Source organism: Numida meleagris, chromosome 4 (genome assembly GCF_002078875.1).
Source record: "Numida meleagris isolate 19003 breed g44 Domestic line chromosome 4, NumMel1.0, whole genome shotgun sequence".
In the NCBI taxonomy this organism is placed as follows: domain Eukaryota; kingdom Metazoa; phylum Chordata; class Aves; order Galliformes; family Numididae; genus Numida; species Numida meleagris.
This window is the reverse complement of record NC_034412.1, coordinates 30,891,633-30,963,721: the sequence shown is the minus strand read 5'-3', so window position 1 is coordinate 30,963,721 and position 72,089 is coordinate 30,891,633. Positions and strand designations below refer to the sequence as shown.

The 72,089-nt window shown below is 36.1% G+C and overlaps 1 long non-coding RNA gene across 2 annotated transcripts; it reads right to left on the bottom strand.

The window, feature by feature from the left end:
• On the bottom strand, nucleotides 39,085–58,545 carry LOC110398566. Of its 2 annotated transcripts, XR_002438465.1 has the most exons (4): nucleotides 58,465–58,545; nucleotides 58,171–58,362; nucleotides 57,635–57,701; nucleotides 39,085–41,190 (listed from the first exon to the last, which is right to left on the bottom strand). It is a non-coding gene; the product is annotated as an uncharacterized LOC110398566 (long non-coding RNA). The 2 variants fall into 2 exon arrangements; XR_002438464.1 differs by lacking the exon at nucleotides 58,465–58,545 and having other exon boundaries at nucleotides 58,171–58,458.

Genomic DNA, 72,089 nt, shown 5'->3' with positions numbered 1-72,089 from the left:
CTAAGTCATAGGTAAAGACTTCTCAATTAGAAAAATCCCATTTCATACACAGAGTCAAAATTTAATACAAAACAGACATTTGTGCAATCATACGTCCAGCAAGAACCGTCAGCAGTCAGCACTGTTAAACACTGTAACTTCTGCTTCAGTGCTACATCTGCAATGAATTGGATCAGAAACTTGAACGGGCTTGCCCCCAAAAGAAATCTCTTGAACGTCACTAGAAGATTTAGCGTTAGTTACCAGAGCCACTTATGTAGGATTACATAGTGATACCTTGATTTGTTTAGCTGAAAGCCTTGATCCTACTTTTATACCTATCACCTTGGAAACAAAATGTGAATAGGTGGTTGTTCCTTTAAAACAAAGGAAGTACTGGATTTATAGCCTTGAAGGCTGATGCGCTGTTCACAGTCATTGGCATGTACAGTCCAGAAGTAAAATGCTGAAGCTTCCTTTTACTGTCTGCCAAGATGCTTCAATCCTGATGTCGAAAGAAACTGTAGACAAGGGCATACAGATCTTCCCCCCAAAACACACACACACCATTTCTTTCTAAGCAAAGTAATACTATCAGTGATCTTTTGTTTTAGTTTTCGTGACATAGGTGTAAGTCCACTAGATCATACTTCTTAAAGTAATTGGTCAAAAGGTTCTTTCAAGTGTTTTAAGACGTTCTATCATTTTTGCTAAACATTAGATGTGAAGGAATAAATTTTCTAATGTTGGCACATCCTAATTCAATATATGGCTCTGCTTTCACCATCAAGTATGATGGCAGTGGAAAAATGCATCTGGTGACTTTGCATATCATCATTAGATTCAGACTGACAACCACATTTTAAGATAAATTTAGTGTATATTCTGTCCCCAAAACTCAAATATTTTGTTTTGAAGTCTCTTTAATGACAAGCATTATTAAACAGAGAGATGTTTGCAAGTCTTCCTTCTATATTTTTGCTACATTAGACAGTAGGAAAAATATCTGTGTGCATGCAGAGAAAACTCATCCCACAAAATAATTCTGTGCTCCACAGTCTGGATAAGTCGAACCAAACGATCACTAAATGGCATGGGAAATCTCACCTCAGAGCTCTTACTGGAGATTAGTGTTATGGTTTTGTGATTTTTGTTGTCGGTATTCCACATCATTACATCATGTAAGGTACGGGCAGTTGAAGAGTCAATTCCCCGGTTACTGCAAACTACCTTTTTTGGTGTGGCCCTCTGAGGGGGAGGGGAGGAGGTGCACTCCCCAGGGGTCTTTGCATTGGAGGGGAGGGGGTGAAGCCGCGTGGGAGGCACGGAGTCTGTTCCTTTCCTGCCCGGTGGAGAAAGCACGTGGTCCTCCTGCAGTTTACTGCGTAAGATTTTCAGCCTGTAAACCCTCTATTATAATTCTACTAGCCTCATTTTGATATATTTAGTAAAATTAGTTGTTCCTCCTCAGATTGGTGCCGCTGTTTTTTTGTGTTAGATCTGCCTACTTTCCCCTCTTCCCTTTGTTTTCCCAGGTTGAGGCTCCGCGGCTTCTCTGCCGCTTTAGCCGCCAGACCCCCCAGGGGCCGGCCCCTACTCGCCGGCAATTTTTTTTCCTTCCTCTTTTCTCGTTTTTTTTTCTTTCGGGCCTGTCCCCCTTGTCACGGACGCAGACCCTTAGATAATACCGTGACAATTAGTCACTTCTTTCTGTTGCAGCAATGAAAACAAGGTAGTACCAGATTCCTCCTTTCCCAGTTTTGGATACATTTTCACTCACTCACAGTGAACAACCTGAAAGAGAAAACGATCTTACGCTATGAAATGGAGTGCTGGATCAGCCCTCATAGAAATAGCAAATGTGTAAAGGAAGCACAAAACTTAAAAAAAAAATTTTTTGCACATATGCCACAGAGTTCTCTTTTAAGTACTCAGATCACATCAGATTATAACACAATTATAAATATCTAAGACAGTGGAACAAATATGAAGTATTCCATGTATAAGTAGTGTCATCAGTAGCATTTTTTTTTTTAAAGGAATATTTATTTAATATTCCTTGAACTGCTAGAGGCCTTAGTATACATACATTGGTCACTCTGAAAATCATGCCTCCAATTTATGTCTATGGAAAGTACAACAGATACAAAGAGTGCAGTAACATTATTTGATAGAATAAATTCTCAGCTACAAAACACTACTTTTTGACATAGTCATGACTATTAGCTATGTATTTTCACCAGTATTGAATAACAGCCTGCATGCCTTGCTTCTAAAAGTATGTACCAGCAGACGTAACCCACTGTCTCTGCCGCCACTACTGAAACACACCACCCACTGCCTCACTGTGCTCACATGCACTCTTTGGTCTCCAGAAACATTCAGCAAATGCCAGTGAATGGCAGTAGATGCAGTTTTTTCTGCATGGAGGAACTGAACGACACATCTTTGCTTCATACACACTTCCATGTCAGACATCAACTTGTCAGACTGCCCCTCTGCTGCCATCTGCCACACAGCAACAAGATGTAACAGAATATTGGTGAGAAGGTTCAGTCTCTACTGCCGCGCCATTAACATTCAGCTCTGATGATGTGAACTGACATAATAAAATAGAAGCATTACTTTTGGAGCAGCCCGTGTACATACTTCTTAGTAAACTGATAATAGTGTGTAATAAGCAAATTGCTTTTCAAAAAGAGACTCAACTCCAAGCTGACTGTTAGGAGTCATTGCAAAAGAGTACACAATTGAGCAATTTGGGCACTTGGTAAGCTCTGGAATGAGGTGTGCAGAACATTTATTGCCAAGTTAGATCATTCTTACTGGTATGTACGTGAGGAGTTGTTAAGTAACACTAGAGGTGATTAGTGTTCTAATAACCCAGCTGCCCTAAAGTAAAGGAACAAGAAGAGTAGACTAGCTGCAGGTCAAAATTTTGGAGATTATTTGAAATGCTTCAAATTGTTCCTTCAGTGGAGTAAAGTCTGTGTTATAAGTCAAAAATCACTCACAAGTATTACACATGTAGTAGGTATGCGTTGTATCACTCAGACTAAAAGGCCCCTTTTCCCATGCCAAAACACTTTTTCATTCCCTAAGACCTATCAGAATGATAAAATTCACATGAAAGATCTTGTTACAAAATGCTTGTATTTGCAGACAGCAAGCCATGCAGTTCTGGAGAAGTGGCTGCAAGTTAATGAGGTCTGAGTATTCAATAACCAAAATAAAACTGACCCAGAGAAACATCAGAGCCATCAGGCTGTCAATTCTAACAGGCAGCATAATGAAACCTACAAGAGAGGGCAGTTAAGAATAAATGCACATTAGTAATCTGGTTGGAAATAGCAATTTAACAATCGTTTTCCATATTTAAGGATAGCCCTTCCTAACTAAGAAATGAATAAATGAAACTTCCTAATAAATGAATTGTTTATGTACTTATTTATTTGACAGCTATGCAGCAAAGCCAGCAGCCACAAGGAATAAATGTCCATATATTTTGCTTTTCCTATTTTTTAGAAGCCAGTATTTCATCTTAAAGACAAAATCTCCAGGAGAATAATTAAACTCCATGCAATTGAAGTTTTACAGCACCAGTAGCTCTTGCTGAGTTGAACAGCATTTAAATATTTACTGTTTGAATTCTGACCTCAGTGCTTCCAATTGAAAGATGGCAAAAAAAAAAAGTGCAGAATTGCTGAATATCAAAACTGTTGTATGGCTGTACTATGGACATACAAAAAAAAAAAAAAAAAAAAAAAAAAAAAGGATACTCATATATTCATTACAGTGGAGACATAGAGATAGTTCTCCAAGAGAAATGAGCTTCCTTACCAAAATCTCAGTAAAGAGGGGGAAATGTAACTGTCCTGTGGGTCCTGGGGCATCACCTCCCCTATCACATCTCCATCTTTCCAAGAATCCTAAGTGCTGCAGACAGTGCAAATGCCTGGATGTGGGTTTCAGAGGACCTTTCTCTGGAGAAAAGGCAGAGGGGAAGCCCCTGCACACAGGGAATGTGGGAGAGGCTGAGGCAGAGCTGATGGATTGCTTCAGTGTAGTGGCAGTCATTAGAAATACCCAGCATTCAATATTCAGGGGGATTTTATGCTCTCTTTTTCTTATTCAGCATACATCTGAAACAAAAGAAAACAAATAGAAGCTGTTACAGCACTAATCTAATCATTTCTTGCAGTAAATGGATATTACTGATTTCATTTTTTCACCACAGACCGTTAGTAGCTCACATAGCTGACAATGGATATGAATGCCCCTCAGCTCTGCTATAAACTAAGAAATGATCTCTGAACAGCCTGGACCCTAGAAGACAATTAAATCCTGGGGACTAAGTAGTTAACATAGCAGAGCTGTGCATGTAGTTGACAGCTATTTCCACTAGTGCATAAAATGGGAAGTGCATCCCGATATTTTCAGAGCAAGATGCAGGCTTCCAGTCCCTCAGCTTTTTGTAGAGTGAGCGAGAGACACGGGGATTACCACCAAGCACCAGAACTATGAGCAGATATCACTCCTTACAGGGCTTAACACCCTTCCAGGTCTGACAACAGAAAGACCGTTCCTGGTTATCCTGCTACTCTGGGCACATATTATGTAAAGCCATATTGGGAATTAGGGATGAAAGACATTATCACTTACTAATATTATAATTAGAGGTTCTTGTAGACTATGCTTTTAAAAGAAAAGTACAGTAAAAAAAATTATTTAATTTAAAGAAGCTCTCTGAAAAGTAGCTGAGAAAGTACATTTGCTTAAAGTGTGGTGGTTTTTCTTTTTGTTTTTTTTTTTTTTGTTTTGTTTTTAATATATGAATTATAGCAACTTCTTTGTGGATACTATAAGAATACCGGATCTTGTAAGCACCTCCTTACACTTCCAAATATCAGGGGTTAGAAAACAGATGTGTGCTCTATTTTTAAAGCTAAGGACGTCTCTGTGGTTCCTACTTGGCTTAATGTCAGTATATGGCCATAAAATCTTTAATTGTGCACAACAGTACTGCATACAGATGAAGTCTGTTTGGTTTCCATTGTTATTCGCATTACCGTTATGAAATGCATCTATTATGCAAAATGCTATGTTCAGCAGAAAAAAAAAAAACAAGAAGCATCTAAGGTTTTTAGGATTTTAGGTTTTGTGTGGGTTTCTTACTGGTTCTGGTTTGGTTTTGGTTTCTGTTATTGATTCAAATACATACATTCAGGTTTCTAGCACCAGAAAACTGTTCCCTTATCCTTGGATTGTCTTTACAGACAACTCACAGAGTAGCGTTTGCCATTGTTGCTGGCTTCGGTTATAGTTCAGCCAAATTTATTTTCCCCTTGAAGAAAAAGAAAGAACTGCAATTGCACAGAGGTTTCATTTCACTTCATTTCACTTGTTTAAACAGAGTTTAAACAAGCTCAGTTTTGTACTGTAAGTATCTACTGAATAAAGGATGATGATGACATCTTCCTAGCCACCTCCAAATGGAATCCTTACCTTACTTTGCAGCACAAAGGAAGACCTTGGCTGACATTTCCCCCTCCCTGATACGGGAACATTTGCAGTGTTCCTTTGCTCACCAAACTTTTACATATGTTGGCACTTCTAAAATGGTGTAGGACTGGGATTCAGGTCATTGTGAAATGCCAGAATAGCTATTGAGAGTGCAGAATCCTTTCCTCGTACCAGCAGTTTATGCAATTTCTTAATTAAAGCTACCAGGAACATCTGTTGGTCTAACTTTCCTTGTCATGAAATTGAACATTTAATCTTTGATCACAGTAAAAACAAAGAAGCACAGAAAAAAAAATGAAGTTATTAAAAGGAGATGGAATAGAGCTCTTTTTTTTTAAAAATTTCTCTATCCTTTTAACCTAAGTCTTAAAAATACAAAACATTTAAATGCATATTTCGCATGCACTGCGAGAGATGACCTACCACAGTGACAGAGGATGGGCTTTTTAACTGTGCTTTATATTGGACAGAATCATTCACAAATGCACTTACTGATGTTATTTTGTATAAGCTGCTTAAGTAGTAATTGTACCAGATCCCAAAAATGAAGATGAATACAGCCTGGACAACGTAGTAGGATATTTGCTTGGTAGGAGACATAGAAGGGGTAAAAACTGCTGAAAAGAGATCTAAAATGTGGTCCTCTACTTCATAGGAGAATATCCTAACCTGCAAGACATTGAGGAAAATGAGGATAAGTTATCATTTTCTCTTTCTGGCAGTTTTGTGAATGCAGTCTTTCATTTCCTTGGCTTTTATTGCAACTGTTGAAACATTTCTCAGCATTTTAACAGCACTGCCTTCTCAGTTCAGCTATTCTTAAACTGCATTTTTGAGGAACAAAAAATATAAAAGAAAAATATAATCTGCCTTGTATCACCTCATCGTCTCATCTAACATGAGTTTCCAAAGTTAGAACATATATATTTTGGGGTGGACAGCATAATATTAGTAAATGTATTCCTTACAGTTCACTTCAGAGCTGGTCATAGTGCTTCAATATTTTTTTGAAGACAGAATAATATTATTCATTGAAAAAAATTACAACACATCATTTTAATTAAACAATTATCTTTTTCAAAATTGTTGCAAAATAAACAATGTGGTGACCTTCTAATTCTTTTCAGTGTTTAAAATAAAAATGAAATAAAAAAATATATCCTGACATGTAAAAATATGTAAAATATGTAAAAGTATTAAAAATAAACAAACAAAATACCTCCCACTGTTTTCCAACTTAAAATTGTTTACAATATATATATTTTATATACTGTATTATAAATATATAATTAAACTGCATAAAGGAATATCTGTGTACACTTTTCTCTCACTCTGAGAAGCCAATCAAATATCACAGAAAATTAATTTTCACATAGATAGCTGTACACTATCAGTATTTAGAAATATATGGACGTCCTTAATTCTAAATCAGAATATGTGGAGCTTCTTGCACAAGCATTAGGAATATCTGCATCTGTGGTTGTTTTCTTTTGTCCTTTCTTAATTTAATTTACAGGTTTTCTTACATCTCATCTCTGTCACATTTTCCATGAAATTCTCCCTTAAATTAAATGTGAATTAACTTTTAGCTGATGCTTAGAGAATGTTAATTTTCCATGTCTGGAACTAGGCAACGTCACAAAAGTGCATGTCTCTTATAAACACTGCATGTCTCAGAGAACAGAAAATGTTCTAGGGCTTTTTGTTTGTTTATTTCTTCCCCTTTTCAATATCGGTATTCCAACTGATAAACCTCAATGTTTAAGATTTCTTCTGCAACAGATGACACGATTTCAGCAGTATGGATCCTCTGAAGGTCAGTAGCTACTTTCTCCCTAACATTGATCTAACTACATTACCCCAAGTCTGTGGACTTGAGATTGCATCATGGAAGGAAGTAAAGTGCTAGGACCTTTTCTTCTGCTGTAATCTTAACACAAAGAGCGTTAAAATTTCTTGAATGGCTTTTTACCCTGTTTTGAATAAAATAATTATCAGAGCACTATGGCCAATTCTATTTTAAAATATCTTATTTCTAGAAAGGTAAGGAATAGAACTAATTGTATTGATCTCAGTGCTGGGTACATGAGTGAGCTATGAATGACAGCTTGAGAAATCCTAATCGATATAAAAGGAAAGCTTTAACGATCATTTAATTGAAGAAGAGTAAGTAGAATCTTACATGGTTTAAATAATGTCAACAGGAAAGTTTCTGTTTTCAGCTCAGTACACATGATAAGACTTTAAGAGTCATTGGCACCTAATACCATCTCAGGAATTTAGTAGAGGGTAAAGATTAAAGCTTACTGTCTCCACAGGGTGCTGAGCTCTTGATTCATGTTTTTCATAACATCAAGTCTGGATTATTGTAATACCTCGTTCGTAGGCCTCTTTGATACAGTGGCTTGCCGTTCACAGGCTTTAATGTGCAGAGATTATAACAACTCAGTTTCTGAGTGGAATTGAAGTGTATCAACTTCCTACCAGATTTGATTGCCTTTTTGTCAAATTAAAATTATTTTTAAATGTGTGTGTTACCTATGCAATTTTGGAGCATTTTTCAGCTTTACTTCTTTTTAAACTAACTAAATGAATTCTCTTTTTCTCTGTTGCATATTCAGGAGACCCACTTTTAAAGTGGGTATCCCTTCAATCTGATGTGGGATACAATGAGAGAATCACCATCAAAAGTCATGGAAATTGGAAGACATAGTAAGAGATCAGAGAAAAAAAAACTAGTTGGTAATATTTGTATCTTAAAGTAGTAGGAAGATGGTAATGCTTTTAATTAACATTCTCTGTATCTATTCCCATCATGGAAAGAATGTTAAAAATAAAATCAAGTACTTACGTTAGTTTCAAGAGAATTGAAATAAATATCTGAAGTTATAAACAATTGTGTACATATGTTATTCTGTTTGGCCTAAAGGATTTTGCTGAAAATGAAAGGAAAAAAGATATTGTAAGCAAAATGGCAGTAGCCCTGCACGTTGGAATAGGCAAAATACTACAAACTGTGATGTCTTGTATTATAAGAATTGATTGAGATTTAATATATAACTCCATCTCTAGCATCCAAGATTCTGTTAGATCTGCAAAGTTATGATGAAAATGTTGTGGGCCATAGGAAGTTATCACATGTAAGTCAGTTAACCTAATTCTAGATTTGTACATGAATTCAGATATACCAATAAAGCTGGTGGTAGATATGCATCTGTAAATCTCAACTCTTTCACAAATAAAAGGATAAATTATATTTAAATTAAACTAAAAATGAGATTGTTTTCCTGTACTATATATATATAACTGCAAACCCAGAACCAAGTGACAGCTCCATTGGATGCTGAGTATTATCTACTCCTTTACATATGGCTAACATCTAAGGAAATGACCCTAAATAATCTGGGAGTTTATAAATTGACTAACGTACAGGCAACATGTTAAGAATGTTCGTTGTTCTTTAGCTTTATCCAAGAATCATTATATCTGCATTTAGAAAGAAGAATAAGAAGAATAAGGACTGGGGAAAAAAAACTACCAGCAGTAAAGAAAAAAGAAAGCAGAATAGAGGTATAAAAAAGATGGAGAATGAAAACATACTGAACATCCCTGCATTCTTAATTTTGAATAATATTTATCATTTTTAGGTAACCACTTGAATTTAGTATTCTATTATTCATGACTAAATGCACACTCACCAAGCCTATAGGAATTAATGGGATTTGTAAGAATATAGCAGCCAGACTGGACACACTAAAGTCAACAGCAGGTTTTGTGATTTGGTAGGTAAGAATGGGTAAAATCAAGAATGTTAAATGGTGATTATTTTTCTCTTACCTCACTCTCACTACCTGCTCCCGTCCTCTTCCTCTGTGTATCCCCTTATTCACAGTACCATCGTAGACTGAGACAGTGAATTCTCTGGAACACCTTTCCACTTTTATATTATTTATTTGCAAAAGTCTTGATAGAGTGGGACCCATTTCTTTGATTGCAGCTCAGAGGTACTAGAAAAATACAAATATGATGACTCTCGGTACCAAATTACCAACAGCTTTACTACTTCTAAAGCTCTAATGATAGTTCCCTTTTATAGAATGCTGTAATAAATGCAAACCTGTTAAAACATCCCCAAAAATAAAAATATACAAATTATTTTAATTATATACAAATGGTCAAATACTTTCTTAAAAGCTAACTTTCTGCAATTATTTTATTGTCAACAATTTTAAATCAACTCCTTTTATTTTCTTCTCTTCCATTTGCAATCATTATCTGAGAGGCTGTTCTATCTCCTTTATGATCAGACATATTTTTCCTTCCAGCAATTGCCATGTAGAAATATTTTCCTTCTTTCCTTCCAGCACAGTCTTTAGCCTTCTAGTCTTGCTTTTCCCCAAACCATGATAAATATTGTTCCAATCTTAATAAGAACTTTTGTATAACAGTTGTTGAAAATTTAGATTCCAAGGAGGTTTCCTATATGCACCGTCCGTGTGTAAACTACAATCTTAACACTTTCAAGCCTTTTCTCATTCCACTACAGAGGAAAATTTTGATATTACACAGAAAGTGGCATATTGATGACCATTTGGGACATTACAGAAGGATAACTTGAATTGTTTTTTTCTTAAATTATGGGCACAATACATTGGTAATTAATGCACTCATTACTAAAGATGCATGGATCATTGGATGATTACCTTTTACCATAGCTGAAAAGGGTTTCTTTTGTGCAAGCTGATGTGGATGGCACACACTGGTGAATTAAATCATCTGATGCCACTAGCCTAAAGGCATCCAAGGAGTAGTCAAGCTTCAGTCTATAGATTCAGGCTGACATGACACCAGTTGAATGCTACACAGAGATGCCCCAACGAGAATCACAAAAGTAGTTACCTCTCAAGCCTGGCTATATAGAAACAAATGTGCATCTTTCTTACCACCACTTCTCACCACCATTTCAGTGAAGCCAGTGGGTCACCCCAACTATTTAGAGCTGCAGAAATAAGATATATTATTTCATGCAGTTTCAAATAAGTATGATTCAAATAAGTTTGATTTTTTTGTTGGTTTTTTTTTTTTTGCTTACGTAGATATACATTCCCTATTTCTCCTTTTTCTTTTTTTTTGTAAAGCAATTTTAATTTTTAATTCTGATTCCATCTTTTGCTAATTTTGCGGATAAAAAAGACTTACAGAAAAATCCTTTGTAGGAGTTCCTTCGTGAGTATTTTCCAAATTGATTTGTCATTTAAAATACTTATTCAATATGATAACATCAAATTAACATCAGGGTAACTGAATAGAAAATTTTCACTAGTGAGTACATAGATTTGGCAACTATGTCTCAGCTGAAGACAAGCAGTTTCTTCATATTTATTTTCTGGGGCTACTTTTTTTTCTCTTATTCTTCCTCTTCATAAAAATACAGATCTCCTCTGAAGTTTTTTCATCTTTTTCTTTTTTGCCAGCTCAACTCTTTTTTCTTTGCTACAGCACTGAATATATATTTTAAAATTTCTTTCATTGGACCTGCTGCTTACACAAATTCAGGTTATTTATTACCTTCCTACATTGACCTGGACAAGCCCCTGAGTTTAAATATGTTATTAAAAATGTTACTTACGATGTGTCCTCCAACTAAAGTTTTCGAAGATCTATCTAAACATTGATCAACTGATGCAACAATTGACTTAAGAAAAATAAACTACACTAAAGCAAAAAGATAAACAAAACATCCTCTAAAAATGATGTGACTTCTATTACAAACATGTATAAACTAAGTATTTCACAAGACTTTCAGGATTGTTTTTGGTGCTTCACATAACATGATACCTAAACTTTTTAGATAGAAAAAAGAAAAGAGAGAAGGAAGAGAGAGCCCTTGTCTGCCTGCCTTGTCTTCTTGACATACATCAAAAGGTACACGTTCTTTTTTTCTTTTTTAAAGAAAATAGCAGGCTCAGTGCTGAAAATCATAATTAAGGGAAGGAGTCTCCAGGAAGCACTGTATAAAATGCCTAAGTCTCAGAGAGAAGCAGACACATCCCTGCCCTCACCATTTCCTAGTGACTGGTTACACTGATCTTCAGATGAATGTTTGTCTTTTGCATGGATGAGTTAGGCATTTTCTTGCATGAGGAGTCAGCACGACTGAGTCTGCTTACAGACCAAACCCTTAATCAAGTGACATGATGACATTGCATACCATTGCAATAAAGACACTTTGGGGCTGTAAGTCTCTATCATTCAGTATTATTCTATGCAATCATGTTCTCGATTTATTTTTGACAGCAAGACAATTTACTGAGGGTCTTTGACTCTGTGGTCAGTTTCTTGATTTTGCATTATTTCAGCTGCCAACACTTTAAGCGATACATATATTAACATGAACTGCTGCAATAAAGGAAAGCCAGAAAGACAACGGATTCTTCAGGCTCTTTCTGATGACTTTTTTTTTATATATATTTCTGAAGGAGATTGAAATTTAAAGTCCTAAACAGTAGCTAAGCCTATGCCACTCACAATCTATTGCTTCCTCAGCAAACCCAGAATACTAAACAACTAAGTTGTTGGTTAGAAGCAATGATATGTAGCTCTTCATAGCAAATTTTTACAGCACACATCTTCTTGTTTGTTCAAATAGCATCTCTTTTACATTAAGAGTAGTGTTGAGTAGAGTAGTGTTGAGTCTGAAGCTTGGGAATACACACAGACACTTCCACAAACAAGAAACAAAAAAAAAGAAAAAAAATTCAGAAGTACTTCTCTCGACAACTAACACAACAGTATCTCCACTTAAATTTTCAAGAAAATGACATTCATGTTGATGAATTCTTGATTATCCCCTTTTTAATGCCACCTGATACATTTCCTTTGCAGAGAAAAAGCAGAAATTTGCCTCCAAGTACTTCTACTGTAGCAGAACTCTTTCTGACTTTGTCTCTACAGTTCAAAAATAGAAGTAGAGGGAGTCTGAGGTCATTGTCCTTCGGGGCCTAGAATATCAGCTTTGGAAATAAATTTCTAAAATTCACATGTACTTTTATTTTACATTTTTCAGTGAAAGAAGTTATATTCTGCATATATATGAACACTACAAGTAGCAATAAAACAATGAATAGTCTCATCAGCACACAAGATAAAGAAAAAAAAAACCAAAACTGCAGTAAACAGTTTTGTTGTGTTGTAAATGAGAGTAAGAAATGTAAAGTATTCACTTTACATTTACATACATACACAGGCATTTAATTCTGTAATTAATGAAATGCTCTGAGACTGAGAATGTCCTTGATTTTTTTTAAATCTTAAATGTCATGATGAAAAAAAACAGAATGCAAAGACTGTGATAACGTTCCTGAGAGCTAGACTTGCTACTACCAGTAAAAACAATGAACACTAAGACAGGAAGAGGAACAATTGCTGAAAAAATGTTGTATTTGCATACATGGATGACATACATTATTAAATACTAAGCTGATTTAGTTTAATTAAAAGTTTTCACAAACTTACCAGTGACTTTAATAGAATATAAATCAAACTATTCGTAAATTACCTTTGAAGTGGGCAGAGACTTACTGAAACTCAGGGATTTCCTTTAAATACAATTGTCTTCCAGTGGGGCTTAGAAGTCAAAGACATTTTTGTCTGTCAAAGTAGTAAACATTTTGGTGCTAAAAGACTTGTTCAAAAACAATTCTAAAGAACATTCTCATATAGATCTTTGATTTAGCTTAATACTCACTCTATAGAAAGCCCAAATGCTTCTGCTCTAACACACAACAGTTATTTACAAAGAAGGGCCCAAATGATAGTACAATAAGGACTTTTTTCCCCCTCACATTTTATTTCCAGAGATCACACCTGAAACAAACCATCAAAATTATTTGATATTGGTGCTACTCAAGTAAAAGATAACAAAACACCCTAATGCCAGAAGTCATTTCATTTTTCCATCAAGAAGGATGAGGCCATCTCTAAACATATTAAAATATTATTCACTTTGACAATAAAACTAGTTCAAAGACATGAACTATTGCTACATTACAGAAAGGAGGCAATCAGTATTTTTCATCTTCTAAGAATCTCTATAATACAAGAAATCCATCATGTCTAATGGAACTGGTAAGTACCTGGAAGGCAAATGTCTTTTCTTATTTCCAGCGTGAAATCTGGTTTGAAACAAGCACTTATAGTTAACTCACTTCTCTAATATCCAGAAAAGCTTGACCAATGAATGAATATTATCTTTTTTTGAAATGACATACATTATTCATTACTATTCTATGGTGGATTGTTGAACTAAAAAGACAGTTTCCTAAATGAATGTATATATGTCTATCATATATCCAGTGGAGCTGAGTTCCATATCTAAGGCACAAACAAGGCTGCACGAGCCTTTTGGATTATATTGTATTCAGAAGCAGAGAAATATGGCAAAAGGCCTTTGTTCTCTCATACTGTGGTACTCAGGACCTGTATAGCATAGGGAAAAATACTATCCTAATTCAATGTACTGGAATTGTTACAATTTACGTTTACCATCAGTTTTATCACCAACATTACTTATGCCACTGTGACTTTGGGAATCATAATTGTAAATAGTTTGCATTTTACACATTTAATGGGAACTAGAACATGAAATTTATTGAGATTAGTCGACTGGACACTGAATCCTTTATTTCCAGAGATATAACACTGAAACCACAACATGCATATATCTTCAGGTTGGAACATCAAAGAGAGACTTGTTCAGGGCCTCTCAGTTGCATATTTTGTAATCATTATGGCTAGGAACTTCCTGCCACAATTATTAAAGCAACCAATTCATTGCCACCTCAGAATAAATATCATGGTACCTAAATACCTACAACTTCCTGAAGATCAAAAGTGTATCTTAACAGCACAATCAAATAATGATCTTTTACCATGAATCAGAGCTGCATTCGAAAGGACATAAATAAATGTGTGCTTCAGCATCCTCATCAAAGCCTTTAAGCTATCTAGCCTCTTTTTTTTTGTTTGCTGGGTTTTTAAAGGCTGTGTAATATTACAATTTTTGAAAACATGGATATAAATAAATCATTTTTATGGTGTATTGTATCATGATTTTCTCTAATTTAAAATTGCTACTTCCTTTGTTTGATGCATATCATTCTGAAAATATGCTGTGGTTAATGTGACTTTACAAAGTGAAAAATTAATGATCAGTTTTCTTATTGAAAGACCAGTAGCTAACGTCTCTCTTCTATGTGAAAATATTAGCACAAAAGCGTAGCATTCAGACCAAACTCTTTGTTACTATGGTGATATCATGAAGCACTGTAGAAAATGTTATTTTAAAGCATTCTTCCATTTCCTATTCAAATGGTTAGTACAAAGTATTCTGCAGTATATTTAGTTAACAGCAGATCAATGATTTTGTTCCTCTCCTGCCAGGCAAACTATAGACAAAAAGAAGTCATACTGCTTAACAATACTGCTATGGGAGACTGGATTAAAATAATCAATGTGGCTTTTAACATGTACTATTCACTTCAAACAAAATTCTGAAATTCCAGTTCTTGGTTTGTCTTCTACCAGTAATTGTACTGGATTGTATTTTAACTATTATTTTCCCTAGAAATTAACTATTGTGACATAGGAATTACTGGACTAACTCAGATGTGCTGACCATCTTATCTAGCACCCTGTTTTTTTCACTTTGCTTAGTCATACCTGCCCTATCCAAAAGCCCAAGAAAGTTCATACATCAGGACAAATAAATAAGTGTGACACTTTACAGGTTTCTTATGCTATAAGGCTGGTAAAAAGACTAAGTATGATCCCAGCATCAAATCTATGTTGGGTTACTCACTGTGAGGCTGCCAGATTAGCTGTAGCTCCAAGTTATGGTGACTATAGAGATTGACAGGATTCAGGTGGAATCCAGTGTCTAAATCACATAAAATACACAGCAATTGTAGTTCAAATGGTAAACAATACAATGAAAGACTTATTCCTTTTAAAATCAATTTAATTTCTATGAAACAGTACTATCTCAGTATATGATCAGAAATTCCTTTTCATCTCAAATTCATCAACCAAAATTGTTGTGATACTTACACACGTGCCATGAGTAACATGGCACAGAAGCTTTGCACTTAGAACTCATCAATGGAATGCATTGACCAGTCATGGGTATGGTAAGAGACCATTGTTTTACCTGTGAAAAAAATATACATATATTTAGATATATTTCCTACCTACAAAGCAAGTATGTTATTGCTGCCTGGTGACAATGTTGCCTAATTTTATACTATCCAACTTCAGTGTCAGTACAACTAAATGCTTCAGAGTTTAACTAGCCATCCACTAATAAAACTTTTAATGAGCAGCGCACTGATTTATGAAAGCAAACTAGCCACCTGACTGGTACTTAGAATAATGAATGCATCATTATAGAGCATCATGTTGATTACAAGCAAGTGCAAGTTAAAAGTAGAATTTTAAAAGCAGTTTTCATGACTTCAGCACATGTGTGACATCAGGAAAGCTTTCTGCTTAGAAAACAAAAGGAAATTATTATTTTCATAATAAGTCATATAAAATAGAAATTCCCAGAGATGGTTAGTTTTTCAATAACATTATTTTGTGTGTGGCAGTTTATACATTACAAATCTGCTTCCCTCCTTTCTTTTGAGTGGCCAGGTAAGGCCTCTCTTACAAGGAACCTGAATAAAAAGATTGCTGTGCAAAATGCTCATTCAGTTATATATCCTCTTGTTTTCTACATATTCCACTGAAGTATAAAACATTCATTAGTCACTTATGATTTTGGGGTATCTCCGTCTGCAGGTCAAAAATTTGCCACAATTTTAAGATTTCACGCATAGCTGGGCATATTCCTAGAGAAAGAAAACTGTCAAGGATTATTCATTGTAACGTATTGTTTTTAGAAGCCAAACTTACTGCTAAATTCCAATCAAATTATTTTTGCAAAGAAGAAAACCCTTCTTTTGGCATATTTGATACATTCAATTTTACAAGGACATGTTATATATGTTTATACATCTACACACAGTAGAAGCTGAGTATATTTGCTTCATGAGTCAGGAGACCAAAGACTTTCTTATTCTGATCAAGGCCAGGAAGGGTTAGGACTTGATTCTCTATCTCAAGTGAATACCATGCCCTTGAACAACATAAGTACCAATAGCAAGAATCTCTACTTCAAGCCCTCATTTAAGCAAGCCTAACATATCCTAGTTTCCACTGCTTAGCTAAAAATGGCTGCAATAGAAATGTAATAGATCTTTTCAGGTTTAGTAAACCTCTTTTCTCCTCTGTACTTTCTAGAAGGAAAATTTCTAGAAGGAAAATATCACAACTATTTCACATCTAAGTTCAGCCTCCTCAAGTAATACCTGAAGCATGCAACTTGTTTGGAAGACAGTGATAACTACTAAATAATTCAATGCATGTCCCATAAATAAGGTTGGTCATTTTAACATTTCTTATGCTTATTAGAGACAAAGGTAAAGTGCCTCTTCTTTTTGTGAATCATGTTGTCTGTAAGTAACTTTCTGGTTTCAGAGACTGCTCTGAAGCTTTTATTCATACTAGAGCTTGATTTTTGTGAATGACTAAGGACTCAAGGCTAGATGTCACGTTTAATTTTTAGCCTTAGTGATTTGAATGGAGTAACAGATAAATATGTTTCTATGCACCCTTCCACCTCAGCTCAAAGATGATCTATCAGTCCTGAAAGTTACAAAAACAAAACACAACAAAGAAGCAATCTCATGGAGTTAGAGTAATTGAACTGAAATATGTATTGCTGTACTGATGCATTTAACTTGCAAACAATATCAGAATTGTTTTTCTTCAAGTACGCTACTAAATTTTCATTTTTATTTGTCTTGTAGAGAATGACCAGTAATTAATCCTGAAAGAATTCCAGAAACAAAATTGAAAAAAAAAAAAAGAGAGAGAGAGAAAGAGAGATCCAGCTGAAGTCTGCCAAAATTTCAGACTGTGAACTTGTTAGGCTGCTGTGTAATGCTTATAAATATCTGAAGGGAAGTGGGAGGCAAAAGGGTGAGGCCAGGCACTTCTCAGAAGTGTGTAGAGATAAGACAAAGAATAATGGCCCAAAACTTGAACATAGGAAGTTCCATACAAACATGCCGAAGAACTTCTTGATGATAAGGGTGACTGAGCACAGGAACAGGCTGCCCAGAGAGGCTGTGGAGTCTCCTTCTATGAAGATATTCAAGACCCATCAGGACATCTACCTCTGTGATCTATTGTAGGGTATCTGCTTTAGCAGTGGGGTTGGACTCAATCTTTTGAGGTTCCTTTCCAACCTGTGCAATTCTGTGATTCTGTGTGATTGGACAAACAGTCTGAAACTATGAGATGAACTTATTTTCTGCAGGAATATAACAATTCCTTGCCAATTCACATTAGTACCTTATGGTGTCCTTTAAAAGCTGGGGTTGGCTGTTCATCATAGCTTCATTCTCCAACTGGTCCTTCTAGGCTTTCCTGAGAAAGTTAGTGATGCACTTGTATTCACTCCAGGCAACAGATTAAAAACACAGGATAACATTTGTCAGAGTTTAAAGATCTGTTATTTTACTTCTGAGGAAGAACAGCCACAGGGAAAGACAGAGCAAACCCAATACATATAAACATTTCATTCTATGAGACTTTTTTTTTCATAGATTCCTGTTTATGTTTATTTAACTGCTTCTACTTTAGTTTATAAAGTCTCTGGAAATCCCTGCTTATCATTTATTTACTTATTAGGAATTTGGAATCCTTGGCGTTGCTCCAGGATCTCTAATGGCGTATCATATGTTAGCTCTTCAAGTTTAGTTCTGAACTGCTTATCTGCTTTGTGATTAGGATTTGAGTACGAGCGGGGGAGAAGAGAAGGGCAGGGGGAAGAAACAACAAAAAAAAAGTAGAACAAAAGAACAAATGTAATGAAATCAATTTGGGTTTTTAACACAGTGGCTCAAATTTGGACAGCAGTGTGTCTTTTTACTACCACACTAAAGAGCATATAGAAGAATGTGTTTTAAAGGATTTGCATTCACATGCAAACCAAATTATTTCTGCAGAAACATACATTGGGTTACTTTTAAAAAAAATAACATTGTAGTATTTCTTTTGCTTTACTGAGCATACTTTCAACAGCCATTTCATAGTGAGAATATGTGGAACAGCATGGGAGAAAAGTAAAAAAAAAACTAAATTTAATTCCATATATTACCCATTTGCAGTTTTTTTTTTCTCATTAGAAAAGTAGAGGATTTACCTCTATTTAAAACTCATGTGCTCCAAGAAGTCGGTCCTAAAATATGGAAAATACTTGATTGATCTCAAGTTGCATGTGATAAAAGAATAGAGTTATGCAGACAAGACATTTCATTCCTTCAAAGATCAATGGAAACTCAGGAGCCTGCATTCAGTGACATTCTTTCTCGCATCCAAGACTAAATCTTTTTGTGCGAGAGACCAGGACAGAATAATATAGACTAAGTTGGTGATTCCTTTTTCTGGTATATTCACTGACATTATTGATTGATCCTCTGTCATGGTTCAATGTCTGATTACTCAATTCAGTCTGATTACTGAATTAAGAAAATTTCAGATATTCCTGGCAGTGATTTCCCATTTTCTTTCCAGGATAATTCCTTACATACAGCTTAAACTTGCATTAGACTTAATTTAAATTATTTAAGAAACCTACACTCCATCAACTTCCTCAAATATTTCAGGATCTGATCTCGTAACTCTAAATGCATGTTTGAATATATACATCCACATTGTGCCCAAAGACATGTTGATCATTTCTCACAGCTCCAATGTTCTAATCCTCAGGCAAACAGCCAAAACATATCTTTTTTGTAAATCATTTGATTACAAGATATCACTTTTTTCATTAAAATATTTCCTGGATGGTTTAAAAAAAAAAAAAAAAAAAAAAAAAGCTTTGTGCTGACTAGTGAAGTCAAATCAATTAATCATTTTCTTTATAAATTAAGATAATGCATAGCTTTAAGCATTCAGGTAATACTGGCAACAGTTGATATCATGAACAAATCTATAGCAGCTAATCTTCCAGTAAATAAATTCGAAAGAAAAAAAAAGCATTTTGATTGATAGCTTTTCATAGCCTACAAAAAAAAAGGATAATAATTCTGTTTTAGCATTACATATATCGTGACAAAGGAAAAAAAAGTCTCTCTTTACTTTTTACTGTGTTTTATACATATATGGCCGTATATTCATATACCGGTGCATGTTGTTATGCTGTTCACATCTTGTCAGTCTACACTATTACCTCTGTCAGGACAAGTCACAGGACTCTAACTTTGAATTATATGATCCAGTATAGCAAATTCTATTTTCTCATTCTCTTCAGAAAAATCATTATACACGCTTTTTCTTCACTTACAGAGTTATTTTTTTTTATTGAAAGTTGATGGCCTACTCAACCTGATGCAATGAATGAAAGGAGACAGTCCTTATCAGGATAATTTCTCAGTGTAGCAAAGGAAAACTGCTAAAAAAGCCCCAGAAAACTTCTGATTTTTTTTTTGTTTGTATATATCTGTATGTATCTACGTATTCATAGATACATGCACATGTACACAGCACTAAAAATATTAAGTCAATTTTATTCAAATATTAGGAGCATACTATGCCAAGAGGCATTTTGGGAGAAAGAGATATGAAGAAACTTAGGAGTGAGATGAAGTGTTGCAAATGTCTAATATATGAGCATTCTTTTACTAGAGATTATGTGCACCTTGCTACAAGGAAACTCAATCTGTGCTCTGAGCTCCCACTAATATGTATTTACCTCCTGTGTTTCCCCCATAGAAGTAGCTATAAAACAATGAAATTTGGATACAGGAGGTTGATTTGCCTTTTTCTGGAAAGCATCACAGAAATGAGTTATATTTTGTTTGGGTAGATTTATCCTAGATTGTATTGAGCAGGATGTTATTTATTACTGTTATGTAACCAGCTGAGCTTCAGAAATCAGTTGGCACTGGGCATGATGTTTTAAGTGATGGTTCAAATAAAGCAAAATTAGCTTTCTGCTAGGATATGACCATATATTATTTATAATGGATCTGACAAACAGAGAAAACCTGCTCTTATGAGGAAAGGGTGAAACATTCCACCAGCCAAGCAATTTAAATTCTAAATATTTATCAGAAGGCATAAAGGTCAGATATGTACCAGTATCTCTAGACTCATGGATATGTTATCTCCTACTCTGAAGGAAAAGAATTATCAGAGAGAGATGGCAGATGAGAATGAGAAATTAGATGTTAGAAGCCATATCAGGTGAAATTCTACCCATTGGAAGATACCTTCCCAAAATGAAGTTCCATAAAATCTTTGCAGACAAATACTCAAAATACGCCCCAAAGCATGACTATTCTTCGTGAGCATCCTTTTATTCTTAAGATGTCAATTATCAGACCTATTCACAGAAATATTTTGGGTTAACATTAAGTATGAGTAATAGGAAATCCACAAGCAGTGAGTAAGGATGCTAAAAGTTCATCGGAAAAAGTGATCCTAATAATGGATGTTTGCATAATTGGGATTACACTGTTTTTCCTTTTAAAACACATCCAGAATGCTGTCTTACCTTGGAATAATGAAAAACAAATGATAGATGCACAGTTAATTTAGTTTATTTAAGCCTCTCACCAAAGTTTTGCATCTCCAATCTGTTTAGTTCATTCTATAGGTTAGAGTCAATCTCCCTTCTAAATGAACCTTTTTGGAGGGCTAAATCTACTTATAAATGGAAAAAAAAAATCAGGAAGGCAGGCGGAGCAATGTCTCTGTGATTGCTGAGCTGTGACAGAGTGTTTTACCTAGGGAAGAGAAAAGAACGCCAATAAATTCAATTAAAAATGCCTGGAGTTCTTGGTGCAATCACCAAATCAGGAGAAGTATATCCACTAGCCCCGGCACAGACATACCCAGGCTGTGCTGGAAGTAATGTCTCCTATTTATTTCCATGGAAACTACAAAGGTTACAAAGAGAACAAAAACACCTCTTGAGAGAGCAAATTCTCAGTTAAAAAACACTATTTTCCAACACAGTCACCACCATTAGCTTTGCATTTCCACCGGAGATGAACAAGAGCCTGCATGCCTAGTTCAAAAGAATCCGTACCAGTAGAGGTGAACCATTGTCACCACTGCTGAAACACACCATTCACCACTTTACTGTGCTCACATCCACTCTTTGGTCTTCAGAAGCATTCAGCAAGCATTGATGAATGTCAGTGGGTACAATTTTTTCCTCATGTAGGAATTCAACAACACACCTTTGCTTCATATGTACTTCCATGTCAGACACCATTCCGTCAGACTGCCACTCTGCTGCCATCTGTCACATGTTAACAAAATGTAATGGAATACTGGTGGGAAGGTTCAAGCTCTACTACCACACCACCAACAATCACCTTGGAGATTGTGAGCCAACATAATAAAATAGGAGTCATTACTTTTGGAGCAGACCTCCTAGCTTGGCAATGACTGACAAATGCACAGGAGGAGAGCACTAATGGTAGAGAATGGCATATCACGTGATAACATATATTTAACAGCAAAACCATTTGTGCAAAAGCAGAACACAACAAAATAACCCGGGGTTCTAGTTCTCCACCAGAAAATGCTAGATTTAGCCAAATAAGTAGGAAGACAATAACTCTGAATGTTGTTAACAAATCTGGGAACTTAAATGATTTAATGGTAAAAAAAAAAAAAAAAAAAAAAAAGGGGGATAAATAGAGAAGGAAATTTAAAAAGGAGATTAAACTATATCGTTCCTCTATCTCATGACTCAGTCACCTTGGGTCTAGATCAATCATGTCTAGATCAAATACGAAAAGATGATAAAAAGAGATGTTATGTTTTAGTAATTAGCACAAACAAAAGAAGTGAATAGAACTGATTTTCTTTTGCAACCACTTAATCAGATCTCCACATGACATCATCTTTAACGTAATTTGAAATCAGATTACTTTGCATTAGTTCAAAGTATGAAAATCCAAACAACTAACCCCATTTTTTTAATTTTTTTTTTTTACTTTATTGGAACAAGCCCAGTAATTAATGCAGTTCCTCATAAAGGTAAAATCTAGTTCCAGGGTTCTGATATTCCATTTAGACATAAACAACTGTATCCTACTCTTCTGATAACCCTCATGAATTCCCTAACCAAAGGAATATGAATTATTCTAAAATACATCTCCTTCCTGAGATGATCGACCTCACAAATAAACAAATATTATCTAGGAAATCCAAATAATGCTCTTGCTTCGGAGAAGCCAATACTGAAATCCTTGCCCAGTGAAGAATGGACTAGGAAGAAACATGAGGGGCAAGTATTTCTTGGATTATTAGTACTACTAAGAACAGAGTGCTGAATATCCTTAATGCAAAAAGAATCTTTGGCTCTGTACACTGCTCTTGTTCAGATAGACTTTGCAAATTTTCTAAACATTTGATGAAATTTTGGCAAATCTTAACATTATTTATGATCTTTGCCTTAAGATCTGAAAAGCTTTCTGAAGTTTTTAAAATGGAAAACTGATCCACATATTTTATTTGGTTTCTGGGAAAAATTAAAAGAAAACATATTTGAAAAGAAATTATAGCATTCTGACAGACCCATCTGCCATTTGGAAAACTTAATTTTATATGAGTAAGGTGACAAAACTGTAGAGAATTGTAACATTTCCAGGTCAATATTTAAACCTAATTTGTATGATATATATTTTGAATAGAAGTCACGTAGAGAATATTTTCAAGGGGCTAGTATATAAATACACATAAAAACAAAGAAAGCTGATATTTTACCAGTTTTAGAACACTTGTGAGTGTGATTAATTACAGCATATCTATATCTACATCATGATTTTTAAACTAAGACTTGGTATTAGAGAAACAATGCTACTTTTCAGAGAGCTAGACTTCTGAGGATTTGATCATACTTCAGACAGAAAATGTTTTTTACAGTTAAATGCTCACTTTCTGTTTCTCTTCTATAAAAAAAAAGTTCAAAGAAAATATTTGCACTGTTCCTTCATAATCTCTGTTAGTACATAAGTTCCTTGAACCTGAGCTATTATGTCTGGGTCTTACCCAGTGGAGCTTTTAAGGTATTTGATCTGGAGCTATTTGGTTTTCTGCCTCATGGACCAAGCCCTCTGGACCCATCTGACCTTAAAAGAATTGCTGTTGACTCAGACATCCTTAATTCATCCATCAATTTTAGCAGAAGTTTGACTGCAGCTAAAGTTAAATCGTCCCCTACCTAAGCAAGCTTGCTGGAATCCACTCAGCCTAACTAAAGCATCTTTTTAATAAAAAAGCTTTTTCTTTAAGCTATTCTTTCTAAAGTCAAGAAAACAACATCAAAAACATTGAAATTCTTATGCCTTGTAACACAAATTTATACACTTATTTTAAAAACTGAGGGAATTATATCGTGCTTAGCTTCATTATTAAAACTTAGTACCACTCAGATTTTGTCAATTCCAAGTAGTTATTACTGACTTACTTCATGGCAAAAATTCTAACGGCAACGTATACAAGATGTATTCTTGCCACATTCATAGAAAACAAAAGCAACTAAATAGATATGCTCAATTATTTACGATCTATGTAACTGGTAGTGATTTTTCTAGGGGACTGAAGATATATGTTCTCCCACCCACAGAAATACTGGCTAGTATAAGGCAAACCACTAAGTTATGCGGGACTACAGAAGTTTATGGAAACTGAACTTGCAACCATTCCGAAGAAGTTTGAATATGCAAGAAATTTATTTCAAATTAAAAGCTGTGATGAAATGCTTGTTTACAAATACTGTAAGGTGTATGGAGGTGAGCGGGGTTCTCATTCTATCTAAAAGATGTGGTCGTAAATCTTGAAACAGGCTGTGAGGATTTTTACAGCAAACAGTGATCAGGCAGTGCATAATGGTTACATCCAAACAGTAGCCTGAACAGCAATCTCTCTTCTGCCAGTCATATTTAATCTCTGTGCCACTCATCTTTGGAAATATGAACCACTGCTAATTTTTTCAGATTAAAGGCATTATCTTAAATGATAATTAAAAAAAAATTGAATTTGTCTACATTATGTGGTTCAGTTCAGCAGTGAACTCCCATCTTACTGCAGAACTTAAGCATCACGCATTCAAATTTTGTCTGACTCTCACACAACATTCCTAAAAGAAAGATCAGAGGTCACCATTACAGAGTTGTTCTAGGAACAATTCTGGAAAAAAAAAACAGTAGTCTTTCTAAATACGCATTTCAAACTGACTTCTTGGAAGGTTGCCTAGCTTTAAGAGTTAACATGATCTCCAGAGGTGACAACAGGTGGATATGTGGAAAAAAAGCAAAATGCTGTTATCATTCAAGATGTTTAGTGAAATAATATAACCAAATCTATCCTCCAAATATTTAAAATGATGTTGCAAAATTTGAGAGAGTGGAGTAACAAACTGCAAGAATGAATTGAAGGCAGGAAAATCTGCCTTACAGAAAGATTTAAGAAGTTCAATCTATTTAGCTCATCAAAGTCAAGCTTAAGGGATCGGTAAGTACAGACATGGAAAGAGGATATCATACACCAGAGGGCTCTTCCACATAGCAGGCTAAGATACAGCTGCATGCCTTGGCTCAAAGTCAAAGCTCAACAAATGCAAATCAGAAAACAAGGTAATACAAGCAGTACTAACTGGTGAAGAAATTTAATAGGAAGTTGTCTGGTTTCTCTCATATTTGAAACATTTAAAAGAAAAATAGATTCCTCCTTTTGTTCCATTAAAAAAAAAAAAAAAAACAACCACTATCTGGCATGGCTTGATGTTGAGATAGAAGATTATGAGCCTATCACCACAGTCTTCTGAATATGGCTCAAAATTTTTGTTGTTCCCTCTCTGGAACACCTATGGACATTGCTTGTATCCAGACCAGTCAGCACAGGCAGGGAAAGCTTTGCTCCACCCGCTGAATTCCATATTGTCATTCCCATTAAATGTCCATGGGGGATCAACTGATTAGTTGATTCCTTTTCCAGTCAAGAACAAATGTTCATGGAGAACTTATGTGATCTTCTAGAAGAGGTGAATTTCTAGAATAAGCTTCCAAAAAATACTTGTTTTTCACTGTTGATTATGGCTACACTCAATCTTATTATGAAAAAAAAAGGGAAAACATGCACATGAAGGCTAAAAATCCACATTAATTCACTAATTTAAGATATCATTACTGACTTTATAGTTCAAATTGCCATGCACCTAGTGCATCGCCATACACGTAGCATAGCCCCTTTCCAAAGCTCCTCTAAGTCCTAAGGTCGATATTTCAGACCTCCTCAACAAGTGTTGGGGAAGGTGACAAACCATCCTGGGAGAATCTGATGTCCCTGGTGGGGCATTCTTCCTTCTAGGTAATGGGTTCGCTTAGGTTTATTTGTATATGTTTTTCCTTGCCAGTCTGCCTCCACCTTAGCAATGACCAGATAAACCTAGAAAGATGCAAAAGATTTTTCACCAGCCCAGGGGACACAAAGGACTGCTCCTTGTTATGCAGCAACTACCAGTGGGTGCTGGGCCATTCCCAGAGCCATAGATAGCCAGGGAAACAATAAATGCTCACTTTGTCCTCTTGATAATCACTGAATCACAGAATTGTAGGGGCTGGAAGGGACCTCTAAAGATCATCAAGTCCAACCCCCCTGCCAAAGAAGGCTCCCTACAGCAGGTTGCACCGGTAGGCATCCAGTCAGGTCTTAAATATCTCCAGAGAAGGAGACTCCACAACCTCTCTGGGCAGCCTGTTCCAGGGCTCCAGAACCCTCACTGTGAAGAATTTATTTCACATATTGGTGCGGAACTTCTATGCTTCATTTTATGGCCATTTCCCCTTGTCCTATCACCACGCACCGCTGAAAAGAGTCTGGCCTCATCCCTTTGCCTCTCACACCTCAGATAATTACAGACATTGATCAGATCCCCCCTGAGTCTTCTTTTCTCAAGGCTGAACAGACCCATGTCACTCAGCCTTTCCTCATAAGAGAGGTGCTCGATACCCTTTATCATATTTGTGGCCTTCTGCTGTACTCTCTCCAGGAGATCCCTGTCTTTTTTGTACTGGGGAGCCAAGAACTGGACACAATACTCCAGGTGAGGCCTGACCAGGGCAGAGTAGAGGGGGAGGATCACCTCCCTTGACCTGCTGACCACGCTCTTTGTAATGCACCTCAGGATGCCATTGGCCTTCTTGGCCACCAGGGCACACTGCTGGCTCATGGCCAACCTGTCGTCCACCGGGTCCCTCTCTGCAGAGCTCCCCTCCAGCAGGTCATCTGCCAACCTGTACTGATGCATAAGGTTATTCCTCCCCAGGCGCAAGACTCTATACTTGCTCTTCTAAAACCTCATCTGGCTCCTCTCTGCCCAACTCTCCAGCCTGTCCAGATCTCACTGAATGGCAGCACAGCCTTCCAGTGTGTCAGCCACTCCCCCCAGCTCTGTATCATCAGCATACTTGCTGAGGGTGGATGCTTTCCCCTCATCAAGGTCATTGATGAAGATGTTGAACAAGACCAGACCCAGCAGCGACCCCTGGGGAACACTGCTAAATACAAGGCTCCAACCTCCGCCTTCTCAGCATCCCTCGTTACCAGAACACCCTCCTTCATTTAGTAGGGGACCCACATTTTCCCTAGTCTTCCTTTTACTGTTGACATACTTAAAAAAAGCCTTTCTTATTAGCCTTTACCTCCCTTGCCAGATTCAATTCCAGGTTGGCTTTAGCCTTCCTCATTGCATCCCTGCAGGGCCTGACAACATTCCTATATTCTTCCCAAGTGGTCAGACACTTTTTCCACATTTCATGGACCTTCTTCTTCCCTTTGAGTTTATGCACAAGCTCCTTGCTCATCCACACAGGTCTCCTGCCACCCTTCCCTGATTTCTTACTCACAAGGACGCATCGATCCTGAGCTTGGAAGAAGTTCTGTTTAAATGCTGACCAGCTCTCAGAGGCCCCCTTACCTTCTAACACCCTAGCTCATGGCATAGTTCCAAGTAGGTCCCAGAAGAGATCAAAGTTGGCTCTCCTAAAGTCCAGTGCAGCCATCCTACATTTTGGTTTGCTTCCTCCACCCAAGATGCTGAACTCCACCATCTTGTGATCGCTACATGCCAAGCTGCCCCCAACCTTCACTTCTCTAACAAGCCCATCCTTATTAGTAAGAACAAGGCCCAGTAACACCAGTAACTCTTATCCCAGCAAGAATTCAGCTAAGACCAATAGGGCCAGACAGTCCTGAGATCTCGTATTGCCAGGTTGGATCAAAGCTTGTTGCTACATTCTAGAAAGTGGCAAAAACTGTTTTCTCTGGACTATATTTGGAGAGATTACAGGGTGACTGCCTTGGCTGCAGACATCAGCATTTCATCAGATTGCATCACCGATGCAAAAAACACTTAGCATCTACAACTTTTAATCAGGTTAAGAGTAGAGCACATCAAGCACTGTGTAGAAGAAATTGATATCTTAAAAAGTTGAGCTGAGCCTTTAGGACTTCTGATAGTTCTAGCTTTTAACGACTTGATAAAGACAAAAAATAGTTGTTACCTTCTCTTGCATAACCTTGTTAACAGTTTTGGTTGCTAAGCTTAGTTCAATACAGAAATACCTTCTCTCTGTTTCTTTTTCCTTTTTCCTTTCTCTACGTTCTTTTTTTTCTTTAAAGGCACGTATACCATCTAAGCAATAACTACATAATCTTCCATCTAATTTCCACTAATAACTACTTTGAGTTCATGCAGCAGAAGGCATAAACCTCTTATCCAGCAAGTTGCTTGCTACTCAATGTTACAGCTTTAGCTGAAATTTATTCTTGATCAAAATCAGTACTCAGTATGTGTCCTGAACCCCAAGGATTCATAAGCCTCATACTTTTCATCACAGTTGGTATAACTGTAAATGCTATTATTCATGCAGAAACCTTAGCCTTTAGAGGGTCACAGCTATATTATTACTTCTAGAAGTTAAATCAGCACTTCAGAGCAGAACTGGTATTCATAATCTGAATGGGAATGTCCCCTTTTGATAGGGAATGTGAATGGTAAGTAGCTGCACAGGACTTCTATCAAAAGAAAATCTTAATTTACATTAGGCATACTTACTTTTAGGATATCTCACATACAAACAAAAGGACCAAAGGGATGGTCTCTGCATCCTTCAATTTTTTTTTCTTTAAATTAATTAATAATCAGAATCCTTCATTAGCTGTTTTCAAGTTCTCCATTCCTGTTCAGCTGATGCAACTTATTCTTATAAACCCCGTACTTAACTGTACATTTAATCTTACATTTCTAAAAATATAGGTACTAAAATATAATTAAATTGAAATTCCAGGTGAAGTGCAGGAAAGGGTTTTCTTGACAATGTCTGCTATACTGAAAATGTTACGGACAAATTTTCAAATGTGCCTTATTACCATTATGCATTTCAGGCAATATTTAGATAGTTAACTTGACCTGATAGCAACTGACAGCCTTCAGAACCTCTTTGAATTTAACCCCATGAAAAAGCAATAAAAAAACCTGTTTCTAAATATTAAAATGAATACAATGAACATTGGAATTATTTCTAATGCTTGAGTTAAAGGCTTGTGAATTTCAAGGCAGTCTGGCACAAAAGTTTCAGCCCAAGTTCACAATCTTCATAACAAAAATATGAGAAATAAGCTAACACAGATAGAAAATCATGACCACAAGGGATAGGTAAGCCTCAGAGGAAAATCCTTCACCAGCACTGTGGTTGGAAAGCTGTCCCCCACTGTGGTGGGGACAGGAGAAATGAGACAATAGTCTGGGGACAGTGATAAAAGCATTATTTTCGAAACCAAGAAAGCACCACATTTCATAGTTGCTCAACTACCAATGACATTTGTGTTTAAATTAAAAAACAAAAACAAAACAAAAAAACACCTCCATTCACATACTTCACAAAGTTGAGATCCTCTCCTCTTATTTCGTTGTATACTTCAACGGTAAAGAATGGCTTAAGAACTCTTAACTTTCAAGACAGAACATGCAAGTAGCATGTTCATATCCCTCAGCTGGCAACCTACTTGCATTTTCAACACAAAGTTTAGAAGGTGGTATCCTCTGAGGGTAGATTTTACTCTCAGCAAGTAGAGCAGATTTATGCACATCTTCCAGTAAAAGCACAGATTAATATCAGTAGATGCTATGAGTGGGCAGGATTTTACTGTAGAGCACCCAGATACAAACATCATAGCAGTGGACCATATGTAGATAAGCATGAAAAAATATTTTATAGCATTGAGTACTGACGACCAGCAGAAAGCTGCAATTTATCAAAACATCTCTACATGTGAAATTACCTTCCATCTCAATTATACAATTTCTGGAGCAAAAGTTGAATGTACACCTGAGTCAGCTATTGCTTTGCCTTCCTTTGAATTGTTTTCTAGTATCAGATATCAGTTCTGAACATGCAGAGTCTGACAGTTCAATTTTTATAAGTTTTCCTTACTTAATATTAATATGTTTGTGCACATTTTAGAGCGCTCCTCAGGAAAATTCAGTAGTCAGGCTTTTCTTTCGAATAGCTTATTTCAAAGTCTGAAAAAGACAGATGTGGGCAGAACATTTTGCATTTCTTTATTTCCTTGATTTCTTTATTTCCTGATTTTTGTCACAGAGTTGGGAAAGCACCCTTTTGTGAAATAAACCTACTGAAAAAAAATCAGGTATTGCTGAGAAATCAACAAACAACAACAATAACAGCAAATCACAAAGAATAATCGATACTTCATAGGATCAAGCTTGTTCTCTTTAGGTCTTTTAAATCTGAAAATAAGAAGCAGAGCACAAGTCAGCCTCCAAGGAACCAAGTGTCCAAATCCTCCTTGATTTCAGAGGATTAAATCTGTCCTTTTTAAAGACAACAGAATGGAGGGTGCCTTGCAGAATTAAATACTCCCTAATGAAATACTTAATGATAAAACTTCTACTCAATGAAGTAAACATATAAAACATACCATAAGGAATGAACTTTCAAAAATTATAATAGAAAAGGATTAATTTCTTTCAGTAGTTTCCACTGGGAATGTTTTCCTCTCTGTTTTTTTGTCAGTGCCAGAACCATTATTTAAGAATTGCTACATTGAAAGTATATAATTAAAACTTCCATTATACACCAGAAGTGGCTTGTGCATTACTTCCAAGTTATGGGATTACTGCCATTTTTTTTCTCTTAATTAAGCATTATATGTTAATTCTACTTTCTTCCTTTAAAACCATTAGCATACAAATACAGGCAGTGACTATCTGCAATACTCTGTAGAAGATTAAGTTTTTAAATTCCAGTGGACTAATGATTTATTAAAACATAAACATGCTTCAAGAAATTACTCTTGCCCTAATATTTGCATTAATGAATGCACATCTAAAATAGAAATGATTCTAAAACTATTTTGGAAAAGATGGACAAATGACATTAAATTATTATGCGTGTACATAATATTTTAAATGTCTTTCTTTGCTTAAGATCTATGCCTTTGGTTTGGAAGCTATTTTCTTTTCCATTTCAAATCATTCAACAAAAACATAGTTAAGCATTTCTTGGTTGACGTTTCTGCTCTTTTGTAATAAATCAAAATGTGAGACAATTTCAGTAATATTAATTATCAAATATTGTGGCTATACTCTAAAGAAAGTTGCTGAACTTGAAGCAGACTCATAAATACAGTTTTCTAAAAATAGAAAAAATATTCAATTGTAAAAAAAGATTATCCAGGATTCAATGTCTTTCTGCATATCCCCATTGCTCTGTGTGCAGTCATCAGCTGCAAATCTATTTTCCATATCATAAAATGGGCTAAGGGCATGCATTCTACCCAGGGAGAAAGATAACACTCACAACATCACTACTGAAAACGGAAAGCTGCTATGTTGATGTTGATAGTATGTTTGTTTTCAGTTTTATACCATATGCCTCTAGCAGGGATGAGAGAGCCCCCCAGAAGGACAGGGAGGTTATTCCTACCTGTGGAGTTCAAGAGTAAGTGGAAAACCTTCAAGAGCATGGCAGAAAAAGCTGTAGCAGTGTCACAGTGAAGAGTTGCAATCATACCACACGAAGTTGCATTCATGCTGATGAAGAAAATCAAGGAGCAGACTGGTGGAGGGCCACAACCTGGGGACTTTAATTTCAGACTACATCTTTGGAAAAACAGGACTGATATGAAAGAGAATTCAGAATTAGCTTACGTAATACTCCTCCTGTGGCAGGCCAAAAGTCAGGATCTCCCATCATAAATTTTGACAGCCTTTGCAAATCTGACTGGGTGATATTCGTTAACCCAGGAGGAATCCACACAACTTCTGTCAGTCATGAATCAAATGGTGAACTACTGGCAGCTGACAAGAGCAACAGAACCTTTTCTTCTATTGTGTTATACATCTGAAAAGTTTGTTACATTTCTCTGCTGCAGACACAATCTTCATAGAATCATAGAATCCTAGAATGGCTTGGGTTGAAAAGGACCTCAAAGATCATCGAGTCTCAACCCCCCTGCCAAGTGCAGGGTTGCCAACCACTAGACCAGGCTGCCCAGAGCCACGTCCAGTCTGGCCTTGAATGCCTCCAGGTACGGGGCATCCACAACCTCCCTGGGCAACCTGTTCCAGTGCGTCACCACCCTCTGTGTGAAAAACTTCCTCCTAATATCTAACCTAAATCTCCCCTGTCTCAGCTTAAAACCATTCCCCCTTGTCCTATCGCTATCCACCCTCACAAACAATCGATCCCCCTCCTGTTTATACGCTCAATCTTCCTCATGCTATATTGTCTTAAGTGGACCTACTGTAGTGAATTTAACATTAAACTCATTTGGCTGGATTGCATAAAAATTCTTGAATGCTACAAAGATGCAGTTGTGTAAGCTATTTATATCTTTGAGGGTCTTAAAAGGAGTTTTCTCTATGCTCTTTGCAGTACTTAATAAATGTTCTGTAACGGCTTCTCTGGCAAATTTCTTAGAGTAGTGTCCTATTTGTTCTGTAGACCACAGAAACAACAATTAAATACCCCAGCGCCATAGAAAGATGGCTAAGATTAAATCAAAGTGACTCGATGCTGGAATCACATTCCTCTAAAGATCTGGCCTCAGAGAAGTAAGATTTAGACCACAGCAAAGGAAGGCCAAATTTCAGCTCTAAATTAACTCAAAATTTACTTATGTTAACATTTCAGATATCTAACTCCAGTAAAGTAGCATTGATAGCGGTAAAGAAGCTGATACTGAAGTACTGTCTTAGTCTAGTAGATATTCTATTTTATTACCATATAATACATACTCATATTAACAAGGATTTGATTGTTTTCAGTCAAAAAAGGGAATTAATACCCCACCCTTCCCCAAGCAATATTCCATAATTTTTCAGTGAAAAGAATAAGCCAAAAATACTACTAAGAAGGGGAGCATTGTGTAGAACATCGTATTGTATGTCCAAATGTTTTGGAGGTCACAGATCTGCATATGTATACATTGAGCCAGGCAAAACTTATCACTTAATAATGGTGATTTGGAGCAGAAAACATCTGGCTGTAGCTAATGAGCTGACATTTTTCAGCCTCCTTGTATGTTAAAAACACTGAGCAAAGGTTATGGAGGAAAGCTATCTGCTTTACTTCATAATGCATTACTGGGAATTCTCTTTTATACTGCAGTATCATTGATGTTCCAGTTTGCAGTAGTTATTTTTATTCTCATGTATGGTTCTCTTGAACAGCACTAATTATGGCTTGTTATACCATTTTATTTTATTTTAAATATATCACTATATCTCCAAACTTACCAGTTATCAGAAAACACAACAAAAGTGCAATAATATAAAAATCTAGAAATTCTCAATGATCAATAATCCTGAAGAGACACATTGGCATTCATAAATATGCTAATTTAAGTCATTACGACTTCTAATATGCACATTCTAAGACTGCCAACAATGAGAAGGCTGCTGGTAAAATGACAAGGAAAAAGCCTTTGTTTAAAACAGGTGGACAAACACAAATTTTACAGGACGTATAAAACAATACTAAGGTATTTTTAATTTTTTAACAATGCAGTATCAGTATCTGCTATATATTTTTATTCTATATAGCAGAATAAATTATTACAGAATAAACAAGAAGGAGCACAGAAACTATTTAAATGAGGAGGCGATTAATAGTGTGGGTCTTAGTGTCAAGGAATTTTGCTATCTCTGCCAACGCAGATGGAATTTAACTTGGGGAGTTCCAGCAGAAGCAACACAATATTGGTTTTCAAAGCAAAGTCTTAGATAAGAAAATACATCTTTGTTTTTCTGCTTTCATTCCATTAATTCTAGAAACACAGAATGAAACAGATCTGATGCATTATGAAAATTAACAGTTCCTCAATTTTTTTGCATTGAAAAAGAAACAGAAAAAAAAAAACACAACAGGAAAGAAACAGAAAACAACTGTGTCTGAAAAAAAAAAAAAGGGCTTCTCAAAGAATTTTAAAGAGATCTCTTATTCATGACAGGACAGATAGACTTCCGCCCACAAAGGAGAACTGATCTTGATGAAACTGAAGCTTCCCATAGTATAAATGGGAGACACTGATCTCAGGATAAGTACTTGTTTTCAAAGATAACTCCTGAGGGTAACAAATCAACCTGGGGCACTGCCTGCCAGAAGCAGATGAACACAAGGTTCTTTTCTTGAAAGAAAATGTTCATTTTGTGGTTTTCTTTCCCTCTTGTTCCAGTTCAACTGAATTGTACCAATCAACTGAACTACAGCCTCAGATGAGAAAACTGCTTAAAATAACTTCTGCCAACCTCAGCTGACCAACAATTTATCTTTCTTTTTTGAAGGATGCTCATCACCAAAGTCTCCTCAAAGCAGTATTTCTCTTCTCACTGCTGGCTAATGAGAAGGTTTCATATATAGTGCCATTTCATTTAAAAGTATGGTGAGATTAGTGTTCAAAAGCATTTGTGGCATAAAGGATGGATTTTATATTTTCTTGGAAATGAGAAGCACAGGATTCATCTCAGATTTACTTACCTTGGTGAAAATTTTAGGGACACAATTAAGATTCCAGCTACTTGATCCTAATTACAATGTTGTAGCAGTAAATAGCTGTTGTAAAAATTTTACGCAGGAAAACAAGACACTTCAGAGGATTAGTATCAATTATAGATTAAGCCAGATAGATCATCTAGAAGAAGATACACATGACCTTCATTGCATATATTGCCCGACCAATCTTCGCAGGCCAGAATTTCAATTTGCCATGAAACACAGCCCATTTGCTGAGAAAAAAGAATAGAAAAAGACAAAAGAAGATAAATGATCCAAACCAAATCCCTTTTTCCCAGCTGTTAACTGTAGCTTGCCAGCAAATTAATTTTTGAGAGAACCAAAGCCCTGGTTTCTCAGGCAGATTCAGACAGAGTTGTATGTCACTGCTCTCAATAGCTGGGTCAAGTAGTTCATACCTCTCCACTCCGGGGTCACTGAAAAACAGTAATTTTGTTTAAAATGTTCAGAAGCAAAAATTAACCTATCCTTGTTCAAGATACTGTAAAAATCCGATTCCACATATGCAGTTTTAAGTGAATACATGATCTGAAAAGGTAATTAAGTTATTACAGAGGGCTATTTTTATAGACTATCGTAATGATTGAAAGTGTAAAGCTTTTTTCTGGTTTAAAATTTTGGGCTTTTTTTTTTTTTTTTTTGAAGATCAAAAGGAGATTGTAAAAATGATTTCTGTAAGAAGTAGTAGTCTTCTGAGGCAATGTCATTTACTTTTAGCCATGATGTGATTTCCTTTGGATATAAATGTGCTGATCCTCAATCAGGATGCAGAGCAGCCAGTTAAAGGAGAACTTCAAAAAGCCATGAAAAAGAGAAATCTACGTAAAGGTTCACAGTAATTTCTGCATACAGTTCTGAAAAGGAAACGGCTTTGTAACATGAGTTCTCAATTTGCAATTTAAGGTGAACTGTTCGTCTAAGATGCCTTTCTTAAGACTGCTTTTTGCTTTAAGATTCAGACAGACAAAAATTAGCCTTTAGATGTTTTCTCTTTTTAAAATTCTGTTTCTTCTTACATTTCAGAAGCCTGAAAGACTTTTAAAATAGGGCCTTCTTCATGTAGCTTTTTGGACAAAGAGAATAGCATCTAGCTCTGTCATTTTCCACACTTTTATTACAAAATGTTAGAAAAGTAACTCACCTTAGTGGATAAGAATGACTAATCCTTCAAGAATATGGATAAAGAAAATTGAAAAATGGCAAGAATGAGGTTGTAGAATAAACCATATCCTATCTTATTTAACACAATTTAAATATTTTAACACATTCCAAGTATCTTTCCAATTATGAAAAAATAATGTGTGTGATTTTAATAAAGTTCTGAGAAAGCCTCCAGGAGGTATTGAAAGCTTAATATAACCCACATGCAAATGCAGTACTGTGATTTTGTTATAAATATATGGCACACGTACAAACATCGATTTTTAAATTCTTTTTTAATAACTGCAATTTTCATCTCAGCTATATTTTGAAACAAACAAAACAGCTTGCAGAACAGAGTAAAATTTGAATAGGCAGTTCCCAGAGAAATGTCAGAAAACCACAAGGGAAAAAGTAGAAATGACAAAATTTAGGTGGGAAGGAGAAGTGCCTAAGAGTAAAGCCCTTTGGCAAAATATTGACAGATGTAGCCAAGAAGTGCCAGTAGAGGATGTTAGTACAGGAGCTTATGCTCTTACTGAGCACCAAAAGAGTGGGCTTTATAACATGAATTAATATAAGACAAGACAGTCACAGACTCCCGGAATGACAAGTTGTCAGAGTTCTCTCTCAGAGCAAGATCACATTTGTAAAAGCTATAACTCAATTCAAAGTGCAAGAAACCATCAAGAATCAACAATGTAATTTATATGCTAGCAGCATCTAAGGCCACATCAGATAATACTGATACAGAAAAGATGAGACAATATTGATAGAAGCAGTAGCCCCGGGCAGCTATAACCCAGGAAACCAAACTGTCTTTGTAACAGAGGAGAACGGACTGTGGAAAATGTAGCATGGCATCAAGCCAAAGGGGGAAACAAATGTCCAACAGGAGATGGGGATGTAACAGGTGTTACAAAAATAATATTTTCCATCAGCTCTCAGGTCTCTGAGAACAATCCATGATGGGATGCGATCATCAGATAATGTCATTAGTACAGACTACAGGGACAACTGTAAACAGAAAAAAAATATAACACTTCAGGCTAATTCAGTGCAGAAGGGGACTTCCTCACTGGCAGTCTCTTTCTGTCCCATTTCACATCACTGTTATGATCCCCCTGCGTGCTGATCATGAGGTAACAATCCCATGTAGAATCGCAGTCTCTTGCTGGGATACTGCAGAGATTTTCACAGCAGTTACCATGTCTGTTTCATCATTACTACCCTAAACACTGCTCATGCAAGTTCCCACAACCCTGGCCCCAACATTAAGACACACCTAATCAAGACTGATCCAATATAGATGTTACCAGTCTGATGAGGATCACGTATTTCAGTAATCAATTAAAATCTGACTCTGTGTTTCAAGAATAGAGATAAAGCAGGATTGTCAAAATTCTGCTGTGAGGTGGACATGAGTCAAACATTCCATTGTTGTTGTTTACTAAGTGGAGGACTATTGTTTGAGTCTCTCATGCTTCCGGTGGCATCTCTCAGATTCTCTTTCCCAGAAACGCTAGGGAATGAGTGCTTCACAATAGAGTAAACAGCATTTAAACAAATCATCTAACATTGGGGCTCTGAGATAGAATTATGGGAAATAATTTTTCCATAACCACTCAAAATATTTCTACACACTTCTCAGCAAAAGGGACTAACTTCAAACAACGCTTTCAGAAACAAGCACCACTCCTCCTTGATGCTCTCCTTATTCTAGCTTTTGAATTTCCTTCTGTTTATATTATTTTTACTTGAAAAAACACCAAGAAGAGTAAATGAGGATATCACACACAATTGCTTTGTTGATTAAACACATAACTGTTAACTAATAATCTGCTTCCAGTTTTGAGAAGAAAGAACAAAGACAATTGTTATATCCCCATTTAATCTACAGAGCAATTCTAGCTATACCATTATTTAAATTCATTAACAATGCTTTAAAACGTCCAAAAATGGTTGTCATTTTCCCCGTCATGTTGTGGTATTTGACATTTTGATTTACACAGACACAAATGTGATTTTCTTAATGGCAGAGAGAAGCATGAACATGACAAAGCATGGATGCATCTGATCATCTTTTTAGCTATGTGGCAACTATTCAAATTATACTTTTATAGAGGAATACATAGATGACTGAAGATTAACATCTTAGAAGATGAATATTTTTATTACATTAAAATAACTACCAATACTAACAGAAAAAAAAATAAAATACATATCAGCCAAAATTTCACACCAAGAAATAACTGCTTAAAGCTTCAGCAACACACAAGATAGGAATTATTCCTAACTGTCCAAGTGTGCATTCTTTATATCTGAAGAAACTAAAAGTTAAGTCAGCATATCTACCGTGGTCTTTCAGAGTCTTTCACACACTGTTTTCCATATGTCTTCTAAGGCAAGCCCTGCCAAGACTCTATCATTCCTTTATCTTGACTTTTACTTCCCTGTTCATTTACATGTAGATTTCAAGTTCCTTTGCTGCAATATTCAGAAATACCAGTAGTAGGGGAGGACAAAGGGAAAACAAATGAAAAAAAATTAAATCCAAATGAAATCCTGAAGACAACCCTCAAGATATCATACCGTGCAAAAACTAGTACATTCCTAAGGTTCTTTTCTGTGAGTAGGAAATAGAATGGTTTGTGTCATACTCGTTTCAGTTTTAAACATAGAGATTAAACAGAGGCTGTTCACGCTCTTGGCATTTAAACTTCGATAAATCTTAGTAACTGAGCTGTGTATTCTCCCTCGTGAAAAGCAAATATTTCTATGTATTTTCCTTAACCTTCATTTTTGGTTAATGACCATTTGGATTGAGCTAGAAAGCAACAAAGCAGTCCAATGTCATGGTCCCTAGAATACAGTAATGAAAAACAATAGCGATACCCAATATCACAACAAAGAGCAAAAGTTGCCTGGGCTTGCAGAAGAACAGATAACACTGAAATCTCTGCAAAAGTCAAAAGTGCATTCCACCAACCTTGTTTTTTTTTTTTTTTTTTTTTTTTTTTTTTTTTTNTTTTTTTTTTTTTCCCAACACATCAGACTTCTGGAGCAGTTACTGAGGCACAAAAGCTAGTCTTTATGTTTACGGCAATAGAATTATTGTAAACTCAGCAGTGGTGGCACTAGGTCTTCTACGTTTCTTTCTTTCTTTTTTTTTTTTTTTTTTTTTTTTTTTTTTTCCTTTCCCAGCAAAGCTGGCTGCTAGCACCAAGGAAGATGGGAGGGAGTACCTCAACACTGTGATTCATGAAAGAGAATCTCTACACAAATAATGGATTAATTTTGAGGGCTTTTCATGAGATCCAATACTGCCTGAACATCTGCATATATTTTTTACATCTGATTATGTCAAAAACTAATCTCAAACTTATACCAAATAAAAGGTAATTCAAGCTGTTAAACGAACTGAGGTTTAGCATTACTTCAATGGATATGAAATACAGCTTTCCTGCAGGAAAAATTTCATTTTGTTTTTGTTTATGGGCCTAAGGGAGAAAAGGTGAAAAGCCCCTACATTTATTTTTTCAAAAATAAAAGATGTTTTCAACACAGGTTTTTTTTGTTTGTTTGTTTGTTTTTTTAACACAGAGAATACGCAAAAGTTATGAGTGCCCACTGACCCGGTCAAATCAAAATCTCTGAAACTCCAAGGAATTTCTGCAAAAGACCATTGCTTTAGAAAGTAATCTGAAACTGAGAAGTATTTTAATGTGCTTTAACTGTGGAAATGAAGAAAATTCTCTGACCGTATTCACATTTTTAACATCCTTTTGGATATCAACCATGATCTGTGATGACTGCAGACCTAGTGATACGAACTGCACTGACACCAGAATAGCTTAATAAGGAAAGGCAATTTTGAATTGCCATAGAACCCTGCTTCTCTTTTTTAAAAGATGAATTATAAATTTAGAATTACAATAATATTTTCAGAAGTGTAGACACTCAGTGGAAATGTTCATAAAAAATATAATGTTGGGTTTTGGAACTCTACAAAAAAGAAGTGAAAATAGAGCATAAAATGGGACTAGCTCTTCTGACAGAAAAAAAGATTAGCAGCTGCAACAGTTCAGTACTATGTAAAGCTATCATCTATATACAGTTTTCTGGGACACTGAGGCAGAGAAAGAGAAGTGCTAATTTATTCTTTTTCTTTTTGTTCATCATATTCATTGCCATTTGTCAGTGTATGGCATGCATTTTCTTCCATTTATGTTTTGTACTTTGTTGCTAGATACGGTATTGATTCAGGTCTGCAGTTTACAGCTCTCTAGCTTAGTGTGCTACTTGGTGAAGAATACTCACATGTAAAATCTGTTCCAAACAGTTTCAAGGTAGCAATATGCATCACTGTAATAATTACTCCAGTGTTTGGTAAGACAACAGGTAGCAATCAACCATTTTTGCGCTGCTGGAGTGTTGTACAAAGCGTTGGGGATATCACTGTAATTTGGCACATAGTAGCATATTACCCAAAACTGTGGTTCTAATGTGCATCTGCTTCCATTGAAAATAAACAAATTGGGAATGGGCATAGAAAGAGAGCGTACATTTGACTTGCTAAAATGTATAAGGAAATTACTGAGCATAAAAAATCTGGTGAGGCTAAAGCAAAGGACAGTAGCTGCTTCAGTTAAATTGATGCATTCTATGCTTCTGGATCAAAAACACAGCTGTTGAAAGGAGCAACTCTGAAAATAAAATTATTTGGACTATACCAGATTTGAATTTGGTTTCCACTGGTACTGAATATGCAAAAGACTGATAGCCTGCAAGAATGTTTTTCAAAATAAAGTACCCCTCCCTCCTCTCCCCAGAGATCAAGGAAAGGTGACTCTATATCCACCCTTTAGCCTTTTCTGTTATTTTCTTTCCAAATAACTTAGAGACCAGCAGATTTTCACATTTTTACAGATGAACATTCATGACTGTTCCACCAGTCAGTTAGAAAAATCTTAGTTTGAAAGAAATTTGCATTCCACAGTGCTATGCTACACACCTTATGCAGTGATTAATATCTAGGAAGGAGAAGTGTACATTCACATGGATAGGAGGCCTCCATGACTGGTTCAGATGTGTCAGACCTTACAACCTTTAAGCGAGTCCTGTGGCTGCAAGTGTGTCCTTATCTTTATAACATACACCTGGAAAGCTGCAAGGCCAGACTTAGAGAATAACGAATTATATTAAAAGCATTAAAGAAAAAATCTCCTTTCTATTCCAGTCTTCATCCATCATTCATAACTACTGCAGCTGTGCTGTGGTCTCAGCTTTCCAGCCACACATCCCAGAAAAACACAGGACTCTGCAGAAAAAATCAAAGAGCAGTAGTAATGAAAATGCCTACCTGGTTTGTAATATCTTCTACATTAAAAAAAAAAAAATCTTTCTTTCCTGATTACTGAATTTCTTCACAATACAAAACATATCTTACTCCTTACTGAAAATCTATTTTTGCTAAATAATGCTCCTTCTCAGTTTAAGCCTTGGGCTCTTTCCTGCCTCAGACAAGCTATAAGATGTCTTCTTATCTCCATTTGACTAATCTGTTCCTCATTAACATTCTAAAACAGAGAAAACACATTTGCCTCCAGCTTTCATTAAGCAGCCATTTTCTCAGCTCCCATAGTTTCTCTTTGCATTTTTCACTTGTTTCCCCTTCTCTTGATTTTTTTTTTTGCATTGTTACTTTCTGTTTCACTGTATCTTCAAATCTTTCCATTTTCTTTTCAAACTTACACACTTCTGCAGTATTTATCTTGCCATTTCTTTCCATATTATCCACCTGTCTCTTTTCTTCCCAGTTCCTGCAAGCTTTCCTTCAGTTTCTTCTCTGCTCCTCTCAGCCTTTCACATCAATCACCATCTCTCTTCTGTACTTCTGTCAATTCCTGCCAGGACACTGTAGACTAGCGCACAACCTCTTTGCATCCTCCACCCACCATTAACCTCTCAGGCTCACACACACACAAACATTCCTTTGAAGATGAATGACGCAGTCATCATTTATATCTACAAAACAACTTAGCTTCACCACAGATTCTCCATCCTGGGGGTATTTTCTTTGCAAAAATACAAAAAAATGGCATGTGCGGAGGAAAATCAGAGAATTTTACTTTTTTCTCTGGAGAAGCAAAATTATTCACTCTGCTTTTCAGCTTCATTTGCTGGTTGGTGATGAACCAGGGGCATACATGTCAGTTACAATTAGATAATTAAGGAAAAGAGGCACACTGGCAGGCTATGTATAATAGTCTATTCATGGCGAAAGAGTAAAGTGAAGATGTTTTAGAGAACACTAGAACAACATGAAGGAAACAGCAGAGGTTGCTTCTTCAAGAAAAGGTTTCATATCTTCCTGAGTTCACGCATGCTTGCACTCCAGTATTCTGTCAACTCACGCCCCACATACAATTAAGATCAGCACTTCCATATCCAACATAGACAGACCGCCATCCAGTGATTGAGGCTGTTGCCAAAAAGAACAGTAATTGCTTTGTTGAATGTGGTTGCTACTTTTCATTCTGGAATTGTCAGTACCGTTACCATTTTTAAAAAGACTTCCATTAAAGGAAGACATTTGTTTGCCCAAAAAAGCTTCTTTTCTTTTACATAATGCATTTGTCCGATTAATTTAAGGTAAATAGGCACTTGGGTACTTCTCTACACTGAGATTCCCAGGCTTGCAGTAAGTTGAGATACATGCCTGCAATCACCTTAGCAGTGTCATTTATTTTGACAAAGTGTAATAGAAGTTATTTCCATGAAAGAGTGCAAACCAAATTAAAACTGGACAATCTGGTCTTAGCTGTGACAGGTTTCAGCATGCCATGAAGAATAAAAATAATTGGAAGTAGAAACAGATCTATTTTTCCTTTCCAAACTTTGGAGATGTCCAATTGATCTCCTAGCTTAAAAAAATATATAGAAGAAAAGTAAGCTGTCAATTACGGTGTCATCTCTCTCTGTCAATTGCAAATATATTTGTCATGCATTGCTACAAACAGCTGTGCAAGATCAATCACTTCATCCAGGATTCCTAGGCCAATTAAGGAATCTTGTGGGTGGATGATGGGTTTATCTTTTCTCTTACAGTAGAATGTAGTGCAATTATATCAGGTGTTGAAAAACTTGTGTGTATGTGTACGTTTTAGGACACTAAAGAGAAGTAGCACATACCTATAGCACTTCTACAAGAAAAAATAGTTGCTTCTCCGTGTCTCTTTACCTACAATTTAATCTGTTCTTGAGAATAAGTTTTCATCTAATAGGTCCCAAACAGCAAGTCACCTACACTACAGAAAAGTTTTGTGGTATATTAGAGAAAAAATAGTTTCAAATGTTATGTGAGAATAAAGGAATGCATCTGTTTCTACACTAATTAAAATCACATGCCCTGTACCTGAGATAAAATATTTGAGTCAGTCTGCGTCCTGCCCCACATTTTGAAAGATGGGAATTCACATGCCTGACTATTAGAACTTAACTGAAAGGGTCTGGTTTTAGAAACTGCTCTAAATCTTTTCAGTGAACAGCAGTTCTGTAGCAACAAAAAAGAAGAAACTTCTCAAGTTTGTATAGATCAACTGATGCAGCTGCTAGAATGTTTGAAGAAGGAATATGTTCAACAGATACTTCTGTTCTACAACAGGAATGGCAGAAAGTGAATTTCCATCCCGGTGATTCTGAAGAAACGGAAAAGATAATCTAGCAGCTGTCAAAAAGTAACTATCTTCAAACGAATTGAAAAAGTTTTAGCCAAGATTCTTAAATGAAGTAATTTAATAAATCATTAATGTGACTCTTTTAAAAAACCTTGGAATATTAAAAAACATTTAGAAGACAGCCTTATCCTGTCAACATCATCTTAATATATTCACCTTACGAAAGAGATCGCCCTACAGCATGAGAAATAGATCACTCTGATGAACATCCACTATAAATTAGTAGATCTGGTATGTAATAAAATATTAGAGGCTAAATTCAATATGAGTTAATTAACCGGATGACTGAATGGAATGTAGCTAAGGTCTATAAAAAAAAGTAAGAGAAAGTGAAGTAAGATCAACTATTGACTATGTCTTTCGAGTCAAAAACTAGACAAATCACATAAAACTAGCAAGAGGGAGATTCACAAAAAAAAAAAAAGGATAAAAAAATCAGTAAGCACATTCAGAGAAGAAAAAAAAAATCTCAAACACAAAAGTGGTATCTTTAACTCTCTATGCTCCAAAATGCTGAAAATGTACAGAGAAAAAATATTGCTCCTTGTCTTCTTATAGAATCACAGAATGGTTTGGGTTGGAAGGGACCTTAGAGATCATCTTGTTACAAACACCTTGCCATGGGCAAGAAAGATATTTGATTTTGTCCCAGATACACATTATAAAACTAGAGAGATCTTAGCTATGCCTTTTCTCATCAATCATCTAATGAAATGGTTTTAATACAACAGAAGCCTGAAAAATACACATTGCACATAATACTTCAAAGTTGAGAGATTATGCAGAAGGCTGTGTAAGACTATTCAGAATTCTTCATAAATAAATATTTGGCACAAGTGAAAAATTGAAAATGCCTTTTTTTCTGTGTATAAAGAAAAAAAGACAAACAATAATATAACACACAGTCTTTGAAAGACAACTGTGTTTAGAGAGTACAGTTTCTACATTCATTCTTCCATCAACTGTGAAAATATTAATGAAGGCATCTAATTCAGCTTTTTCATAAGGTTACTGTCTCTTCAGCTACACTTACCACACAAAAAGAAATTGCAATCATGTAAGTGTATCTCATCTAACTAACTTTCCGCCAAGATAAATGTCTTGATGTGGTCTCCATGTAGTGCCCTGAAGAAATTAGTGTTTTAGTCTAATTAGGATTTTTGGCCTTCAAATACTGTTAACCATTATGGCCTGTGATACAAAAAAAAAGGTCAGATCAGATGAAATACTCCTTTCCAGCCTTAAACTCAATGAAATTATGAAAGCTTTACAAACACCAGTTAAGACTGGCTTGCATCTATATCCTATGTTCTGAGACATGTCTCCCCAGCTTCATCTTAACTCTGCAATATTAGCTTCATCGAGATTTAACCATAGCAACTTGCCTTTGCTACACTGACCTTGTTTGAAATAACTTTACAGAAAATTTGGAAAAGATGGTAAATGGATTTATGCTAAAACAGCTGAGATTCAATTAAAAAAAACCACAAAATTTTTTTATTCTTTTAAAGAATTAATCCTAGCAAATTATATAAGTTGAAGGCTTTATATAGAAGCTTCAGGCCTTGTGGGTAGCCAGGGATTTTTATTTGGTTGTTTTTTTTGTATTGTTTTGCTTTACGCTTTTGTTTACTTTTCTTACAGCTCCTGCTATGAAAAGAAATTAGGAAGCTGGAAAAGGGCATTATCTGCTTTACACAGAAACATATTCACAGAAATGCAAAGTATTAGCTAGCATTTACAGAGACACATAGTGGAGCCTTTGGAGCTGAATGATTCTTAAATGCATGTCACATGAATATTCAGATATTTAAATTTAGGATATCTTTTTCTTTTAGTAGATTGATCTATTATTGGAGATTAAGGCACACATCACAAGAAAGGTCTATCAAAATATCAGACCTTTTATATTATTCTTGTACACAATATACCGCAGGTAGTCGTGTTTGTTTTCTATTCCTCTTGGCAGTTTGCTCTCTGTCTATGAGGAAAAGTAAAATTTTAAGTCCTCTTAGTTTTGTCACTTCACATGCTTTGATAAATTGCTTCATCATCCAGGCTTCACAAATAACCCTTCGCAGTTCAAAAGGGATTTTTGATAGCATACTGTCAAAATTCCAAATCCATACAGCGGTGAAAATGTTTGAGAAATCACATATTTCATAATTATCTAACCAATTTTACAATATATTCAGGTCAGTGAGAAAATAGGAAAAAATCGCTATATATTTCCTCAGAGAATGACAGAATGGTTTGGGTTGGAAAAAACTTATAGGTCATCTAGTTCCAATCCCCCTGCCATAAGCATGGATACCTCCCACCTAGTCGCCCAGGGCTCTATCCAATCTTGAACACCTCCAGGGACCGGGCATCCACCAGAGTGAGTGTCTCAACACCCTCTGAGTGAAGGATTCCCTTCTATCATCTAATCTAAATATTCCCTTCTATAGTTTAAAAAACATTACCTCTTGTGCTATCACTACACACCACGGTAAACAGTCTTTTCACATGTTCCTTGCAGGCTGTTTACACATTGGAAGGCTTTAATAAGGTGTCCCTGGAAACCTCTAAGCTAAACAACCCTAAGGCATACATTATATTTCAGGCATTATATCAAAGCAGATGATTCACAAGTTTCTTTGGCTGTATTTTTAGAAAAAGAAAATAAATCTAATTCCTATAAAGACATACTGGAGAAAAGAAAATGATACGTACCCAGGTGAGGAGTTTAACAAACGTCATAGAGAAAATAACTGCTGGCCATCAGTTACATGTTTATTTAGTTGAAGGAGACTAATGTAAGAGTATTGCAAATCTCCTGTTAAACATTTCAGACTATTAACAACTCAGACTGATAGATCTAATTTGTCAAGTATCCTGAATTCAACTTCTCTTGAAATTTCTCCTCTTCCTAAAAGACCTAAGACTTTTTACACAACAGTCCTCTGTGCTGAGGATTTTTTTACCTGAGGACATTCTTCTTTCCAGAGTACCTACAAGGTCATTCTTTTCAGGTGAATTCTCTGGGAAAAGCCAGTGGGCAAATTGCTCACCATTGACCATTCAACATTTTCAGCTGTTTAGCCTTCATACAATCCCATTTGACTAAAAGAGATGTAAGACTTCCCTCACCTTCATCCTCCAGAAAAAGAGAAGCTCAGCGCATTTTTTGCCTTTCTTTAGGATTCTCTGCTCTTCTGTAACTGAAAGGGATTATAAACTTCTGTAGCACTGCCTTCTACTCAGCTGTATCACTTGGCAGAGTGAAATACAAACAGTCCTCTATACAAGTTCTACCTTATCTCTGCTAAACCAGCACAGCTGCAATGCTACTATTGAAACTGTCAGATGCAATATAGAAAGGCAGGTTTCTCCAGAGCAGCATCTGGGTTTTAAAGACAGGCTTGGCTAAATAAATGATCTAAAGGTCCCACAGGTAGTGAACAAGTTTATCTTGTATTTCCCACAACCTCCTTAGGCAACCTGTTGCAGTGCATCACCACCCTCTGAGTGAAAAACTTCCTCCTAATATCTAACCTAAACCTCCCGTCTTAGTTAAAAAACATTCTCCCTTGTCCTATCACTATCCACCCATGTAAACAGTCATACCCCCTCCTGTTTATACGCTCCCTTCAAATATTGGAAGGCCACAATGAGGTCTCCCCAGAGCCTTGTCTTCTCCAAGCTAAACAAGCCCAGTTCCCTCAACCTTTCCTCGTAGGAGAGGTGCTCCAGCCCTCTGATCATCTTGGTGGCCCTTCTGTGGAGCTGTTCCAAGAGCTCCACATCTTTCTTGTGCCGGGGGCCCCAGGCCTGGACACAGTACTCCAGATGGGGCCTCACAGGAGCCAAGTAGAGGGGGACCACCACCTCCCTCTCCTTGCTGGCCACTCCTCTTTTAATGCAGCCCAGAACACAGTTGGCCTTCCAGGCTGCCAGCACGCACTGCTGGCTCATGTCCAGGTTCTCATCCACCAGGACCCTCAAGTTTTTTTCCACAGGGCTGCTCTCGAGGAGTTCTTCCCCCAGCCTGTACAAATACCTGGGATTGCCCCAGCCCAAGTGCAGCACCTTGCATTTGGCCTTGTTGAACCTCATTAGGTTCACATGGGCGCACTTCTCCAGCCTGTCCAGGTCCCTCTGGATGGCTTCCCTTCCCCCTACTGTATCGACAGCTCTGCTCAGCTTGGTGTCATCTGCAAACTTGCTGAGGGTGCACTCGGTGCCATTGTCTATGTCACTGATGAACATACTGAAGAGCACCAGTCCCAAGACCGACGCCTGAGGGACACCACTCATGACCGGCCTCCACCCTGACATAGAACCATTGATCATAACACTTTGGCTGCATCCAGCCAACCAATTCTTAATCCACCAAACAGTCCATCCTTCAAATGCATACCTCTCCAATTTAGAGAGAAGGATAAAATTATAAAACTAATGTATTCTACAAATTAAAACTCTTAAAGTTGACTGAAATTACGACTGTAAAAATATAACAGTCAAAAATATTTGAAGTAGAAATCACTGTGATTATACCACATACATTCCCTTTCCTTTAGTTCAACCTTCTACATATTACCATAGTATAATACTAATGAAGAATGCATGGTTTTATCAGAGAAGTTCATTAAAATTAAACTGAGATTCTATCTAACATAAATGAAAAATACCTGTGAAAAAATGATAGACTTGCTTCAGTCTCTGAAGCATCCGCTGAGACTTGTTTCTCAAGTATGGAGGCAAAAATGATAAGGAAAAACAAAAACAAAATCTCAAATTTTCTGAATCTACATCAAGTGGGAAGATCTTCCTCCCTTGAAACAGAGAATCCCAGTGAGTATTGAATGCAAAAGTGACAAAAAGCCAAGAACCAATTCTTACATGGAAGACAGTCTCTAAGAAGAAGCAGGATTTCTGGTTTCTGGCTACTGTTAATATCTCTGGTCATCAGATCCCACCTTCAGGAGCAGCAGAGATGCATCCTAGTCTATATCCATTACCCCCAGGAACTCCTCTCCCACATAGGTTAAGATCTGTTGGGCATCAAGGTGATGTTCCTCTTCTGTCAGGATGAAAGGACAATCAAGTACAGCAAGACAACATAAAAATACAAGCTGATATACAACAAGTCATGATTTTCCCTATAAAATAGTCACCAAACTAGGGTGTGAGTGAAAGATGTTAAGCACTAAGTATCCTGAATGAATAAAACTGCATGTTTTCAAAGCTTCTGCTCAACAAGTGCATACAGAGAATTGATTCATTTCATGTTTTACTTAAATAAAGTCTACAGCTGAAGTCAAAAACTGTTTACTCAATCTTGCTTGCTGGCTTTTTGTTCTTCTTCAAATTATTTTCATCTGTAGTACATGAGGGGAAAAATTCTAATTAAGTTAGTACTTGTAACTGCAAAATATTGCTACTGGAATTTTTCTTTTTAATAGTAGAGGAAAAAGATGAGGTCAACTTTGCAGAAGTAGGAAGATTGTCTGCAAGTATTGCTATGTGTAATCCCTCTGATTTCAGGGGATTCCTCACAGACCTGTATTAAAACAATTTTAAATCAGTGGAAATACTGCTACATATTAATTAACATATAAAATTTATTTATTGCATTTTCAACATCACTGAGAGGTATTTTTGTTATAACTTGGCAGTATTAATGTAAACAAGAGCTTACCATGATTTTAGATGGAATATATACTTCACATCCACAGCACTTGGCTTCTGGATATTTTAAAATGAAAGCCTCTTTGAATAGAGTCACAGGCAAGCAGGCAAGAATTAGGCCTTTTTGTACAGTTATTATCTGCTAATTTGTACTTTTTTATTTGGCACAATTTAAACATACCTCTCTGGAATACCTACCATCCTGTAGCTGAAGGATTGAAATCTACAATGCAAAAATCAACACAATACAAAGTAATGAATGGTTGAATTAAGGCACCCAGGAGAAGAAAAAAAAGGTACATTTATCAGTGAAGATGGGTAAAAGGAGCATTGCTATCAAAAATCAGGTTGGGTTTTTTTTTTTTTTTAACTCTGTGGTTGAACTCTTGTGAGAAGTAAAAAAAAAAAATCTTGAGTTCGCTGTAATTCTGCTCCAAGTTTACCACCTTTACTTATTATTAGAAGTTCATAGTGAATTTCCAGCAATCCGGGTATGGTGTCAGCTGTCTTAGAATCAATATACTTTTCTAAATCAAGTGGAATTAGGTCCACATAAAACTTGAAGCATATTTTTAAGGGATATTATTTTGTCTTACCTCATGAGCATTTTAAGGCTCCTAGTATTCAAGTAAAAATGCTGATTAAAATTCTTTTCAAGCCATTCAATTTTATTCTTAGTTGTGGGAAAGATTTACAGAATTTTATCTGGAAATACAATCTGAATTGAGCCAATTTTAGAGCACTATGAAAACATCAAATTCTCAGAGCACTCTTATCAGGTCATCAGCTATCCAGTTTATCTGATTCTACAGATGGAGGAATTGTGACATCAAGAAGTAGCAGAACTTGCTTGAAGTCATGGAGTAAGATAGGCAGAGAAAGGATTAGAAGGATTCTCCTGCTTTCAAAGGTAAAGTTTGCTCATTCTCACCCACCAGAAATCTACTAATCAATGAAGCAAAACCACCTCACTGGGTCAGAATACAGGAACTGGTGTGATACAGCAATTAGTCAGTGCACAACTGAAACCTTCAAAGGGAAATGGATATTTTTGATCACATTAACAAAATGGATCTTAAAGATATCTAGAAGTGTGAGATTCAATATTTATATGAATAGCAATCCTTATCAAAAGGAAGCTATTTGTAGCAATCATCATCTGAAGAATGATGATTCAAAATATTTTCTTTCTAGTACTGAGAGAGATTTGTTCGTGTCCATGTACCACTGGCATTCTCAACCTTCCTAAAGCCTATACATCACAAATTCCCATTTTATCCACTGGCTACTGTAGTTTCCACTTAATATCGCATGGTGTACAGAACATGAACAGAAATTCTTAAGTAAGAGGCACTACAGAACTGTATGGTATTTGCCCACATGGAGATTCTGAGGCAAAGCCTGGAGAAAGTACCATTAGTACCACTTCTTGGGCAAGATGGGAAGTGCATTTAAAACAGCATTTAAGGGACTCTCTATGGTACATTAGACATACCCAAGAGCACATTACAGAACTTATCATTCTCTTCTTTCATTCTTCCCACCCCTTTGTAGCCCTCCCCTACAACAGCTGAAGGGTGACTGCATCTTAACGGAACTCTGCAGCTCTCACAGTTTCACTTTTAATTCTGGGCTACTGGCACTCACATTTCCAGTTCATGAAAACCTAGATTAACAGTACACCTCTAGCACCAAGTAAACACAAGACACAGACTGACATTGCAACTGTAACTTCAAAACTACATGGAAAAGAATTACTGGCTAATCACATAGAAACACAGCCTTCTAAGCCTTGTTTTGCCTAGCTTTTTCCAGTGTGTTGCAGTGGATGGTCAACACGATTTCTGTGTTGCTTCTCATAGACAAGCATCTGAAGTAAACATTTTCACAGCATCAAGGAGTTTGATGACAGATTAACAAAAGGTACTAGAAAAGGCCTGGTGGGAATTTAAACAGCCTTTAAACAAAGAAATGCTGTAAAGCCCTCCACACAAATACAAATCAAAAGTAATTAAGATTTTGAGTACAGAATGTCAGCAGGGAGCCAAGTGACATATCACTGTCTTCACTTGTCTTATCTTGGATTAGTGGGAGGAGGAGGTTTCAAGAAGGATTTCATATGAAAAAAATGACTGAAATGATAAAAAGGAAGAATTAGTTACTCTTTCTTGGCAAAATAGATTTGGTAAGGTATAATATGCACATCAGCTATAGTAGAATAATGAAAATGTTCAACTGAGTGTTCTAAGCACGTACAGAGATGGAGAACACTAAAACATACAAAGTAAAAACTATAAATTCTTACACTAATTTTATACTGTGTATCTGTATACTTATATTTTTTAGTTATTTAATTTTAAAAGGCCTTAAGGATTTGTGTTATAACTCATAAAAGACATCTGGGGAGTTGGAACTAGATATCTTTGAGGTTCTTTCCAACCCAAATCATTCTATGATTCTATGATCTGTCAGCCAAAGGATTCTAAAGACTCTGAGATTCTAGATTTTAAAATGTTGCTAACTAAACAGCTCAGTGGCTAATTCTTTTTTACTTGAGTGATAAGAGACATGGTGAACCACACACAGAATATGTTGGACAGGAACAGTTTCTCCCCAGAAATTCGGAATTTTATAGACCATGTAATGCATAACCATGACATTGATGAAAGGAAGCTCTTCATACTGATGAGCCTAGTATACAACACTGGAAAATTTTAATGGTCATTTTTACCTTATGCAGCTATCACACATGATACATGTAATTTTTATTATGACCAATAAAACCTATTTCCAGTCTGATGCAGATGGGCTCTATTTAACAGCCAGTTTCCTAATGTCATCATCTTTGCTACTACTGTGTAAAACGTAACGATATTTCTGTTGCAAAGAGCACAGTGTTATTGCATGCAGATCAGATTATCTGGGTCAGTTTAAATGTTATTACTGGGTCAATTAAATTGGCTTAAGGCAATATCGATTTAAAATATATCTCTATATCATTTTATTATACTGTAGAATATATATCAATTTCAGTGAGACTAAAAAGCTCTGAATAAAACATATGTAGGGGATTAATCATAGGTTTATGGAGTTGTCATAGACCACAGTATGTCTAAAAACAAAATAAGAGAACATATGTGAAATCTAAAGGATTTCATGTTATATAATACAATCAATGACTGATGTTGATTTCGGTGGGAATGTAACAGTACAGAAAGAACAATAAGGTTGTTCATCTTTTTTAATTTAAAGATTATTGTAAAGTTTAAGGTAATTTTTGATTTTTTTTTTATTTTTTTCTTATTTTAACTACATACTAGAGGAAGATACCTTTCAATTATACATGAGGGCAGGGCTTGCAATTAAAAATACCAAGAGCATAGACTACTGTTACAGAAGTTCATTCCATCATAAAGTGTTGTTTCCTAAAAGGGGTAAATTTAACATTAAATTGGATATTGAACATTATTCATAGATTAAAAAATTTAGAAGCTCAGTAAGCTGGCAGTGAATCATAGGCTTACTTCCCATATGGTACTGGGAAACTGCTTTCTCTCTCTACACCACCTCTGGAAATACATTTCTAATTTGTTGATTCCAAAGTAAGCAAGATAAATATGGTCTTTGTATAGATTATATTTGTGCACTATTCAGCTCTACATTGGTACGCATAAGATTTTTTCTTTTAGAATTAATGCCCTGAATGTAGAAAAAGTCTCTGCAACATTAGTCAACACATCATTTAGCTTTTCCTTCATTTTCCTTCATGAATTACTCTGTACTTCAGCAATAATGCTACCATGTCAAGTACTGCCCATACGCTACACAAAACAAAGGAACATTCATTGGTCTAAAATGTCATATCCAATATGTATGGAATAAAGAATATACAACTAATGGGTCTTTTAATTACACATTGATCACTATTTTTTTATAGATGTTTTATTTCACCTCCATTTCCCTAGAAATGCCATATTTTATCATTTCCATGCCAATTCTGAAAACTTAAACCATATCCTCATTTGCCATCAACTAAAGATTTATGTCTAGAAGTAAAATACCGTCATCTATCATTAACAGTTTTCTAGTGACTTAGATATAAGGACAACAAGTAATACGAACAGCTGTGTCTTAAAGGGGTTTTTCTTACCACAGTACAAACAGAAGACTTCTAGGCTGTTCAGAAATTTTCTAAATCCAGAAAAAAATATCTTTCTCTTTCCTATCCTTCCCATTATATCACTATACCTATTACAGAATACAGTTGTGCTGATACTTGCTAAGTCAACCAAGAGATCTCTTTGAAGTATTACAAATTCTAGAGTTGCCAGGATTATATTTGTAGCTTACAGAGCATAAGGACATTTCTCAAGATATCATGCACAACTATAATAATTGATCTCTGAACTAAATCACTTGCAGATAAAAATGACATTAAAGTATTTATTTACACGGCTAAGTCTATCTCTTGGCAATTAGGAAAGGACTGAATCACAGTTTAATACACAACTGATTAACTGAAGATCACATTTTCCATAACCCAAATCAGGCACTTCCAAAATTTATGTCTGGAAATATACTCTGATCAGACACAGCTACTACCTACAGACACAGTAAATATTCAGGATTCATTTATTTCCTTTGGTCTATTGAAATCTTCACTCTTTTTAACAGTGTGCATTTTTCTCTCACATGCCTTGTAATCATATCATATGCTTCCTACAGTTTTGGCAATATTGAGTCATGGTGTTAGAACTGCTTGGACTTGGTGTTTGTTTTTTTTCTTTTTCTATCAAATATGTCTAAAAATTAACTAATACTTATGGGCTTCATCTTTCAATTCATTATTCCCTTTTGTAACCTTCTTATAGTGGTAAATAAACATTATTAATTATTTAATAATATTTTATAGAACTGTCTAAACTTTTCTTCAGCAAAAAGCACTTGCTCGTCTGACTCCTAACAACACAGGGAAAGTATACATCTGTGATACTCGGATAAGTACCTTAAATTAATTTTTAAAACCTAGTTACACTTAAAAGATGTATCCCAAAAGCAAGACTTCAGTCCTATTTTGATTTCAGTATTTGTTTCATTGGTATATATTGGTTAAGCCTTAAAGTACATATCTCCCAGCTAAAATTTTGAATGCTCTCTCAATCTGAGATATTATCAACATAGACCTCTCAGGTGTGGAATTTTTAGGCAGCAGAATACAATTTGGTAACAAATTACTCTTAAACTTCAGTGCTTCAACTAAGAAAAATTTACCCTGACAAGGTTTCTGCTGTTAAGTTGTATCCTTATGTCAAAACATACAAGTACACAAGAATGCAAAATGCATCATGAATATTAATGGTCACATACAGAGTCAACAAATCACCTGCAGAACGATCATTCATAGCAGCTCAAGTCAATTGTGAATTTTAACCTGACCATTTGGTTTGAGTATATTCACGTAAAATAACATTCCCTCTTCATTGATCAACCAGTACAAAATAAAAAAATCAGATAAATATACCAATCTATACTTACAGAACAAGGAATCATCTTATCTAGAAGGTACTGACATAGCAACAATCTGGTCCATTTAAAACAAGAAAAAAACAACTTCAGAAGACTTCCCAGAAAACCAGTATTTGAAGGTATTACTTCAATATTACTGCATAGCTCAACTAACACAGTAGCTCTTTCACACCTACAAACTCAAAGACAAATGTATCTAAGGTAACTGTGCATGAGCTGACCCTGTGCGTTAGGGTGTGTTTCTATTTTACAAGATGATAATATAGGAGTAGTAATGTGTTTCAAAGCTCTGTATAGATCATTTGAATAGTCCATTGGCTACAGCTAGGTATCCAAAATCTAGCACAAGAATTTATCTCATATTTTTACTCTTCCAGGCATTAGGTATTATTTCCTGTGGTAATATGTTGAGATCCTACCATTAGTGAAAGGACAGTAAATCCCCTAACGGAAATCATCATTAATCATTCTTGTAGTAGGGGCCCTTGGAAGCATAAGTATAGGATGACAGCAGAAGCCTTAAGGGAATAAGCGTAAATGAGATATGGTCAATTATGGATTAATGAGGAAATGCAGTCTTGAGACCTGGATAGAAATGTTATTAGGGCGTAATAAAGAGAACAAAGAACATGAAGCCAACACATGTATAACAACCCATGTATATTAAAGATGCAAGGATGTAACAAGAAGGGATGAAAGACACTCACAACCCCTACGAAGAACAGAGTGAGGATTGCTCTAGCACTGTCATCCCCAGTTAAGATCTCCACACCTGATCAATACAACTGCCTGTCTGTAGGAGGTCTTCACTCCTCTTTGGAAAGAAAGAGGACTGCTTTTTGATTTGTCATTCAAGACATTGGTGTTGCAGACTCAGCAATCTTATTTAAATTATTATATTTAATATATTCTTGTAAAGTAAATTAGATTTCTGAAGAGCAGCATGTATATTTTCTACCCCCTTCCCACATGCTGAGATAACTGATACTGCAGAGTAATGCAGTAAACCAGAAAATATCAAGATGGTACAAAATGAGAGCTTTTGAGCATTCTTTGCTGTGCAATGACCCTGGATCTCTTAGGATCTTATGTTTCTCTGCACGTTCTGTAAAACAGATTTTCTTGTGTGAAAAGTGATTCAAAGTACATGCATACATGCCTGAACACTCTTACCAAAATCAAGATCTGAATTTACCAATTACTATCTACCTCATTCTCTATAACAGTGCGAGAAGCCTGCTCAGAATGACTTGGTTAACATAAATTAATGAGGATATTTACATTGGTTTTAATGGAATCACAACAGTTAACATCAGTGATCTTTGCTTACTTTGTAATAGTGTCCATAAGTTTTTTATATTTGTAACCTAAGATTATGCAATTACATCATAAATACCAGAAAGTACTACAATGAATTAAGCTGTATATTCTGGAATTTTACAGTTTTGCAATTATTATTTTGTTTTAATAAAACACTCTTTTTCTCTATGTGTGCATGTGTTAAACTGATGTGCTGGCATGATACAACTCTGTATACCAATATGGCTGAACTTCACAGAGCCACAAATTAGTAAATACACCAGTTGCAGATAAAGATTATTAGCATGTTCAAGGAAATGGATATCAATAAATAGTCCTAAGATAACAAGAATTGTGCACAGATTTGAAGAACTAAGTCTAACAAGAGACTGTAAGCTACTGCTTTTGAAAAAGGATGGTCTGGTCAACAAAGATGGCAGAGGCATCAGATGCCACCTGCCTTTCTCTCGCAGAAAAAAAATAATGCCCAAGCAGCCACAGAGCTCGTATTAACCAAAGAAGAAACACTTAGTTTAGGTAATTCCTTTAAATTATCATAATCACTATCGAAACTTCATTCTCAGGCCCAAATCTAAAATCAGACCTTTCTGTCCTGTCCCTTCACACTCTTCTTACCATTCAAATACTACTCAGTTTTTCTTATAACTCCTTTGGACATTAATTGTAAAGCAACAAAGCCAAAATATTATTTTCCCATCCTAAGCCCTTTCTTCTGTAATGTCTGTACTCCCAGCTTTCTGAGCCAGTCTGAAATTCTTCTTTGATTTAGCCCCCATTTTCATCCAAACAGCTTATCCATCAGTAACTTAGTGCTTCTCTCTACTTAGTACTGTTAATGTGCAATTGTCTCCCAGACACCATTCTGCCTTCTACAAATGCAACCTCCACTTCTGTTTTTGGGCTCTTTCCAAATCCTTTAAAATCCTTCTAGACAATTTTACTTATTTATTTCTTTATTTAGGATTTTCATTCTTCCACTAAAGCAATGCCAGCTTTGTCTTGTTACATCCAATGCCCTTCACCTTCTTCCTTGCTCGTAAAACCATCACATAAATTAATTAGCAGTTTTTTGTTTGTTTGTTTGTTTGTTTAATTTTCTACATTTACTGTAATCCTTGCTGGCCTAAGGAAGGTTTATCTTATTATCACCCATATGTTTTCTCATAGTCCATTCCTCCCATCTCAAGAAATCTTTATTAAAGTTGTCAGAACCATACCACTATGCTCCTACAAATTAAGTTGAAATTCTTTGTCTGGTAAACAACCTTTAAAATTTTCCAAGTGATAAGAAACATAGATAAAGCTAACATCAGAACTAAACCACTCCATTGTAACTAATAACCTCGTCTTCTGTCTACTCAGTCACCCTGTCACAACATTTCGTTTATAAATTCACTGGAGTGGAAACTACAATATACTATATCTCTGTAACATAGTCTTGATTAGCTTGAAAGTCTCCATGTAACTTATGTAACTAATAAATATTACAGTAGAAATAAGACATACCTGGGAGCACAGAAACAGGTCATGCAGAATCCTCCTTATTGATGTCAGTCAGCAGTGCGCGGTTTCTCTGAAATGTAAAAATTTGAAGTGAAATCATGACTCCACTGAAGTCCACGCTTTTTATGACTGTACTATTGCAGTAATACAGTAACTGGAAACATATCAAAGTATTAAATTAACTTAAGAAAATGACATGTATTTTGTTTTCCTCTATTCTGCAAGGGATCTATTATTGTATCCACAATAAGCTCACTATGACACACTGTTCTAATTCTCATCCTCACTTTCATAAGAGAGCTATTTCTCTTTCTTTCAAGCTTATGAATCTGATATGTGTATGTCGGTCTTGTAAACCTGATAGATGCCTTCAGTTAGAGGAGATCAAAGGGAAAGCGGGTGGGTCCACAACAGGGTGAGCTCATGACAGAGGACAGCGTTGAAAAGCATTGATGTCAAGGAACATTGAGGGCTGGCTGCTTCCCCAGGGATAAGGAGCTGGGAGCCAAATGGAACCCCAGAACCTGCTGTGCCCTTACCAACAGTGTGCTGTCCCACAAGATGTCAACTTGGCAAGTAGAGCTGGGTGCTGGTAAAAGGGCCCATCAGCTGCCACAGATTCAGAAGTGAACTAAGTCCAGGCTCCAAGCAGAGAGTCCTGTCAGGAGCAGCAGGTGCTGGAACCAAAGACAAGGCTGGAGGCACAGCTACAATCTGGGTCCAAAGTCCATCTAGGAGACAGAGGCAGAAATTGAGCTACAACACACGTGCAAGGGGGCCATCCTGGAGGCAGCCACCCGCAGCATAGATCCCAGGTCCTCCCAGTGACAGACCAGCACAGCTACAGTCTGCCTCAGGCAAGAACTGAGCCAGGCTTCCTGAAGGGGCCCAGGTGAGGTTGATCAGTGAGCTCATTGGGACAGTCAGGCCCTCAAAACTTCCTTGCTGTTTTTTATTTATTTAAAGTTTCTTTTTCCTTTTTCTACCAGCTGTAGAACTAACATGCTGAAGACAGGTTGCTTGAATTTGTCCTGTGAAAGACATAATGTGCATTTATCTACAAATAAAACTTAAAAGGACAAAGTGCTGAAACTCTTCAAACTTGAAAGAAATACAATTAAATCCTATATTGGATTAGCTGAGTTCTAAAGTGGCCTTTTAAAAACTTTTTCTTAAATAGAGCTCAATCTTCCTGAATCTACAAATCAGTACATACAAGACCCTTCTTGCATTCATAGCTTTGCCATTTACATTTACAATTCTGAAATCAAAATGCAAATTTGCTTGCACAGCTGCACATCACAGAGAAAAAATCTGGGTACTACTGAAATTGTTCAGTGGAGCTGGGATTTCATTCCCACTTTATCAATGAATATTGAGGATACACTCAAAAAACCTGATCAACACCTCTCTTGTGAGCTGAATTGAAAACAGAACAGTAGCAGAAGCTTCTGCATTTCAAAGGAGCTTCTTGAAGGCAAGTAGGTTGTAGAGAAGACTAACAGCAAAAGAGTCACAGTCCTTGTTCTTTTACCTATCTTAATACAATGGTTTTTGAGATTCATTTCTCTTTTATTCATGCTCCATGTGTTTGTCAGTCAAATTTTCTTAGTCATTAACCATTCACTTGCTACTCTGTAATTTATTATGTTATTCATTTTACAAGGCAGCTTGCAAGGTTTTTTGCTTGTCTATTCAAGTCAAGCATAATTCTTTATGCTAACCTTCACAAGCCATACTGAACTTTTCAGGAATATTTATTATCTGAGTTTAGGAAGTTATCTACACATTTCTCAGTTTTTGATATTGTTCATTACTTTTCCTGTTCTATTCTTTTTTTTTTTTCTCCAACTGATTTTTACTGTATAACAAATATGGGTTTTGTGATCCATACAGTTTACATTTCAGACTTGGACAGATCAAAATAAGATCAGTAAAAGCTGTTTATTTGCTTTCATTGATTTATCATTTCTAATGAAATCACACTGAATGAAAAGTTTCCAAGAATGTGTAACGATACAATATTGCCTTAACACTTTATAGTTTTAATAAATCAGAGAATGACACATAGTAAATGTTTGGCAACATTTAATTTTATCATCCTGTTATTAAGAATGTTTTTTAAAGCAGATTAGTATTCAGTTTATAGTTTGGAAATTATAAATAAATACAACATTAATTAGCCTGTGAATTTGAAAAAAAAGTCTATTTTTTGTTTGTTTTCATAAAACTGAAATATACCTGTGAAGCTGGATTAAAACCAAAATGTGATATAACGTTTTCCAGAGAAATTAGGAGCTTCTTGGCAAAACAAAAAGAAAACTGGATAGTTTTGTGTATATATTCATTTAACTTCCAATAGGCATTTAGGAAAATTAGATCACTAACTTATCACTTTTATAAGCATATTAATGCAGTACTTCCCAGCATTTCTAGATAATGTCAAGCCCAAGACACGAATGCCTGAAGGTGTGATCATAAATTTTCAGTGCCTAAGCTGATTTTTTATTCTGCTGTTTAATTGCAACTCAGATTGACCTCACACCTAAAATGCAGCCTATTTTTATGTAAAAACACCGTATCTCAAAAATAAGCTTAAAATTAGGCATCCCAACTGGACACCACTGCTTTTATTTACCTAATTTAATTTTCATCATCCAATACTGTAATTGTTTCCTTTGGTCTTGTCCTTGACCAAACAGAAAATTGACACTAACTATTGAATAAAGTACAGGGAAACAGAATGAGTTGGATACACCAGATTCAGTAGAACTTTGGATCCTGGTAGATTTTAGGTCAAATGGAGGATTCAAGTGTTATTGAAAACTAAAGGTTTTTCGTTTCCTTCCCTTCATTTGCATACTCAGGTGAGTTAGTGTTACTTGTAAAAGTTTTCCGATTCATAAAGATTTGTGGAGAAGTATTCATTGTGAAATTGTTCTATGGACATTAATAATAATAAAATAAAATAAAATACATATTTTTCCAAACAAGAAAGCCAGTTACAAATACTCATGAATACAATCAAAATATTGTGAATACACACAGAAAACTTCTCCTTATACAATAAAGGCTTTGACAGAAATACCAACTTCCATCCATAGATGCTGCTTTGTGGAAGAAACAGGCTAACACTAGTTTCCACTAAAAATTCAAACAATGGGAGATAAGAGGTTCACTGAAAATCACACTGGATAAATCCATTGAATATATAATATTTAGCCAAACAATTAGAGAACCCTCCTTGGTAAACACCTAGACCAAACTCATGTTTTCACGTAGCATTGACAGATACAAATTAATACTTCTGTCTATGAAATTTTATAAATAAAAAGGGAATTTTAATAAATAAGGATACTTTTAATCACAGAATGGTTAAGATTGGAAAGGACCTCTGGAGGTCACAGAATCATATCACAGAATCCTAGAATGGCTTAGGTTGGAGGGAACCTTAAAGATCATCAAGCTTCAACCCCTCTGCCATGGGCAAGGTTGCCACCCACTAAATCAGGCCACCCTGAGCCTCATCCAACCTGGCCATGAGTGCCTCCAGGGATGGGTCATCCACTACCTCTCTGGGCAGCCTGTGCCAGAGCCTCACCACCCTCTGAGTAAAAAAATTCTGCCTAACATCTAACCTAAATTTACCTTCTTTTAGTTTAAAGCCATTCCCCCTTGTCATATCCCTTTCAGACTAAGTAACAAGTCAGTTCTTCTCCTGCTTGTAAGCTCCCTTCAATCACTGGAAGGCTGCAATGAGCTCTCCCTGGATCCTTCTCTTCTCCAAGCTAAACAAGCCCAAATCCCTCAACCTTTCTTAATAGGAGAGGTACTCCAGCCCTCTGACCATCTTAATGGCCCTCCTCTGGACCTGCTTCAACAGCTCTACATCCCTCCTATACTGGGGCCGCCAGACTTGAACACAGTACTGCAGAGGGGAAGTCACAGTGGAAGAGTAGAGGGGGACAATAACCACAATTTCACTGCTGGCCACCCTTCTTTTGATGCAGCCCAGGATACAGCTGGCCTTCCAGGCTTCAGAAGAACATTGCTGGTTCATGTCCAGCTTTCAGTCCACCAGGACCCCCAGGTCCTCCTTTGCAGGGCTGTTTTCAATGAGTTCTTCTCCCAGTCTTTACTCATATCTGGAGTTGCCTCAACTCAAGCGCAACACCTTGCACATGGCCTTGTTAAACCTCATTATGTTCTTGTGTGCCCACTTTTTGAGCATGTCCAGGTCCCTTTGGATGGTGTCCCTTCTTTCTGTTGTGTCAACTGTACTACTCAGTGTCATCTGCTCCAGCTGCTCTGCTAAAGCAGGAAGCAGGAAAACCCAGAACAGATAGCCCAGGACAAATTAATAGATAAGGATAGTTTTAGAAATTAGTATTAAAGAAATAGAAACAAAAACAGATTTTAATATTAACAAGTATGACATGGAGTTATTATCAGAGGCACTCACAGTGACTTGGAGAAGAGATCAAAGATCCTTCTGGGTCACTACTTTTAACAAAGTCATTCAGACAAAGAAAAGTTTTGAATGCATTAGATTCCTATGCTTAAAATGGTATTTCTATCTCTCCTCTTTAATGTGTTTAAAATATACTTGAGCTAATTTCACTTTTGCTTGCTGAGCAGTTCTTAAACGATTTATGGATGCTGACTTCCACAGTTCTGAAATCTAAAAGTACTGCCAAAAGAATAACTGATCCCATTCTTCATTTCAATAGTTTATTTGTTACAGATACTACATAGAGCATCAATAAAAGCTCCATTGCAGATATAGTAAAAATTCTTTTATGTATGGCATTCTGTCTGGGAATGACTTGAGTAAGGGTCTTTCGTATACAACAAAGACATGATTATGATGATCAGATACCTCTCTCTCAAAAAGTAACACAGTGATACATAATTCACAAGAAAATAAACAACAGCAACAATGAACACAAAGAATTAGAAAATGTGCAGGACGACCAGTAAGAAAGGTATATTTCTCTCAAAAGTGTTAGTTGTAAGAAAACCTAATTACCATCAGAAGTATCTTGAAGGACAGTCTATGTCATCACAGGAGTTTTGGGAAGCTGATGAAAGTTTGCCTCAGGGAGCAAGTCCAATGTGAAAAAGTGCTAGGGGGGAGAGATGTTGCAGGTCTGAAGGTCTATAAATAAAAATATATTAGACTTCACGCAGCAGAGCAAAGAAATTAGCCCACTATATTTAAATGTATATATGATTTTAAAATTACTGCTTTCTGAGCCTCATTGTTAAAGGTTCAGTGATTAAAGTTGTGGCTCAGTAATCTGAGCTTCTGAATTCAGAGCCAAGTACATTACCTGAGTGACAGCAGATGCAGTCTGCATAAATAAGAGAGGAGTTATCATTGGAAAGAGTGTAATAGCTACTAGTTCCAGTCTTTACTTTTAAATTAAATGTAATAGACACTCTCCTCCAGAATCACCAAACCAGACTCAAAAATGTAACCTAAATGAACTCAAAAATACCTTTGTTAAACTGCTCATTATAAATCTGAACTTGGGAATCTAAACAAGAAGTACTGCATTTATTTTCTGCGTGGGACCACTTGAGATAGTGTACGCTGCACCCAGCAGTACAGGTATCTATATCGTATCTAGCAGGGTGAAACAAAGTACTTCATCTATACTGAAGCTCCAATACACCAAATGCAGTTAAAACTGCAGTTCTATTACAACATGTGTAATGGCCATACACTATGCAAGATCTCTGCAGCGAGAATTTAAGTCCATTTACAAAAGCATTAAATTATAAAAATTGTTCCACTATTAGTGGAAGGCTTGATTCAGTTCTTCACTGTAGGTCATAATGCACAACATTTGTAACTGTTCATATTTTTGGTATATTCAATTACCAATTTTATTATAGCAGTGTCCAGAAAATCCCAGTCATTACTTTGAATAAGAAGTCACATAACTGACTTCAGATAGGTCTAGATAAGAAATTAAAAATAATGATGACCGGATTTAAATAAGTAATGTCTAGGCTGAACCTAATTCTGATTTCAATTTCATTGACTATATACTAATTTAACTACACAGACTTAATGGAGTTATTATGATTCACACCACTGTCAGTAGACTGCATTTTAAACACAGATCTTAATTCCTGCGCTGCTACCTTTTCTCTAAGTGCAACAATGAAACTTATGTATATAATTTGTAATAAAAATATATAGAGAGAAAAAAATTTACCTACTGCTCAAATATTATGTAGCCTGTCTATAAAAATCAAACAATTAGGATTTATAACTTTCTTTGTTAGCATGTTAATTTACTTATCATATGTAAGAAGAATAAAAAATAAGGAGTAAATTTCAAAATAAGTCAGGAGAAAGAAAGCCCTTTATGGCCGTGCTTTAATTAAAAGCAATTTAAATCCAACTTCTTTAGAGAACTAAATAATTCAGTAATATTAAAAATATTGGTTTTATATTAAAAGACATTGGCTTGTTTCTTATATTCCTCATATAAACATTGTATTACAATGATTCAACTGAAGATGCATGCATTTCCTCTGAAATGTCCAGTTTTTAGACAGAAGTAACAATACTCGGCTAACTCCAATGAAAATAGATTTCCAACAGGATAATTTCCACATGAAAAACTTCAGCTACCTCTACTCTTAGGTGACTAATAATAATGAAACAGAAAAGAAGAGGAAGAAAAAAGTGTAGCTCACTTCTAAAGAATGAATTAAATTTTAAAACGAAATGTTTTCTGTTTTAAATGTGATTTCAGTGTTTCTGCCTGCATAAAATAATAATGCACCAAAATACACTTTTCAGCATAACATTTTTTTTCCATGTACTGAATAGCTACAAAAACAGAAACAAGAATATAGCAAACTAACTAAAATATCTTTGTGTTATTTACTACTGACCTGGCTATTTAAACTTCATAACCCAGGTTATCCACTTTTAATTTCTTTCCAGTGTAAAGATCTTCAGACAGTGCTAAAGAGGCATATGATGGCAGAAAGAGAGGAGCAGAAAAATGAGAACTCAGAACAATGCTACAGCCAGTGCAGCAGCTCAGTCTCATTATTTTAATCTTTGTGCAACGTTTACAGTTGTCAGGAAGAGGGTTGTTTCCATTTGCTCCATCTGGAAAGCTGTTTGTGAGTTTAATGGACATGCACTTTGAATCTTCTTATGCCTGAGGCCATGTTTGAATTCATGTTCCTCAATGGAATACCTAACAAGAGTAATTTTAAAAAAAATACATAGTTTAATGAACTATGATGCTTCATCTTCAGGGTTAATAGACTATTTACCTAATAAGAATGTTTAGAAAATATTTTTTCAGGATTTCTATGGCTATTAGCTTTCTGTTTGGATTTTTTTTTGTCCCCTTTTTTCCTCTATTTGTTATTTTTATACCATCAAGGATAATTTTTGTTTTACAGTAAAGGCTGTAAAAAAAGTGTGGTCTAGACCAGATTATCATTTTCTTGGGATTTATAAATGGACATAATAATGGAATGGAGGTGTTCCACACACAGCTAGAGTAAAGATGTATCTCCCATGTGCTCAGTGGTACTGCCCACCCATCTAGGAACCTGCATCACCCCTAACACCCCCAACCTTGTTAAATAATATGAGAGAATTCCATCCATATCCATCTAACATTATGTTTTTCTATATTTAGAAGCCTGATGGGAGAGGGATTTTATGTCTAAAACCTTCTTATAACCCCAAACAAGTGATTTGGCATTTGTTGCAATGGAAATTCAGTTAGAAGTATACAGGGTAGCAAAGTAAATATATTTCGTACCATCATATGCTTAAAAATTTGGAGATATGCATACATTATGATAAATGTACATTAAAAAAAAAACTAGTCTAAGTATAAAATGATTTAAAGGAAATGTTTTAAAAGAAAAAAGAATAGCAAAAAGACAAAAAAAAGTATGTTGTAATGGCCTATTTTCATAGAGCATGTAATTTACAGGAGAAACAGTAATACTGAACAGTAATTATTTTCATCATTACCAACCTTCAATTGTAGGTAGACAATCCATGCAACTGCAAATAAGGTTTCATTCTTGAATCAAATTCTAGCCTGTGAGTGAATCAGATACATTTCTACATATCAGAAATATTTAAGGACCTTAGTTTTGATTTACACAGGCACATGCCAGTATGCCAGTTTAAACTTCAGCAAATCACTTGCAAATCAACTTTAGGGTGAAAATGTAGCTTCCTAAAACAAATAGTTTAACTGATCTGAATTATGTATTAATGTATTTCTATTGATCCTGTTTGCCATTGCTCGTGTTTGAGAAATTTTCTGCACGTGGTAACATATCTAACATTAATCAAATTGATATATTTAGAAATTTGTGGTATCCTTGCAGCTACCTCTGGTAAAAATTGTGTGCATTTCATCAACTCCATTAAGTATACAGCTACATGTAGATCAGAGGATCAGTAATAAGTCAGCTCATGGGTAGTTTACTATACTTTTCTATTGTGCCTTTGAAATTTTTTATGCCATCCCCTCACATCTTCGTGGAACAGCTGTATCCTTTGCATGCTGACATATCCCTTCCTCCCTGGCTGAAGGAATGAGCTGCACCAAGTTTCAAAGAAACACCTAAGATTCAAAAGGCTTTTGAGTATATCAGTCGCTGTGAGAAAGGGATGTCACATATTTACAGGAGGCCAGAAACAAGCAAGAAAGGAAATAGTAAATTCCACTTGCACTTTTCCTCAGACCAAGGCCAGTAATATGCCTCAGCTTTTGCTATCACTGTGTGCATGCTAGTTATGCAGGATAGCCGATACTAAAACACATGGCAACAATGTTCCCTTGCTCAGAAAAGTGACAGCAGCTCCATGGAGGTTTTTTGTCATTATTTAACAGCACTGCCTCTCTTGCTGTGGTCTGCAGTATCACCCACAGAGCTAGTAATGAGGGGTATTTTATACCTTTACTATCCTAATCAGGCAAAACCCACTTTCTTGGCATTGGAATGCAACTTCAAACATATACCTCAGTCCTTTTTTAAATTTGCTTATAAACCATTCAAGTCTTTTATGGGGAACATACTAAAATTGAATATCACTCCAGTAGATCATATGACATAATGAGATTCAGACAGATGGCAGGTTTCTACTTCACACTTCAATGATGAAATCCAAATTGTGTTCAAAGCTTCTCCTAAAGAACAGAACTCAATTAGAATGGTTGTCCTGTTAAAATGCTGAAACATTTCCTTTCCTCAGAGTGAGCTTCAGCTTGTTGCCTTCAGCCATTCATTCAGGGAGTCTACTCTTTAAATATGATGCAAGTGAACTTTTGAACCAAGAAACTAGCTGCCACAGTGCAGAATGCTGATGAAGTTAGAAAGGACCTTTTAACTCTTAAAAGTGTTAGGGTCAAAAGCAGTAGGCTAAAACCAGGCCAAAGCTGAAGCAATTAATAGCATCAGTGATCATTCTGCAGTGTCTTTGGTCCCTTGGACACACCCTAGTTCAGCCATCAAGATAGATTCCTACAGAGCAAAGACAGCACCAGTAAAACATATTGCTATCTTAAGCTGCATCCCCAGCAAATATGCTATACATTAACCTACTTTGTTTGTCCTCGAGGTTATCTCCTATTAGCCTGAAACCAAAGGACATGAAGCAACACAAGAAGTGTGTCCTCATTTTGTCTGGATTGGACTTGCACAATCAAAGGCAGGGGACTGGGTCAGACAGGCCTGAAGGCTGTCACTTCACTGATTTTGAATGTATGCAAAAGAAGGTGAGAATGGGGCAGGCACTGGAAAGGTGTTCTTTCTCACAATTATTAGATAACATATATCATCAGCTATCTTCTCTCTACTTCTCCCCTGAGAATAATTGGGTGCATAAAACATTTCAAGTGATTGCAAATAACCTGTGCAGTCATTCTTTTGATCTCTGCTTAGCTATCAGTTAGGTGTTCTCTGCTTACAGTGATGAAAGATCAAGAAAGAATGCAAAGAACTAAGCTTTTTTGAAAGGTGCAAGGTTTTGTTTTTGCTTTCATAGTTGGGATCTGGAACAGCTAAAGCCTGAAGTGCTTTAGAATTTCATCAAATGCAAATAGTCTGCCTTGGTACACAGAAGGTTAACAGTGTATTTCTTAGCCCCAGAGTGATGTATGAAAATTTACAATCACTGACTTCAGGAAACCCATCTAAGCTCTGCATGTACATTTTTCACTTCACCGGCTACTCTGGTGAAGCCAGTAGATCTAATTTCAGCAAGTCTGTGTTCCTGACAGCAGTCACATCAAATTACAGAATCTTCCAGACTTAGCTGGCACCTTCATCTCAGCCCTTTTATCAAATAATATGCCTGTTGCCTTCATCATGCAATCCTTAATTATCTGAAAATCAGCAGACTGCCGCTTGTGCCAGCAAAGGAAATGAGGAAAGAATAGTGTTCTTTCCAATGCACATGGCTGGACACCCTTCAGAGACATCTGATTTGATTGCCAGCAACAATATTCCATTGATGTTCTTTTTAACAGCTATGGCTTAAGGCCCTCTTCCCAAAGAGTTATTTTATAAATGCACATATTAAAACCTGCATGATTTTATGATTTTTTTTTAATTTTTTTTTTTTTTACAGAGATGGTGTGAATTTTAGTCCTGATTTTTCCAACCAAAGGTACTTGTTGGATAAATATGATGTGTCCCTAGGACCAAGTGCATTGAATTAAAAGAAAGATTACAAAGATAGGTGAAGTTGTTTACCGAAGAAGAATTCCACTAATAAATCTAATGAGGGACTCACAAAATATCTTATCCTTGTCCCAGACAAAGGCGCTCTGATTTCCTGGAATCAGCTATAAACCCCAAAGAATATCAAGGTGTACATGGAAAACTAGGCAGTCCATCAACAATGTACATAGATCACTGAAAGTAATGCCTCCTATTTATTTCCATGGAAACCACAGCAGATACAAAGAACACAATAATTACTATTTGATAGAGACAATTCTCAGCTACAAAACACTATTTTTCAACATAGTTGCTACCATTATCTTATACATTTTTCACTGGTGATGAACAAGAACCTGCATACTGCATGCATAAAAATGTATGCCACATGGCTGTCTGCAATGTAGCTTGTCTTGCATAGCTGTTGTCACTGCTGAAACACAGCACCCACCGCCTCACTGTGCTCACATCCACTCTTTGGTCTCCTGAAATGTTCAGCAAGTGTCAATGAATGACAGTGGGTGCCATTTTTTCTACGTGGAGGAATTCAGTGACACACCTTTGCTACATACGCACTTCCATGTCAGATGCAATTTTGTCAGAATGCCCCTCTGCTACCATCTGTCATGCAGCAGCACAATGTGATGGAATATTGGTGGGAAGGCTCACCTTCTTCTGCCATACCAACAAAGTCTGCCTCTGTCATCATGGGCTTACATAATTAAATAGGAGACATTACTTTCAGAGCAGCCCTCTTAATGATATTCTACTGATACAGAAGAAATCCAAGAATCAACACAGATGTTGAAACAGTATCTATCAATTTCTGCCCTCTGTGTCTTGTCATTACCTGGCATCTACATTTCTAATTTTACTCGCTAGAAATCTACTCCTCATTTCTATAACATGATTATTTAGAACTGAATGCCAGTACCTAATGTAAGCTGCTCTGGGCTAAATTCTAGCAGGCTGCCTCATGCAAGGGATTTTATTTTTTGTAATACCCTGTCTCTCATTAACAATTTAAAATATTTTAAAATAAGTTTTCATTGGAAATCATCCTCTGATACTTGCCTACATATTTACATGCATTTTAGGAAAATCTAGCCAAAAGGCTTAGTTATAAGAGAACCAAAGTTCACCAACTCAACAGGTAAGAAAGGATAAATAGTAATAACAACAAAATAATACTGTGCATAGACAAACTGACCAGTCTGTATCAAATAGATAACAGATCTCTCCCTTTTTTAAACTGGTATGCTAACTGTCTAGATTCTAACCTCTTTTGGACAGAGATCTAATCTGTGTGTACCTGTTCATTCACTAAGAACTAGCCCAACTTTTATATTATTAATTATAAAAAAAAAAAAGTAATGAAACACATGCATGAGTATTCTTTACAAATGAGTGTTGTTGGTGGCTCTTTTCAAGGATGTCCACTTGAACACTGAGGACAGCTGAAGAAAGAAAACAAGAAAACTACACTGGAATGATAAAAAGAAATGAAGTATAAGAATTGTCTTTCTCATAGTCTGGTGACTTTTCAGGGTGAGGGAAGTAGAAAGTACTATTGGCAAGAAATGAATATTAACATATAAAATAAAAGATACGGTAGGTCAGGTCCCAGATCTGTGAGGTTCTGTGAGTGTGAACTTTAAAAAGCACTCGATTGTTACAACTGTATTGAACTGTACATTATGCATTTCTTTTTGTTTATTGCCTCATGCCACAAATATTCCCTAATTCCAAATCTCAGCCACACACAGGGAAATATATTTGTGCTGCAATCTAAATGGACTAATAAAAACAACATTCAACCATTTGGAACTGAAATATTCATGAGATACTCAGGGAACGATGAAACTCAATTGCTTCAGCTATCCTAAAGGAACAAGAGTCAAGAAAACACAGGAGTAACTAGAAACTGTTCTACTGTGCCTTCAAACTTTGTTCTTTATTTTTATTTTCCCGTTTGCTCCTCTTACTTCAAATCAAGCACCTTCATTCTGATTTAGTAGATTCTACACCTGGCTACCCAGCTGGCTCACATCCATTTATTTAAATTTTTGGCCTGTAGAGTCAAATTACTGTGAAAGCAAAATAGGAAACTACTCTGCCTAGTTGAATGAACTTCCTTTGCCACAGTATAGTCATATAGCTGGATGATGAATATACATGTGTGCATCTGCATGAGTCTAAAAGATGTTGAAGTGAATTTTAAAAGTTTCTTGATATCCAATACTTTGGGTTAACCTCAGGCAAAATAGTGTATCCATTGCTTGTTATAATTAAATCTATCACTGCGTGGAGAAATAGCTCTAGGCTCAAGCTTCTTGTCAACTAACTTGCCACATTGTTCTTTAAGGAAACATACAATCAAAATAAGAAAAACAGTTTCTTCATTAAAATCACAAACATTATAACTAAGTTATCACACATCACCATTCACAAATCTGAGTCAGTGCTATCCGTGCCAGGAAATATATGGTGCTGGAAACACTGCCCACTGGGGCAGTTACCTTAAACTACTCTAGCTCTGTCTCTCAGACCTGCACGACTCCTGCAGCCTACGAGGATGTTTTCTATTTCTCTTCAGTATTTGTCAGCCTGGGAGAGCATGAAGTAATTTCACACAATGCTGAAACTGTTTATCGTCCTTTATTCTTAGCATCTACCTAGCTATCCATAACAGCAAATATAACCGTCACCTATCCTTTTTAATGGATGTCCTTTTTCATGAGGGAGGATGGAGCACACTGGCAAGAGGACACTGGAGGTACCTGTGTCTTCAGCTTCCCAGCCATGTCCTGTAATCTCATACATTTCCTCTCAAAATTGTACTGAAGGTAGGAAAACAACTAAGACATACACAAATAGAAAATAGAAAATGCAACAGAGAATTGACCTAGCAACTCCACAATGCACAGGAGCAGAAGACATTTTACAGACTGCTAAAAAATTTTTAGTAAGCCCTTTGTTCCACTCATCAGGTCTACCCTTGATTTCTGCATTGCAGTGTTCTCTTCCCCAGGCCCCTTTGGTGCCCCAGCCAGCACAGCTTACCTACAGCCTCTATAAACAAGTTAGGACAGGGTTTGCTGTGGCCTCAGCCAGTCAAATCTCCTCCAACTCCTTCCTGCTCACCAAAGCTCCTGTCCAGCCTCATCTAGTCCATATTCAGCCCTCTGAAGCACTACCTAGGGCTTCTGCACCAACTCCTTGGAGATGTTTAAAGTCAGGCAGTATCATCATTCACTGGCACACCTGTAAATCCAAGATCTTCTTCAAATTGCTAAAATTCTTGCCCACTACAAGATGCTTCAATAGTGAGAAAAGAGATTTCCTGTGAGTGACTGTATACTCAGCTGTTCTTTTGAAGTAAAGAAATTGTCTAGGAGGATAAAAAAACTCCACATTTTTACTTTAAAAAACTAATCTTTTCCTATTGATTTTTTAAGTGACAGGTTTTGACAAGCTCTTTAATTTCAATGACCATCTTTTGCCACTGTAAAACATCTCCTGCCAATTCCTTACAGGTTTTAAACAGTCCTCACATAATGTGTACTGACCATACAAGTCCCATGGATGAAGGATACAAATATTAACAAAGGACTTGGAAACTGAAGAACAAAACAAGACCAGCTTACCTAGGTTTATGTGCTGTTTACCTTTGCATCAAACTGACACACATTTGCAGCCATATGCTTAAAACGGGATCTCAGTGTTT